This window comes from Argentina silus (assembly GCF_951799395.1).
Source record: "Argentina silus genome assembly, chromosome: 10".
NCBI classification, from domain to species: domain Eukaryota; kingdom Metazoa; phylum Chordata; class Actinopteri; order Argentiniformes; family Argentinidae; genus Argentina; species Argentina silus.
This window is the reverse complement of record NC_139664.1, coordinates 12,151,118-12,216,827: the sequence shown is the minus strand read 5'-3', so window position 1 is coordinate 12,216,827 and position 65,710 is coordinate 12,151,118. Positions and strand designations below refer to the sequence as shown.

General features: G+C 43.0%; 3 protein-coding genes across 8 annotated transcripts in view; 2 read left to right on the top strand and 1 right to left on the bottom strand.

The window, feature by feature from the left end:
- The first annotated feature begins 7,709 nt into the window (after positions 1-7,709).
- Positions 7,710-10,280, top strand: ccka (cholecystokinin a). 3 transcript variants are annotated; one of them, XM_083679203.1, is made up of 4 exons: positions 7,710-7,764; positions 8,148-8,240; positions 8,608-8,859; positions 9,953-10,280. In XM_083679203.1, exons 2-4 carry the CDS (start codon positions 8,225-8,227, stop codon positions 10,087-10,089), a joined length of 405 nt encoding a protein of 134 aa, XP_083535329.1. In that variant the 5' UTR covers positions 7,710-7,764; positions 8,148-8,224; the 3' UTR covers positions 10,090-10,280. The 3 variants fall into 3 exon arrangements, with proteins under 3 accessions (XP_083535329.1, XP_083535328.1, XP_083535330.1); XM_083679202.1 differs by having other exon boundaries at positions 9,950-10,280; XM_083679204.1 differs by lacking the exon at positions 8,148-8,240 and having other exon boundaries at positions 7,711-7,764; positions 9,950-10,280.
- Positions 10,281-12,327: 2,047 nt separating this feature from the next.
- On the bottom strand, positions 12,328-37,940 carry trak1a (trafficking protein, kinesin binding 1a). 4 transcript variants are annotated; one of them, XM_083679045.1, is made up of 17 exons: positions 37,870-37,940; positions 35,046-35,240; positions 25,799-25,875; positions 25,066-25,182; positions 24,747-24,847; positions 23,760-23,868; positions 23,211-23,289; positions 22,767-22,897; positions 22,545-22,619; positions 22,058-22,195; positions 21,352-21,428; positions 21,024-21,245; positions 19,977-20,284; positions 17,484-17,927; positions 15,997-16,099; positions 15,602-15,687; positions 14,789-14,900 (listed from the first exon to the last, which is right to left on the bottom strand). In XM_083679045.1, the coding sequence occupies exons 1-16, from the start codon at positions 37,871-37,873 to the stop codon at positions 15,615-15,617; spliced, it is 2,253 nt and encodes a 750-aa protein (XP_083535171.1). In that variant the 5' UTR covers positions 37,874-37,940; the 3' UTR covers positions 14,789-14,900; positions 15,602-15,614. The 4 variants fall into 4 exon arrangements, with proteins under 4 accessions (XP_083535168.1, XP_083535170.1, XP_083535169.1 ...); XM_083679042.1 differs by lacking the exon at positions 15,602-15,687 and having other exon boundaries at positions 12,328-14,900; XM_083679044.1 differs by lacking the exon at positions 15,602-15,687 and having other exon boundaries at positions 12,328-14,900; positions 17,769-17,927.
- A 16,593-nt stretch (positions 37,941-54,533) lies between these two features.
- The window catches only part of ulk4 (unc-51 like kinase 4), a gene marked incomplete at its 5' end in the record, with an annotated part of 65,072 nt that continues 53,895 nt past the window's right edge, over positions 54,534-65,710 (top strand). The window contains 17 exons of the mRNA XM_083678937.1: positions 54,534-54,671; positions 54,794-54,893; positions 55,056-55,195; positions 55,562-55,727; positions 55,815-55,916; positions 56,025-56,108; positions 56,220-56,295; positions 56,387-56,488; positions 57,230-57,396; positions 57,892-57,955; positions 58,071-58,137; positions 58,877-58,981; positions 59,141-59,201; positions 59,440-59,624; positions 60,506-60,552; positions 60,912-60,990; positions 64,826-64,933. Coding sequence (XP_083535063.1) covers positions 54,534-54,671; positions 54,794-54,893; positions 55,056-55,195; positions 55,562-55,727; positions 55,815-55,916; positions 56,025-56,108; positions 56,220-56,295; positions 56,387-56,488; positions 57,230-57,396; positions 57,892-57,955; positions 58,071-58,137; positions 58,877-58,981; positions 59,141-59,201; positions 59,440-59,624; positions 60,506-60,552; positions 60,912-60,990; positions 64,826-64,933 — 1,791 coding nt within the window. The remainder of the gene's footprint in view (positions 54,672-54,793; positions 54,894-55,055; positions 55,196-55,561; positions 55,728-55,814; positions 55,917-56,024; positions 56,109-56,219; positions 56,296-56,386; positions 56,489-57,229; positions 57,397-57,891; positions 57,956-58,070; positions 58,138-58,876; positions 58,982-59,140; positions 59,202-59,439; positions 59,625-60,505; positions 60,553-60,911; positions 60,991-64,825; positions 64,934-65,710) is intronic.

Genomic DNA, 65,710 nt, shown 5'->3' with positions numbered 1-65,710 from the left:
AAAGCAGTCTCCACATATCTTGCTGTTTGATTTTGGTAAAGCCTCTCTCCGTAATTAAAGTCAAACTTGAGGATAACGAAGGACAAGACAAGTGCAGAGCAATAGATGTGACCAATTAAAATGTCCTGCTCTTTCTCAAACCAGCCGGGGGATCTGTTCTCTCTTTGATGCCCTGGATTACAACAGAAAAACCAAAGCATGACTAGAATATGAAAATCTATTCTACACAATCATAATGACTTGGGCAAATGGTCAATTTACAGTCATATGTATATGTGCCTATGCCCATGTCAAACCGTTTTTCGTCATATTGAGATAAAAGCCATGCAGTTTTGTAATATTACTTTGATCATTTGTGTAATCAATATGATAAAACCATGGCCTCAGTGGAAATAAAACTGTGGTAAGTTTTAGAAAGCACTAATGAAACTGTACGTTCAATAGAATAGTTATATGTGATGTAGCAATTTCCACAGGGTTCACCCACTGTAATCCAGCTGCCCTGTCTTATTTTACAAACATTACAGTATTTGTTTTGTGATTCACAGATGTTTGGCCTCATTACGATGATTGACGACTAAATCAAAGCAAACAGGACCTATTGTTTGTCATGTGGAAATTGCCTTAATGGCTGTTCAGGGACATTGATGGCACTAATAATGGTATCCATCACCCCAAAGTCTCCTCTGTCAGCATCGACTATACAGGGACTGAAATGGATATGACATAAACCTTAACTAACAGATATAATTCATCAATAAAATCAATTTGGTCAACCTGGCTGTCATCTTAGTCAGTCTCTCAAGACTCCAGAAATGCAGAATGATCAATTCACTTCAGGGAATCTATAAAGGTTCTAAAGGGGATAAGTAGTAAATAAGCTATTTCTAATTTGAAGGAAATGCAATAACTTGTAACCTATATTTTCATTTTATATTTTTAATAAGAGGCTCATTATAAGGCATCTGACAAGAACAGAGGACTCTGACTACCTCAAACTTTATAGTCCTCCTTTAACTGTAGTTCTCCTGGTACTGAATCAGAATCAGAATCAGAATCAGAATTATTTTATTTGGCCAAGTATATTTGCACATACAGGATATTGACTTGGTGAGGTTGGTGCATAGGACATAAAACAACAATATATAAACAAAATAGCAAAAAAATGTTTACAAAATAGAACAATAAATTATGTAGGCTGTGCGAGGCTAAGAGGCAATGAAGCTAGAGGCTGTGAAATGGGTATGGGACATGTACACTATAAATTAGAATAAATGTAAATAAATTAAAAAAATGTGTGCAGTGTGTGTGTGTGTGTGTGTGTGTGTGTGTGTGTGTGTGTGTGTGTGTGTGTGTGTGTGTGTGACAGGGTGGGGTGGGGGGGGTGGGGGGTGGGGAGCGGAAGTCAGCTTGTTTGTGAGCCCCACTGCCATGGGGAAGAAACTGTTCAGGTGGCATGAGGCTTTGGTCTTAGACCAAACCTTCTGCCGGATGGAAGTCTTTGGAAGAGGTGGTGACCAGGATGGGAAGGATCAGCGATGATCTCTCCTGCTCTCTTACTGGTCCTGGAGTCGAACAGGTCCAGGAGAGACGGCAGGTTGCAGCCGATGACCTTCTCGGCTGACCGAATGGTCCGCTGCAGTCTGCAGTCTGCACTCTCTCTCTCTCTCTCTCTCTCTCTCTCTCTCTCTCTCTCTCTCTCTCTCTCTCTCTCTCTCTCTCTCTCCCCACATTTCCCTTTCAATAGAGCTCTACACCGTCCACACCAGGGGAGGCTGGTGGAGGTAGAAATGGGAGGACGGGCTCACTGTAACGCATGGAATGGAATGAGGAATGGTATGTTTGATACCATCCCTCATTCCATTTCATGCATAACAATGAGCCCGTCCTCCCATTTTCCCCTCCATCAGCCTCCCTCCAACATGCTTTCAATAAACGTCTACTCTGTCCACACCAAGCCTATCAGACACAGAATATTACATACTGTGAAGGGGCAATAGCTACAATATATTGCTATAATCCCTGAGGCGGTGCTGCCTTGTCTCCCTGGTGTCAGACCCATCCAGAAACACCTCTTGTTGCATGTACACCTGTGATTGACTTTTCCTCCTCACTCTTTATTGGTGTCATGCTGCCGGGAGTGGTTCTAGAGGATGAGTGATAGGTCAGCTGTGAGGGCTAGATCAGCTCTTACTGCTCTCTGATTACAACATCTGTGATGGATCACTCGCTACTGCTCATCTCTACAATACTGCAGCAATGAGAAATGTCTGGGTTGTCTCAACTCATTCTGTTACTAGGGCCGGGGCTTTCTTATAAGACAGACTAATAGCTCAGGATCATAATGAGGTGACATGGAACGTTATAACACAGTCCTACATGCTTATAACAAACTGTATGACACATTATGAACACATTATAAGTGAATACTCTAAAGTGTTAAGTGTTAGTCTAAAATATATATCAAAAACATGATGTATTAGGGTGCTTGATATAAAAAACTTTTTCTACATTGTGGTTTGTTATTATTTGATTGGTTAGACCGGCCTTTGTATAACATTCAGCATTGTACAGTTCCTCGAACCTCTCTCAATAGGTATGATTCATGAGCATGAATCACAATCATTCAACAGGTGCTAATTAGCAGCTCCAAGCTGATGACATAATTGTTTAAACAATGCAATACATTTGGCCTCACCATTGAAAGCTGTATTGTAGTTGGGCGGGATGCACAATACTTTATGAATACAGGTTTTTTTGTTGTGGCTCCAACGATGAAGGGCAATCATGTACAGCACTACTGTTCCCTCATTGGTCCTCTGCCCAGTTGCAACCTCAAGGTTGCATGGTCAGACTGTTAGAGACAGTCAATCATAGAACACCAATCACTAGCCCAAGTCAGCAAGGTGGATGATTTCTCTGATCAATCTCCACAAGTGTGAGACACATCCTGGAGCAGAACTGGCGGGGATAAGACACAATCACACAGATGTACAGAGACAAGAGAACGAAAACAGACAATGAAGAGAGGACACTAGGGAATAGTTTCTATAAAGGAAGATGGATCACTAGGAATACATGTATTTAAAAGTATTGAATATGCTTTGTAGATGTAAGAGCCTGCTGTGTGCATGCTTTGTATATTCATGCTCATCATGCAGAATTAATCTTGGTGGTTAAATAGGCATGTACTCCACTCAAGCAGCAAGCCTTCCCTTCCTGTTAAAGAAAGTGACAAAAAGCCTTTTGGCAAGTAATATATGTGTCACTTGTGGCCCTAGGATGATGGTATTGTCTTATTGCTTTCTACAAGCTGTGCTTGGCTACCATTAGAAAATAGATTGTTGTGAATTTGAGCCCAGCATTCTGCCAAACCACAGGGTTTCTCACAGATGAACTGATGTGATTATTTGATAGATTAAGTTTTAGGTTTTGTATGTTTTGTATGTTTACTTTCAAATGGAAATATCATCTTACGTTAAATTACATTGATTTGTTGTCTCACAGTGCCATATCGCTAGCCTTGTACAGTATCACTTTGAACTAAGCCTTCAAGCTGTTGAATAGAACATTCAATGAAATAGGGCTTACTGAACAAAGACCCTCAAATCTCTAAATCGCTCAGAATCACTTTAAAATGTCACATCTACATTGAGACAGGTCTTGCTATGTCCCTCATGAAAAGGGAGCAGCCTATCCTATTTATATAATTTCAGGCGATATTATGATTTGGCTTCAAATAGCTCATGGTCCTATTAAAAAGGCTCATCTTCCTCCATCTTTCTTTTGTGAAGCTTTGTCTTCCCTTTTCTTTGAAGAACAAAAATACAGAGGTGATTTAAAAGTTTCTCTTCTGAGTTAGAGGGATTATGGAAATAAGTGGTACATGAGAAAGTTCCTACACGGGGAGGAGCTTGATCATCCTGAAGAAAGTCTTGGCGTTACTGTGAATTTTAATAAGTGAAACTGAGAATAGCTCAGGGGTCGTTTATGAGGATAATGTGGAGTGTGGTGCCATGACTGACGACTGATGGCAATATTCTCACCAAGAGGGAAATCATCCCGAGTAATTATTTCAATACAGACACCCAGTTAGATTGTTTGTCTTCATCATAATGTACAAGATGCCCTCGAATTTCTTCTCTAAAATTCCACCAATGGAAAACTTTTGTCAAATAGAATGACAACATTTCAGGCAAATTTCTGTCAACATTTCTAGCATGCAGCAGCATTCAGTTCCTCACATGTCCTCTCTGTCCAGACCTTTCTTAGGTCCCCTCAAGATATGGCACACACTTACCACACATAGCCTTACTCACATAGCCTACCTGCTCTGTAAAAAACCTATGCCCCCTAAGAAACAAGTGTCCCGAGAAGTTGTCTTTTCATTTTCATTCAGACCGTAAACGAGATAATCTAACTCCATCAAAGCAGCCTGCAGCGAGGTGAAGTATAAACACACTCTGTGAAAATCAAAAGAGAAAATATCACAGACAAGGTGAAATCTATCTTCAAGAAAATGGTGTTTGATGTAGCTAACATTCCCTTCAACCCCATATCATTGATTCAATACACCCCACATGTTTGGCCTGTACTTTGGCAAACCTTAGTGCAGTGTGACGAAGAAGACACTGTCGTTTTCCTTGCTTTACCAGGCCACACCAGATAATTGGCTGATGTTATTAGAGTTAATATTTCCTCGCTTTGAAATGCATTACAAGAGTCAATATGGATAATGTAATCCATTCACAATCTTGCATCAAGCTTCATGTAGGTTCAAGTGAATTAACATCCCAAGGGAATTTGGCTTTGGAATGTGTGTTAATGGTGGACAAGTGAGGATCACTGCTGAAGCTCATTGCTGAAGCTTTAAAGCATTTCTGGGAAGTACTGTAGTTCAAAATTAATTTTAATTCAAAGTCAATTCGAGAATAGACAGAAGATTGTCAGTGTTGGTGAGTATGGTGAGTGTGGTCAGTGGTGAGAGGGCTAGGGAAATCACCCTACTTCTGCCAGACACTCTGCTGACTGCCATTTTGCTTAACTCTGCACTGTCATTCTCCTCCACGTCCTATCCTCCAGTTCCTCTTCTCTTCCATCTCCACCTCTCCTCCTTTTCCGATTACTCTTTTCTGCTTTCTCTCTCTTGAGAATCTTCGAGTCTGATTGCTCTTCCTTTTCCCTGCCAAACAAATTACTGTTGTACTTCTCAAATCTGTAAAAAATCCTAAATGAATCTGTGATGTCAGCCAAATAAGTCCATTATTCAACTGAGTCAGACACTTGAGGTAATTGCAACATTCCTGTTCCAGCGGTTTGAACCTACTTGAAAAGATGTGCCCCAGCATTGGCGTGTTAATGAATCAGGGTAGAGTCTTCTTGATGGAGACCATTGGGGTGTATTTTAAGGACTTGTCGCTACACAGTGTTATTGTTGTTTCACTGAGAGGGGTTGCTGGCCTGTTGTGTCATATACTGTGCTATGGAGCTTTGTTGAACAGTAGTGTGGGGGCGGTTCAATTGTTGTTAGAATGAGAGCTGCTGCCATCTCTTGACATTTGAGTTTTGAAAGAATAGAAAAAAAAAAACACTGATTATTTCAATTAGACTAATCTGTTAAATTCATAGTGACCAACCAATTGAGCATTGTTAGCATTTACTGTAGTCTTTGTCATGTTCACTTTCATTTTTTGTTTTATAAACATTTTTATAAGCATTTGCCAGGGTTGCCCCTCTTTCATTATCATCCTTTTCAACTGTGTGATAGAGAGCAGCTCCACTGACAGATTGAACATCAATGTATCATGTGGTCTATAAGAGTCCCATGCACCAATGCAAGTACCAATGAAAATGCTCAAATATGGACTGGCACTGTAGGAGAAAGTGCAGCTGACATAGCAAGGATGATAGTCAGAGTCAGTCACCCTCTCCAGTCAGTGACGCAACTCAGTGATCAGCCCAACACACCCGTCTCTGACAAACTGTTGTGGCTCCACATGGGTGAAGAAAATGTTGATGTGAACCATGAGATCAATTGTTCACAAATAAAGACAAAGGGAAAAGTTAGCATATGGGTGATTATGAAGGGAATATGATGTTAGCAGAGGGTATAAAAGTAAAGACAATCAGCTTGAGGTTTCCATTTTTTCCATCACTGTGGAAGAAGGTGATTCAGATTCATCCCATCCTTACCCATCCAGGTGTGTGTGTGTGTGTGTGTGTGGATAGATTGGAGCCACGGATAAAGATGGACCTCTTTATCTTAGTATGTTGGTGCAGAGATAATGCAATATGCTCAGGAGAAGAACCAAAATAAAAGCTACTTGGAGAGGGAATCTTATCATCTTTGCCCTCATTTTCTCCTTATTTTCTCCCACTCTGCCGCTCTGTAACCCTGAGCTGTCGATTCAGACTTCCTGCTGGCCAATATGACTGTAGACAATGGTTGGTCTGTTCTTCATGGTCCTCTGTGGCTCAGTTGGTAGAGCATGGTGCTAACAACGCTTAGGTTGTGGGTTTGATTCCTGCTGGGACCATATATACTGAAAAATGTATGCACTCATAAAAGCGTCAGCTAAATGGCATATATTATTATTATATTATCTTTATAACTGGCCCTCCTGTCTAGAAAACCTTCTGTCTAGATCCACCTACTGTAAGATAGTCAATCAATACTCACTGGTGGTGACTCCGTAATGTTGTTGTTACTATAACAACAAGTCTGCTAACCTGAGTGGCAGCTGTTCCAGTTTGACAAGAATATCACTCCAAAGGACAACCACCTGCCGATGACATTCTGTGTTAGCTCATTTACATGAAGACCCATGCTAAAAATACACCTTGGAGAACTACACCATGGTTCCCCTGTGCATTTTACCTCTTCCAGAATTGACAGCTAATTGGTGTATAGGGTATTCTAATTCAGCCAGCTGTGAAAGTCAACTGTCTAATCAATTGGCTTCTGTTCATTGAACAGTTTGTCATACTAATTGGTCAAGAACAATTCACTATGCAATGGCATAACAACAGGTATTAAAGGGGCAATCTGGGATTGCTACATAAATTTTTTGACTTTTTTAGGGTTAATTGTAAAAACCGGACTTGGTTGAACAGAGACCAAATACCAAATCAATCTGCTCTATATATATCGTATACTACAATCAACTAATGACAACATTTCAGCCATTTGAGGTGCAGCCAGGTGCTAAGTAAGGTAAACCAAAAGTAAAACTCAAACCATACAGTGTCTGAATGTAATCAAGATAATTTATCGAAAAAGCATGTCCTTCAGTAAGACAGCTTTGAAGACCTTTATAAATAGTGCGTGGTATTTCATTCACAGGCACATCGCCAGGCATGCATTCTCATATTAAGCAGGACCCAGTCTCTCTTATGAAGGAGGGGGATTAACGTCTCAATGGCCACTGATGTGATGTTTCTAGGGGTTGAGGATGGGGGCTTATGTGTGTTTTAGAGGGGTCACTATGACCTTTGCCCCCGTTCCCCTCCTGTTCCCTGGTGTGACAACAGCTCTGAAGAGTGCGTGGTTCTGGGTGGTGCCCCTCTGAGGCAGTGCGTCTATCCCTGTACTGCGTCAGCGATGCGCAAACAGACGGCAGGATGCGCAAGCTCTGCTCCGGGGACCGAGGGCCAGCCCTCCCACTCTGGGTATATAAGGGCCACTCCTGCACTTTCAGCATGCACAACCACTAGACTAAACTCCTCCTCTCCTCTCTGATTGCTGAGCAAAACTGTGGACAGAAGGTAAGGTGTCTGGCTTTTATTTTCTTTATTTGTCTGTTAAGTTGGTGTGGTTATCAAGAAATAGATTTCAATGAACATTTATAGCACAGAAGTATATTTCAGATTGAAAAATAATTAATTGACTGAGGAAGGAATGAGTAGTTTGGTTCAAGTGAAATATGTGAGAAAATATGTTAGCAAGAGTTTTTCACGTGAAATCTGTGCTTGTTCTTTCCAAAGTGACCTGGTTTTCATTCACTTTAGAGTAGCAACAGCATGAGAATTCATGGTGAATCTTGTGCATTATGAGACTTATTTCATTCATGTCTTTCTACAGTATATGTGTGTTGATTTCATAAATAACCCAGTTATTGTTTGTTGAATCTATATTCATTATTCACTAGTTATTTAGCGGCACGGTGGTGTAAAAAACAAAGACGTCTCCTTCTCCCTGGAGAGTACTTCCACCTGTGTTTAAAGAATGGCTATTCAACTGAGTTGAGTGTTTTTTTTTTACCCTGACGCTTCCGATAAAGGTTTAAAAGTGAGGGTCCCCTGACTGGAAGTTGGAGAAACCAATAATATGGATCTTTGCTTAATTACATGACCATTTCCTCTGGGATTGTATTATGACAGACAGGACGTATTCATCAGTGCCTTAAAATTGAGATGGTTGGCCAATTTCAATTTAAAATGCTCTTTCTTCCCCAGGTTAATTAATGTAAAAATACTAATTTGTTGTTTAATGAAAATTGCTTGAGATCTATGAAGCAATAGCATCAGGATGTCCATCTCTCTGTGGTGAATTGTGTTGATGATGAAGCTAATGATATCTGATGTTCTGCCCATCTCTGTCTCCCTCAGCAATGAACGCGGGCATCTGTGTGTGTGTACTGCTTGCTGCGCTCTCTAGCAGCTGTTTGGGGCGCCCCTCTTACTCGCAGGGCAAAGACAAGCCGGAGCCCCCCCAGCTGGACAGCGTTATGTCCCGACAGACACGCCACACCCGCTCAGTACCCCACAGTGGTCAGCTCAGCCCATACTCTAAACCAGAGGAGGAGGTGGACCCCCGAACCAGTCTGAGCGACCTGCTGGCCAGATTGATATCCAGAAAAGGTGAGCAACCAAACCACTCAAGTACTGTTTACTTTCTTTTTACCACCCCAGTACTGTATCTCCAAATCATTTCCTATGTACTCTAATCAGGTATTGAGTTATCTGCGTATCTGATAAATTAATATGTACATGGTGACTGGGCTTTTCCCCTGGTATCTCATCTCTGTTGTTGAAAGCTGCTGCTCTTCTGAGAGTGAAGAGAAGTATGTGACAGGGAGGAGATTGTTGATGGAGGAAATTATTCAGACTGAAAAGAGCCTTGCCCTCCAGTGGTTTCATCACATAACAGGGAGATAAAGAGGCTTGACATCTTAGAGAAAGCCTTCCCCCCATCCTTCCCTTCTCTCGCTGGGCTTCCTTCACTGTCATTATTCATCTCTCTGTATCTCTTCCTGATCTGGTGGCGGCTCTGCAACTGTATTTTGGTGAGCAGACAAGTTCATGACAGATAAAAGATCCTTACCTAACATTAGAATTGCATTCTCATACATCCAATGAATCCCTACATTATCCTACCATTAAACTTTCACCTTCAAACACATTCTCTCATGGAATGATTATGGATATGGGGAACTAGTAAAAAATGGCCTTCTTTGCAGATTGTTGGTGTAGATAGAACATACTTAACACATGGTTGCGTTAATGCAGCAAAAGAGAGTGGGTCATGTTATGCAGTGTATTGTAGATAATGCATTATTCTAACCCAGCCTGTCTGAGTGCAGCACCATTTAGACACAGAGCGAGTTCTTGGACCATGCAAATGCCAAAAGCTTGAGCAGCATCCCTCCCTTGTGTGTTGATAATGATTCTACACAGTGCTGTTGTGGCCAATTAGAAGAGAACAGAGAGGAGTGCATGAATGAAGTACAAAGAATACCTACATGTATTGAACACATTAATCTCTAGCTTCACTTCCTAATTAAAGAAGAATTATTTCAAAGGTTCCATGATTTCGTAAGTGTGTTTTTTTACAGATATAAGGAAAGAGATACAACAGGCTATTTCATGGATATACTGTACCTACCATGGATGCCTGATTTTGTGGAGCGTTAAGGGTTAACTTGTGGCGGATCTTCTCCCTGTGTTCCAGCAGTTGCGATCCAGAGGACCTCTTCCCTGAGCAGCAGAGCCAGTGGGCCCAGCCCCAGACACAGCATAAAGGACAGAGACTACCTGGGCTGGATGGACTTCGGCCGCCGCAGTGCCGAGGAGTATGAGTACTCCTCATAAAATACAGCCGCCACCACGCACACTGTCCATACGTAGAAACTCATTTTATTATTGTCATGGAAACAAAAATCATTGTCCCAAAAGCTATATTTCTTATGTATTTGATGTAAATTTGTTTGTAAAACTGATATGAAGCAATATATATGTACGTATACAGATTTTTGAAGAAAAAAGAAAGAAAAGGGTTGTTTTCTTTCCGTTTCCTTTTCTTACATGTACACACGGTGAAATCTTGTCCTCTAAACACAGAGATGTCAGGTATTTTAGAATAAATCGAGCCTGCATACACACAGCCTTCTCCATACTGTTTCCAAACACTTAGCCTTTGAATTCAGTCCTAAGTGCCATGTGGTCTAGTAGTGCATTTAGAAGGCTCATTGCTGGCTTAAATGATATGGTTACATAAAATCTCATGTGAGTCATATTTGTTCTCTTAATATGGTGGACCACAATTGCCACACACTATGTGCAGCACTAGTCATCACAGTGCCACAGAGATTGTACCTTGCACCGCAAGGTCCTCCTAATGCTAAAAGTACAGGGGAATTAGCAGAGAGAGAAGAGGGAGAGGAAGATAGATAGATAGAGAGGGGGGGTGAGAGAGAGACAGTGACAGTGTGTGTCTACTGTACTGTATATTAGCACTTCATGAATTTCAGGCTGAAGGTTATCCCTGAGCACATTCTCATTATTGACCCATTGCTGCCCATCACTCAAACTGATGGCATTAAGAAGCAAGAGAGTAACAAGCTTCTTCAAAATCTAATTTTTCAGACATGGCCTTGGGGAGTGATTGTAGCGCTGAGGCAATATCATCTCTCAGTCACTAAACAGACGACAAGGGCACAGAGGAAGAGAATGGAGCTGGGTTTTTACATTAAACCACACAGCTTAACAAATATTGGATGGAGTGCACTTGGGCGTATGAGAGGACAATGGCATGGCTTGAATTGTACAGTGGGGAGTATAAAGCAGGCTAGCGCTGGGCTAATGCTAACACAGGTGTTCCTCAATGAGCTGATTTAATGCTGTGTGACAGGTGTTTGTTGTGGAGGGTGAGGGTTGGATGGGAGAGCATTTGAGGGCTCTGTTGCACAATAAAGCATGCCAATAAAATACAGAAAAACATGAAACGTCTGCTGCTGGGGCCTGGGGCAATTACATGTATTGTGCCAATTTAGAACCGTTGCTAAGTCCACACTTACATCAATGCTGAAAGGTAAGGTGAGTGTAGCACCATCGAGAGCCATTTTACAGACCATAAGAGAGATGGCAAGAGTCATTTAGCAGCAGCTTTCCAAAAGCGGAAATAGGATTGTGGTGGGAATAGGATTATGTTTAGCGTGATCAAAGTGGACAATAAAATAGACTTTATTATCATTATCAAATTGTTTGCAAAAAACAGTTACTGTATTATAGAACTGCAAAATATAGCTTTTCCATAGAATATTAGTATAAGCATCAATACCCACCCACAAGTTATTGTAATATGAAAGTCTACATTAATGTCATCATCAGTTAATTCATAACTCATAGACAAAAATATAAGTGTAAAATGGTAGAAATCAGAAAAAACTAGAGATACACCTAATAAAGCAAAAAGTAAATTTACATAAATAACATCACAAGATACTATACTCTCTGTTTCTGCATATCAAGTGGGTTGTTTTCCCCATGTGGTCTGTTGCCATAAGTGCCCACTTACTCTGCACAAAACAGAAGACTTCCTTGAATGTACTGAAGAGGACAATGAAAAGAGCACACTGCAAGCTGAATGAATGGGTTTATTTCTGCTCATCTGTCGTGATAGGCCCTCAACACTATGCAATTTGTTCGAACAATGCCAAAACAGGAACCTAATTGGATGACATTGAGGGCAGGGTCTTTCACATGTGAACATGTGCTGACGGTTCACATCAGTATAAGTGTGGGCATCACTGTGGTGTAACAACAGTAATCTATATGAATAGATATATCACTTCAGAGTAATATGACATTTGTTAATCAATGTGCCACACAAAGCTTAGCTTAGGCTCTTGAGCGAGAGAGCCTGTACAGGCCCTGCAAATTAATTGCAAAGATACTATATTCGGTGATGAGGTGGCCCCCTTATGAGGGCCAATCAATCAATCAGCCAATCAAACTGTTAAGAGATATCAAAATGATGTTCTGGAGAACTTATACTTAAAACAACAACAACAAATACAGTACATGGGAAATAAGACTCAAGAAAACAAGTCATACCAATAGTTTTATTGATAGCCTTTTCTGCAAAGAGGAGCTCTTGAAATTCAACAAAACATATTTTTTCCCAGTGTTCTGACAACTTAATTGCCTGAACATTGTTGCCCTTTTTCTAGTTTATTAAAAAAAAGTTAACATGACTAAACTGATTGCATACTTACCATTTACAATGTACAAGTAGCATAATTCCCTTTGTGGTGAAATGTGGTAAAACCCATAATTTAAATCAATATACACATACAGTATGGACATATATCTGCTGTTAATCAATACATTCAGAGGAGTTTCAAGTTACACACAATAAGTGCACACACAATATCAGCGGACGAATCTCTACTTTTGTCAGAACTAAAAGTAAAGGATAAATAGGCTTGTCTTCATTCAAACACATACTATTACTCATTTTATGTGCTTCTCTCAAAATAGAAATCCAAGATCTGATATAGCATAATCTCTGCATTTTGAACAACGAGTTAAAAACCCTATGAGGATATCCTCAAAACACTTTTGTTAAACTGCTGAGACCAGGGTCAATTGTCTTTGAGGAAGGCAGACCACAAGGACATACAGTATAAGTCAGTCAAACAACGATGAATCAAAGGAAATTATCAGGCACTATGACATCCCTTTGCCATTTTATGACTTAATTTACAGTACAGTGGCTTTAAAGCTAACAGTTCAGTCACCAAAGCTTTCAAATTTCCCACAAAATGAAAGTGAGAAACAAAATTCATACTTGTATTATGTTAGTATACGTCTATTACCTCCCAGGGAACTCTTATACACAGAATTTGTATGGGAAACACAGCAGTTAATTAGCTCTGAAACTTCCTATCTATCTTTGATTATCAACTTAACCAATGATTCAAGTCTTTGTTGTACTATCCATATGAAATTCTTAATGCTTTCAACAACTTTATACACAAATTCACATACTCGCACTGCACACAAAGGTATATAAACTATATTGGTCTGTTATAATAAAATGATATCCTTCTGTTTCCAAGTTCAAACCATATTTGTTCACTGCAAACATCCATGCATCCCTCCTAGCTCAAGTGTGGCTCCTCCCACTCTTTATTTGGATTCGACTTTGGGTTGAGTAACATGTTGCAGAGAAGAGGTTGTGTACTGTGCATACTTCCAATGTTTGTTTATTACCCCTCATTAAGGACTTATGTGCATATTGGCACGGATGCCACTCCAAACCCTTACTACTAATAAATACCACTTAAGGTGCGTTCATGTTCACTGCATGTCACTCGATGGCGGTGGGGAAGAGAGCACAGTGTTGTGGGCCAGTCTAGAAGGAAGAGGAGGGCTGAGGAGCTACATGATCACTAGGTCATAGACAGTGTTCATCTCCACATAGTTTCAACCTGGGAATAAAAGTGCTTTTAATAGGCATTTAGTGTACATGGGCGTTGGAACCTCACTGTTTACCTCTACAGATATGTGCTACGTGTTCTTCAGCCTACCAAATGTTGCAGGGCAACGGAAAAAAAAAAAAGAAAAAAAAAAAGAAACAAGGACTAATACATCATGGTACTATTTACTGCAAGTTGTAGGAAAGAGACATATAGAGAGAGCGAGAGAGAGAGAGAGGAGTGGTAGAGAGAATAAGAGAGAGATCAAAGAATAAGCACTGATACAAAAAAACACTGTACAAAGGGGGCATCTCTTCCAGGCACAGAGTTGATTTGTCACTGGGATATGAACAGCTATATATTACAACTACCGGGTGGTGACAGAGAAAGGCAACATTCATTCACTCATCATTGAGACTAGTCTGTCTGGGGAGTTTGGAGGCCGAGGCCAGGAGCATGTCTGGGCTCTGGGGCCCCGGACCCTTCATGGCCATGCTGGCCCCTACCATGGCCGGGTAGCTGCGGTTCCGGCGCATGCCAGCATTCAGAGAGGGCATGCCTCCGATGGGACTGGTCACCACAGAGGGTCCGAAGGGCGGCCCATGCCGGTGGAGCCCTCCGAGAGGCCCCAGCATCGGCCCTGTGGCCCCAGGGGACACCGTTCGAAAGCGCTTGAGCTTGTCCACCAGTTTGAGGTTGTGGACGCTGACGTCAGTCTGGCACTCGCTGTCTGCACTGCTCCTGGCCTCCGCCCTCACTTCCTTCAGGATGGAGCTGGCAGGCTTGGAGGCCAGGAAGTTGTCATACTGGGGGCCGGTGGGGCTGAAGTCGAAGGGGGTGACGGGTTTGATGCGTTTGGAGCGGGGCTGGCGGGTGGGGGAGTTGGGCGGTGTGGAGGGTAGGATGTCAGGGGGACGGGGTGGTGGTGGAGGGGGCGACGGTGCCCCTGCGTTGGGGGTGGAAGCGCTACTTTCGGCACGGTCCCAGCTCTGAGGGTCGTAGACGGCTGCAGAGATGCCGTGCTCCTGTAGGAGGCGCACTAGCCCCAGGGAGGTGCTCATGGTCTTGGTGGAGTCCCGCAGGTTGGTGGAGGACTCAGCCAGGCTGAGGCGGCGTGGGGTGCAAGGTGTGGAGACTGGAGTGGACTTGAGACTGCTGGTCACGACACAGGAGGCAGTAGGGCCTGACATAAGGCTGCAGCTGGGAGGAGACAGGCAGGCAGGTTAATGTAGGGGTCAAGCTTGTAGGGGCATCACACTGACATACAATTATGTTAACCATAAGTGTTGGTCAGGTTTCAATAGTTTGCAGGAGTTAAGATTAAGCCAATTCATTTTTGATCTGTCGTTGATCTCAAAATGTTCTCTTTTTTTAGTACACATGCAGACTAATAGTTCTACAACACTGCATACCTCGGTGCAACACTGTTCATATCGATTAATATACACCCTATTAAAGTACTTAAATGTACTCAACGAATATCAAATATTAGGTAGAAACAAGGTCACTCATTCAAATTCCCCCCCAAGGAGTACAATTAAAGAGAATGAACCCATCAATTAGTATCATAGGCTCTCGTAATAGTAGTTATGTAAAATCAAATGTATGTAAAAGAATATAGACATGCTTAGCTTCAATCAAATCACAATCACGTATTGTACTGTACGTAATGCCAGGAAGCCACCACTGTTTTTGATTTGATCATCATCGAAGAGTTAGTTTCTCCATCAACGGGATGGGTCTGCTCTGAAGATATATTTGATTGACGGCGGTTAGAGGGCAATAGGTTGAAGAAGCACACAGTTAGACGAGGCAGGCTGTTATTCCCCTCAACACTCACACTGTGACTAAGGACCCTCCTAACAAGGAGGCCACACTACAGCCATCTGACATGCTCTCACCCCCGGGCGTGGCTCAATGGGTCTGCTCTAAGTCAGCCCTCAGAACAACATGATACAGCGCTGCCTCCTCTTCCTCATCACATGACCTGGGGAGGGGGGCAGTCAGACAGACAGTGGGTATGTGGTGGTTTGGCTGGTCATTCACCCAGGGCTCAAAGGTGAACTCAAGCTTCAAGAAACAGGTTGTAAAAAAATAACTTTTATTTTGTGTTTGGAGTATTTACATAAATATTCCACCTTTTACATATTGACTTCACTTTTCTGGAGAAGACATAAATCCCCCAAGGATAATTCTTAGTCAAATGGTGAAAGGCAGCAATGAAATGGAACAGTGGCCCTATGCTGCCTTCTAATGGACAAAGAGGAGCATTACAATTTGAGCATAACGGTCTCACCTGGGAGTGACTCTGGTCAGTTCGTCTGAGGGGTGCATAATCCGGCAGGTGGTAAAGGTGTAGGTAGAGCTGGTGTGGGACATACATTTACCAGGGAAATGCACTGCAGACGGGGAAGGAAGGAGAGGGAGAAAATGGAGGGGTAGAGAGGGTTAGCACTGAGCACAGAGGTCCCCAAACACAACCCAACACCCAGGCACACCAAGTGGGTGGTTTAAAGCTGCATCCATCTCACTTCCAACTAACAGAAGAAGCCTGTTGATATATGTGGCACATACATTTAGTCATGTGACTAAATATTTATATATTTTCAAAATATACAATAAGGCCAAATGAATCAAAACTATTAACTGTATTTGTGCCTCAAGATGCAGTTTTAAACTGAGGAAACAGATAGGCAGATAAGAGGAGTGAGAGATTAGTTTATGGACAATGATTGTACAAGATTCTTAAAATCGCAGACATGAACTCATCTTGAAATACTGGAGTGTTCCACTGCATAGAAGGAGAGGGAATACAATACACGGTATTCTACTACAGCAGATAAAGAGGTGAGTGTTTGTAGCTGTAACAAAGTGTGCATGACTCTTTTCCTGGGAACCATTATGGCGGTGAAGTGGTGTGAATGTCACCTTCTGCCTTTGACATTGAGCTTCACTATACCTATCTTAGATGGAGGTGTCATGTGAGTTGAGCAGCTGTGTGAGACCATGCTGTTTTTAATAGAACACTGTCATTTGATACGGTGACACCAAAACCTCAGTGACCTGTACACTGGACACTGGCCATCGATTGCGCAGACTCATTTTGTCTTAAGTGCGCATGTTTGTAAGTATGAGAGGTGATATCTAAAAACAATGGCAGTCTAGGCTTAAAACTGCCATAGAACATAGTGAAAAAGACTACAATGTTTTGTTATTAGCCTGAGGTTCAGTTCTGTTCTGTTCAGTTCATGCCTTTAAGATTAAGAATATTGTCATGACTTTCCCAGGATGCAAGAGTTAGGATATGATTTTACACCATGCTAGGTGATCGACACTGGAATGGATGGTAAAAAAGGATTTTGATTGATTTAAATGAATCTGAGATTGTAAGGAAGGATATGACGTTTACATATACTGTATGTGCTGGAAATGCTGAAAGACTCCCTGAGAGAGACTGAGAGAGATAGAGATAACATGTGTCTCATGTGAAGAAACAGCCATGAATCATAATTTCTCAGACTTTTCTATTTTCTCAGCACATAGGAGGTATCGAAAGTATGAATCAGTGACAGAGAGATGGATTGGAGATGATACTAAAATAAATAAAAGTAAATATACTCATAACGGGCATGGCAGCACACGTCTGGATGAAGTGGGTGTGCGGGTGTGTGAGCGTGAGCGTGGAGGGAGGGCTGGTGGGGGTGGGATGGCCAATGAATGCCCCAGCATCCTGAGGGTAGGGATGTCCCGCGCCTGTGTGACACGATTACGAGGCTCCCTCACCAGACACCCCGTCAGCTGTGGCCTGCTCCGGGACCGGGGGCTCCTGGGTGCTGCATGGAGGCTGTAGGGCTGAGGGCGAGGGCAAGGGTGGGGGTGTGCTGTCTGGGCCTGCTCTGTCTCCCTCAGCCCCTGGCCCGGCCTCGGCCCCTGCCACTGCCTCAGGGGGGTAGTTGTTGTTGCTGATGGGGCCGTTGCAGGAGGAGGAGGAGGAGGAGGAGGAGCGTCTGCAGTGGCCCTGCCGGCTAACATTGCCTGAGGTAGGTAGGCTCTGGAGGGAAAGGTCACCTGACTCCTCATCCTCCTCAAAGTCTGTGAACTGGTAGACCTGCTCCAGGTCCAGCTCCAGGGTGCGGAAGCCCTTAGTCACCACGCCTGGCCGTGCGTCCAGGATGCCCCCCAGGTTGGGCTGGGCCAGCTGCTGCCACTGGTGCAGGGTGGCCGAGCCTGAATAGAAGCCACGCGGAGAGAGAGAGAGAGAGAGAGAGAGAGAGAGAGAGAGAGAGAGAGAGACAGAGAGAGAGGAAAGACCAACCGTTAGATAACTCTCTGCATCACTTCAACACACACTTTAAGAATACTAGAGTATGTAGTTGTAGGTAGATAGAGGAACCTATGGTAATGTGGCATTAGATAACTACAGAAACTTAAATGACTATCTATGTTGCCTCCTGACCATCTGAATACACCAAACAGACATAATGTGAACAGTAGATAATAGCATCTAAATATATCTGCTGTTTACATGGCTCTGTACTGTACTTACACATGTCCATATTCTCTAAAGGTCAGGGATATCCGTGCCCAACAACATTGTTCAACACGGGTGTGTCCTACTTTTGATTAGACAGAGGTGTCTTTGTATAGCACTGGACACTGGATGTTGGAAAAATTGTACCATGTGATATGACATCACCATTCAGCCATTCCACATGAGGCTGAGTGAGGGAAATGTTTGAGTAGGGCTTCTCAGACTGTCTAAAATGAAGAGTAGCAAGGAATTTCACTATAAACACTCACTGTCTATCTAGGGACAATTCAGAAATGTAAATGTATTCTTAGTTGAGTGGCTGCTTTGTTACCCATAGCTATATTTTCTCACTTATTTTCTCAGTTATTGTACATTTCCACTTAACACACTGTTTTTGTAACCCCTGAAATGCTTATTTCAAGTCAAACGTATTGTATTGTATGGTTAATCCTCATCATCACCATTTAAACAGATATTGAGGAAAGATGCCAGGCGTTTAGGGAAGGTCTTACGCTAGGTTAGGTACAGGCAAACAAGAAAATAAAGAGAGAAGAGGAAGGTAAGAAAATTAGTAGACTTTATTGAAGAGCTATAAAACAGAAAGAGAAGGTAAATGGAAAAAGAAAAGAAAAGAAAAGAAACACGACACCAACTTAAGAGACATGGAAACGAAGAAGAAGGGTTGAAATAAGACGCACTGTACCTAACAGCTGAACTACAGAAAGACAGACAATGTCATGCAAATTATTCTTTCGTCTTGATTAGCCTAAAATGCCACATAAAACAGGGAGGAGAAGAGGAAAAGGCCCCACACAAACCATTAGACTTGAAATAAACCTAATTGTGGAAAAAACGTTTCTCTTTCTGTCATTCTCAAGTAGTACTATATTGTTATAACATCTTGAGAAATTCATTTTTATTATTTTTTCAAATTCATACATTTTTGGTATGAATCTGCAGCTAATATCTGCAGCTAATAGAGCAGCCACCAGGTGGCATTACAGAGCAAGAGAAGATGCTCTCCTAGACCTAAAAAGGTTTCCTAAGACCATGAATCAACAAAATAGCTTTGGAGTGATTACAGTTTCTATGGTAATATAGAAATCACAATATTCTAATAACAAGATATGAAAATACATATTTTAGCATATGAAAATAAATATTATATGTTAGAAAAATGATTGTCTTTTATTTTGTTACATGTGTGCTTCATACTGTACTCATTTAAACTGACACAGGATACATAAGTTGTACTTCTAACATTTTTATTTTTTTTATTTTTTAACAGGTTTTATTTTCAGAATGTATAAATGTGGTGACTCTTTTCTAAATTATTTTGAGATGCCTATTATGTTTTGACATGGGCACTCGAGTAGCAGCCTGCATAGCTGTGTAATGTAATCACTCCTTGATAGAATGGGATGAGTAGCACAGGACCTCACTATCTTAAATGGTACCATGCGCTTCTCCTCTCCCCTAGTCAAATAGGAGCAGTAGTCAATGACACCAAACTACATCAGCTCACGAGAGGGACATGTGAAGAGGACCAGTTAACTGTGTTAACCTGTGTGTTAGGCATGCTACTCTAGTGGGCTGTAGCTCAATCTCGAACCAGCAGCGGGGCTGTGCGTTACGGAAGTAGAAGGAGTACTGTGTGGAGAGGTTGCCCTCGTCATGGTGCATGAGGTCCCACAGAGTGTCAAAGACCAGAAGGGCGAGAGGCCGCGGGGGCCTGGGGCGGTCACCTTCCAGCGGCTTGACGATCTGCAGCTTCTCTGGCAGGTAGGAGCGGGAGCTGAAGGAGTATCCCGACCAGATGCTAGAGGTGTGTGTGCCACCCAGGGACATGATGCTCTCCGTGGGGGTCATGCTGCCGCTGTACGACTCGCCCTTCCCTGCCAGCTCCTGCAGCTTCCTCTCTCGCTCCTCTTCGAAGAAGCGCCGCTCGCTCATGTAGTTGTCCCTGCGCAGGGACAGACGCCGCAGGGCTGCCTCCAGGTCCTGAGAGCCTGGGGTGCCAGGGGTTCCCGGCTTCTTATTGGAGTCCTCAGCGCTGGAATCAAAGAGAGGGAGAGGGAGAGGGAGAGGGAGAAAGACAAAGACAAAGAGAAAGAGAAAGAGAAAGAGAGAGAGAGAGAGAGAGAGAGAGAGAGACAGGAGGAGAAGACAACATGAGTGACAGGAGTAACAGTAGGACCGGATCAGACCTGTTCTAGGTTATGAAAGGGAATGGTCATTCACATAACAACAGACAGTACATAGTAACAAGACAACAACAGGTGTTGTCAACACATGACGTATTCACTTTCATAGTATATTGTACTGACAGTAGACAATATAATCAGTTCAACTGTCAAGTTTTTTTGGGCTTTCAGTGTGCTATGGTTGCTATTGGGAACTACAGTAGTAAACACAAACTTCCTCCTCTCCCACGTGTTGGGTTACCTAGTAAAGCTACGGCCATTGATAGGACTTTCATTGCATAGTCTGCACAGTTCTTACTACTTAGTAACCCTAACCCTATTCAAATAACACAAAGAGAACCATGGGAAACGTTGTTTTACTGGATTTGTTTTCGGACTAATAGCCTTTACTGGATAAGTGAAAGAGATGACCTTACAGGAACATGCCAAGGAAGGAGAGGTGGAAGTGAAGGTTGAGCTAGTGTTGTTGCAGGTGGAGATTCACTGAAGAGAGTCAGAAAGAGATCACAAGGAAAAAGGGAGAGTGAGAGAGAGAGAGAGAGAGAGAGAAAGAGAAAGAGACTGACACAGTAGAACTGAAGGTCTCACCCATTATCGGGGGACTCCAGTATGATGCTGTTGGTGCGGTTGTCTATGAGGATGTGTGAGTCTCCTCCGTACAGGCTGGAGCGTGGCGTGCCCACGCTGCTGGAGCGACCGGAGTTCAGGGACGACGTCTGGTTGGAGCCAGGGATGTTCATAGAGGGAGAGCGCCTTGTTGTCATCTGGTTGATGTTTTTCACCGTCTCAAACACACGCTTGGGGTGCAACCTAAACACAAACAAACACACGCACGCACAATTAATACAACCTTAAAAAATGACTCTTAATTAAAAGACTGAAATCCAGGAGGATATGTTTATACAGTAGGTCATACTTCTGCTCTTCTACTTCTGGGTCGTCCATCTGCAGCTCCTTCCTCATCGTGCCCTCAATCTCAGCAGCTAAAGAGTCCTGGGGGAGCAGAGAGACAGATATTCTAAAATCTCTCATTATCATAATAACTCATTTCACACAGGAGCAATTTTGTCCAGGTACAACTGAACTGGATACAGAGTTGGTTAGCGTAACAGTATCTCTATGCCTGCTATGAGGACAAATTGAATCAATTAAAAACACACTTCAGGCTCATTTGTTACACAAGCTTCAGGGCATCTTAACAGCACATCGATTCCTGACAAACACCACACAAATCATTACACATGGAGAACGGGTTACCATGGGAGCCACGCTTGTGCTTTATATCACAGGGTCAATACGAGCAATCTCCCCATCCTCCCTCACCCCATCGCTACTGGAAACAGCTGGAGGCTAACACAGATACCGTGTCACCTTCTGTGTCACTGTGTTCATGTTACAGGTATGTCAGAGGGCTGTGACGGAGCTGCATGGGGCCAAGGGATTTGAGTTACCTCTGCTCTCTCACTGTTGCTGGTCATACACTTTCAAGAGTACAATGGACCTACGTTCGCCAGCATAAACACCAATGTTAAATCACAGACACCTGAAACAGGCCCTTTGACCAAAACAGCAGCGCGCTCTCTCTCTCTCTGTCTGTCTGTCTGTCTGTCTGTCTGTCTTACCAAAGGGAACAGGCCCAGGGGGTGGAAGCGTCGGGGCGTGCTGAGTGGTAGTCCTTTATTGCGGAGGTTCTTTAGCTCCTCCTGAGCCTCGTGGAGCATCTCCATACACTCAGCATACTTATCTTCCAGCTCCCGCAGCTAGAGAGAGAGAGAGAGGGAGGGAGGGAGGGGGGGTTGAGGGAGATACAGGGAGAGATCCTATTTATAACATCAAACACGGTCATTGGAGACTGAGGGTGATTGTTGTGAATAGAGGAGGTCATAGGTTATGTTGGCGTGAATAGGTAGGTACAGTAAGGCAGAAGGTTACATATCAGGTTGTATTGTAGTGAAATGGTGTTAGCATTTGCATAGAATTGAATTATATAGCCAACCACCCACAGCTGTAATGGTGGTAATAGAAAACTCCCTACTTGTATAAATTGTTTATGGGTTTCATTAAGCAGTGAACCTTGTCCTTTTAGGTAATTCATGGAACAGTCCTTACCTCAGCAGTCAGCTGGCGCTGGGCATCTTTGGCAGCCCCTAGATGCTGGGTGAGCTCCTCATTTTCCACTGCATACTGCAAAAAAATGACAGGAAAAAATGAATAGGAATTTACACAGTACACACATGATAATAGAGAAGCTAAGAGCAGTTCAGCTACTGTCTGCTTATGAGACTGGTATGGGGCCTGTCGGCTGCAGAGTAGATAGTACTAGACACTCACAGATTTGGACTTCTTCTGCAGGTCCACGATCTGGGACAGGAGGTGTGTGATCTCCTCCTGCTGGCGAGACGCGTCCTCCGTCTTTTTCCCCAGCTCCTCAGCAATTGAGGAGATCTGGAAGTTGGCATCTCCTGGGCACGCGAGACGGAGAAGAGGAGAAATGACCAACGCTAGCATGCTCGGTATGGGAACAAATGCACTCTGCAATCCAATCTAATTCCACTGTTAGAAGATGAACAAGCTCAACAGGTAACAAAACGGAATCCATTTTCAAATCCAGTGCAAATAACAGAGGCATCCTGCATGTATATTTACCATGATACAAGTATCTTTTCTACTATAGTGTACAAAAGGTAATGAGCCTCCCTGACAGGCCTGGTGGCCAGGCCCTACTCAGGGAGCCAGGAGCCAGGGGATTAGAGATGGTGTTAACTGTGTACTCACTCAGCTCTTTGACAACATCATTCACCAGCTGCTGCTCCTTCTCCTCGTACGAGATGGTCTCTGTCTCCAGGTGACTGGCCTATGGGGGGCACACAGGACGCAGCCAGAGGCATTAACAACATCATTAACATGGCATAGCGGGACGGCAACATCCAACCACTTCCATCCCTCACTCTGTCTCTTACGTAGACTGGTTCAATCAACACTGTAAATGGGGAAACAGCAACTTATCACCCTGACTCCCTGTGATCTAAGCATGGAATTACACTCCAGGAGTCCAAAGCAACCAAAGATCCCCAAAGGAGCAGCATTAATATGCAATGAGACTTCCTTTACAGTAGACTAGTGACTGTACTGGAATAACCCAGTCCTGATCCATATCATATAGCACCTTGAATACATTTTTAATGCACAGTATAATTCCTGAAAGAAAAAATACCCTTCAGGTCTTCAGGCTTTATCCCACACACTGTACTGTACATTTGAAGTCAAACACTCTGTCCTTTTCCTCATAAACTATTAGCTGAGTGGGTAGCTAAGTGAGTTTACCTCTGATCGAAGCGAAATGTTCTCCTCCTCAAGGTCTTTGAGTTTCTTCTGCAGCGAGTCCAGGGGAAAATAACTTGGCACCGACAGTGTAGAGTCATTGTGGCGGATTCTGTCAACAAGACAAGGCCGTCGGTGACAACCGGAATACATTTGTAAGGACGCAACATTCACAAAGAGGAATATCTTACAGTCAGAACAGACAGAGGTTTGAACACAATACGCAGGTTAGACTGAGAACCATATGCATTATTTATGCAACAAGGATGGATGTCAAAGTCAATCAATGTTTTACCACCCCTATAATAGGACCCCCAAGTCTTTCATTATGGCCCTAGTTGAAATAAGACTCACTGCCTGACTGCTCTGAGCTGTATTAAAAGAGCAGGTACAGTTCAGTACAGCAGGTCTCTTTACAGACCTTTACAACTGCACTTCACCCATGAGCAAGCAAAAACAGTCACTCAGGGTTAGAATACCTCTACCTGATAAAACAGGGGATTTACAGGACTGAACACAAGACCTCAATTCATCTGGAAGAAAAGAGCCTCCTTATGCAGGACATATCAAGTACACAGTACTTGGGTGGACTGGTGGGAATAGTGACAGTGAAAGTAAGAAAAAGCTTCAGTTGAAATGTTATACAGTATCATTTGAATAGGAGGGAGAACAATTGGGGGGGGGAGGGAGGGGGTGGGAGGAGAGAGGTTTACAGTACCGACTGATCTCACTTCTACAGTAGCTAAAGCTAACCTCATCCCACCCATTGTGTCTGCTGTTTGAGCCTAAGGCACATTGACAGCCAATAAGGGAATACAAAAAATGGGGCATTGGGCCTAAAGAGAGAATGTTGGCAGACTGAGATAATGAATTGGGAGGAGGGGAACAGGACCTGTTCATATTATCAGAGCAGATGAGGGAGAGGTGGAGGGAGGGAGAGGTGGAGGGTACGGTACTGTAGACCAGGATATGAAACAGTAGTGGACTCACGGGGTAGAGGTGGCTGAATCTCCTTCACTCTCCTCTGCTGCGCTGGTGTAGAACTGGAGCAGCTCATCTTTCATAGACAGATCATGGCGCAGCTGGGAGACCTGCAGAGAGGGGGAGGCAGAGAGAAATGGAGGGGGACGACGACGACGACGACGACCATAATGTCATTCCAAAAGAAAGACTTCTAAAAACCTCTCTTTACACAATAGCTTTTCCTGGAGGTAACAACATTACACCTCCTGTCTTCATTGTGACTGCTACACACACACACACACACACACACACACACACACACACACACACACACACACACACACACCTCCTCACGAATGTGCTCCACTTGCTCCTCCAGGAATTCATTTCGCTCACTGAGGGTTTTGTTTTTCTTCAGCAGTGACTGGCCGATGCGGGCGGCTAGCTCCAAATCGCGTTCTTTCTGCAGGAGAGTCAGACAGGCAGGCAAGGAGTTAAAGACCTGCTAGAGATCTGGTAGGAGCTAGCAGTGAAGGTCATCTAGAGGTGGGCCTTAGGTTCAATGGCCTGTTTACTTCAGTGAAACGTTAGTGTGGAATAGTATTACTGTTTGTTTAATCATCTCCATCAGCTGAATGCATGTATAATGTATGTCTTTGTCAAATATCTGAACATTAATTCAGACAAACAGCAGTGCACTCACATCAAAAGTGTTAGCTAGCTTCACCAGTCTGGGTACAATCAATGCAAATTCATAATCTAGGAATCAGGTAGGGGAAAGGATATACAAACTGTTGACAATTTGTGCCTTGTCCTTTTCAATGGAGTCCTTAACTTTGCATGTCACAGAGATACAGTACGTTCTGAGTCAATGTTATCAGACAATTGTGGAAGAGGTTTGAATATCTCCACCAAAACAGAGAGGGAGCTTTGTAAATGACGGCACTCAAAATGATGAACCTTGTTTCAGTGAAGCCAAACATACAACAAGACAGACATCAGGAACCTTATCAGGAACTCCACCACATCTCCCTTTCAGCCCTTATGCATTTGATGATGGGGAGGAACCTCTTACGTACCTCTTCAAGCAGACGTGTCACGGCATCTATGTCATTGTACGTCTTAGTCATCTGGCCCACTCTTTCAGCACATAGAACTGCAGAGGAACAGAACACAGAGGAACACATTAACAACAGCACTGCTTTACTTCACTCAATTTATCTTAACAGAGTCAGTGCTCATTGATCAATACTTTGGTAATTGCGCCAGATTTAACTAGAAGGCTAATTTTTTATCTGTTTAAATTTGAGTCAGCCATGTTGACTGGATCTCTGGAATAGCAGTGTTATCAGAGGGCCACCTACAGTACACACCGCAGGCCCTAGTGACATTATCAGACAGACTGCTGGGTCCTGCTCCCTGAGCAACACAGACAGGCCACACCCCTGATAACGGTGGAATGCTAGACTGCAATTTCATTCTCTGACACCAACACCCAATCATAGCCAATTGTAGTGTCTTGTTGTATTTGTAGAAACGTACCTATCTATTAGGGCTGTCAATGGATTAAAAAATGAGTTGATAAATTGAATGTAGAAATATATTTTTTTTCGCCTAACATTCCTAGACAAGAAACCCAAAGCAGTGCTTAAATAATGAGTGGGGGAGTAATAGACTACTACAAATTAACAATGCAATGATGGCCTCCAATAAGGTGCAAATTGCAAATCCCAATCCCATCGTTAAAGACAAAAGCTGAACCGAGCTTCTCTGTAGCTTTATTTTTTATTTAAATCTGATGCATTTTTCCCAAAACATATCGCATTCTATCCTTTCTAACCACTATGCTTATCTCAGCAACTGATGATCAATAAATGGTAAAAAGACAATGACTGGTTCAGCACCAGCTGAGGTTTGCTTTATAATTTCAACAACAGTTGGAGTGGATAGCCGGAGAGTCAGACTCATCCTCTTCCTTTGAAAAAAAAAAAAGTCTGACAGTGCACTGCAGAGGACAGGTCCTCCGAGAGATATCATTTCTGATTCTGAGAACCATAATACCTTATCATGTACACTTTGCTCAAGGATCACACCCTCCCATTTATGATATTTCAGCATATTCCATGCCATAAATAAAGAGGATGAATTGTAGCAGCCTTGTCAAATCCCTTCAAGTAATATCCATCCTGAATTTGCCATCCTTTCGATAAACAGCTGGAAAGGAATGGGACTTTGTAAAATGATTCTGAGAGATTGTACAATGTCTTTGAGACACAGTTGTGCATGTCTTCACTTTTAACACCACCACTACTAACTACCACAGTGAGTGAACAATGGGTTGGGTGGACTTGGAGAACTTGCTTTACTGTTGCACTGCAGGTGTCATTGTCCTACACCCTATAAAAAACAGTGAGCTCACTCTCTCCAGCCCTTTATCTCAATCTTTCTCCATTCAGTGTTTCTTATCTACTATTGACTGAGTCATATCAGGTTCCCTAGAAGTCCACATACACAAATGATTCCAACAGGAAAAACACTAAGCAACCAGAGTCCACCCCAACACTGAGTCCACCCCAACACTGAGTCCACCCCAACACTGAGTCCACCCCAACACTGAGTCCACCCCAACTTCGATCTGTAGAAAGGGTCAGTCCTAACCATGCCAATGTTGACCAAGGGGTCGATAATTTCTGCTGACAACACCTGTGTGTTGAGAGTTCTTTACATCTCAGACAGAGCTGCTCCTGCAACACCCATGATGGAAACAATGTAAATGAGGTTTTAGGATGCAAAGTACATATTTACATGTGCATCATACTGGACATGCGTGAAAGTGCATGGTGACCCAAGACGAGAGATTCCAATTGGCTGTTACATGCCATACCCAGTTCTGACTTTACAGGTCCATTGAAAGGCAAACACAGAGACAGTTACACCAGATTAGGATTGCAAAGGACAGAAATGTTCCTGGTCAATTTAAAAACTTTCCTGGAAACAGTCAGGTAATTTACTGGAATTATCATCAACGCATTGTCTGACAAATCAGGATTTTTCTCCAATGATCTACACAGCCTAATAAATACACATACTCCATAAAAACCTTCTCAATCTTTTCACTTGAATGTGCACATATCATTTTATATTTGAACATCTCTATTTAAACATAAGGAAGCTATGTAACCTCTGACCTAATTGAGTATGCTTCTTCCATAAAACATTGATATACAGCAATTGGATATGGAAGTAAAGAAATTCCACATTGTCCATTACAAAAGGCAATTGTATCCAAATGACCAAAACAAAACAGTTGAGAACTGTTTTGGTCATTTGGATACAATAGCCTTTTCTAATGTCTAATCTCTAGGGTGTGGTATCAATACCAAATACCAAGAGGTGGACTTGCATCTGCAACCAAGGAAACCAACTGGGGCCTGAACAACACACACACACACACACGCAGACACACACACACGCAGACACACACACGCAGACACACACACGCAGACACACACACGCAGACACACACACGCAGACACACACACACACACACACACACACACACACACACACACACACACACACACACACACACACACACACACACACACACACACACACACACACACACACACGGTACAGTACAACCCAGAGTCACTACCGGGTAGACAGCTGCTCTCTGCTCAGAAGGTGATGCCTACAGTACTGCTCATGTCAAGACAAATAGCAGTAATTGATGGGAGACTAGAGAGTGTCTAGAGAACACACACTCATTTGTTTTAATCAAACTCAATAGGATGACATTTAAAACCAGCTTGTCTAGCAATGGGGCATTAGTCTTGACATTCACTAGGGATAATCCATATCAAAATACAGATTGGGCTGTAAACAACACTAGTTCCCATCATTCTTTCTGGAATACCAGGACATCTGACACTGAATAAGGGGCCAATTAATAGCCTTGTTGTTCCACATGAAGTACACATTCTTCTTTCATTCCGTACATCGAATACTATGTTTTAAGTTACACAGGAACAAAGAGGCACTAAACTACACTGTAAGTCTACCTACAAATAACTCAAGAGAGTTCGAATACACACAATAACACACTGATCTACATGCTTTAGAGTTCAGATTGCTTTGTTACAAGATAAAGATATTAAAATATTATTTGCTATGATTTGGGGGAATTATCATCCATTGTCTGACAAATCCGGTTTTTCTCCTGTGATCTGCACAGCCAAATAAATACACATGGCATAAACATGACAGGATTAATAGTCATATTAATACTCCATAAAAAGGTAAAATATGGTATTTGTCAAGGTGCAATGTCAACTTTGAATGTTTAAGAACTATCAGGTGAACTAAATGTCTTCAGTGCAGTCCAAACAGCAGAAGCCTGATCTGACCTGCCTGCCTCTGTTGATGGTATCACATGTGAGTTCTGCCTCCTTGCATTCCATGTTTACTCTGAATACAAACACTCTAAGCCCTTACCAAGTAGACAGGGATATACTGAGCCTCTTACTACAGCAAACAAGACAGAAAACACCCATCACACTGGTTAAAGTAGTGATTGCTAAAGAAGCTATGGATATTGTGACATTTTCAAACGTTATTTCAAAAACACAGCATTAAGATTACTAAGTCCATTAACAGGCCAAAGCCTTCATAAAATGTGATGTTACACCAGTCCAATGTATGAAGTGTACTGTACTGTAAGAACCAGGCAAGACAGAGGCTGTGGTCAGAAAATGTGGTTAAAACCACAACGTTAATTAAGAGACCAGCAAAGCTCCCATGAACAGAGCATACCTTCTCGCAGCACAACCTGTTCTTCGTCCTCCTCCTCCTCCTCTTCCTCACCGTGGCAGTTCTCTGGTGAACTGACATACTCCAAGCTCTCCTCTGAGGTGGTGCAAGAGGGCAGTGCCATGCTAGCGCTGGGCTAGTGAAGCCCAACTGAGCCCAGCTCTCTTAAGTCCAAAGCCATGTCAGACTGTGTGTGTGGAGTGTGTGTGTGTGAGTGTGTTAGTGTGCGAGACATGTCTGTCTTCTCCTGTCACACAGTCACACACAGCAGCTCACCCAGACACTCCCTTCTCCTGATCCCTACGGTCCACCGTTAGAGCACAACCTACTCTATCACAGGAGCAGGGGAGTGTCTCTCAGCTCGAGAGCAGGCTCCAATGTCTGAGGGCAGGTAGACAAATTAAAATGATAGATATGTGAACACTCATTGAATCACAAAATATAATGAGGTTTCATCATCTTAATATAGAAATTTGCATCAAAATGTGTCCATTTGCTTTCCCCCTCATTTGAGATCAAAATGGTTTCTTCCACCAGAGACTCCATGGAAACCTTGTAAGGCGGAGCACACCACAATACACATACACCTGTTTTAAGGGTGGAGCCTCACCACAGTGAAGTACAGGTGACTCAATTTGCACATGCACTCTTATACAAAGCTATAGACAGAGCGAAACAACAGCAAGTCAAACAGGAAATACAGAGCATGTCCCACTTGCAAGGGGAACATTAAAGTAAGCACAGAAGCTACAGAGGAACTCTAAAAATAGAATAGCAATCTAGTTTATGAACCGACATAGATTATTCCTGCATAGATTTTTTCATAATTTATAAATTGTGATAAATTAACACTACATTATACACTATATACGGTGAAATATGAATAACCATAATGTGATCAATTCAGAGCGTGTCAAAACTGCTTTTTAGAAAATGAGACTTTGCAATAAACAACTCATGATTCTAGTCAACTGCCATATGTTAGCTTTGTCACACTCTTTACGGTCAGAGCAATATCACAGTTATACAATTATTATTATTATCATCATGCCTGTATGCACCAAACAAATTCCAGAAATGAAGAGCAATGCAAATGTAAACGGGTACACAAACTATCGAACAAACACGGTTAGCTCCTCTGTTAAACATGTTCCATCTAATTATCCCATGTTCAATCACTTAAATTGTTCTAATTGCACTAATTGTGATACTGTGATGATCCCAGGCAATACTGTATGCTTGTATGGGCATGCTGAATGAATCCACATTCCTAACGGAAACAATACAGCAACCAAAACTCAGCACAATAGCTTCAAATTTCAAAAACAACCCCCACATCTCACACCCTCTCCTCCTCAGAGGCCTTTTGTGTGGACTTGTAAAGTTCCCAGCATGGGAAGGCTGGAGGAGCTCTCCATCATCCCCCTCCACTTCCTCCCTGGCCAATAGAACTGGGAGCCCCAGGCTTTGTGTGAGGGGTGGAGAGGTGGAGGGAGAGAGGAGGGAGAAGAGGAGGAGAAAGGGAGAGGAGGATATTCTAGGAAAAGAGGGAAAGCTGCCAACAACCAAGCTCTGCTGTGGAGATGAATGCTCTGCTCACTGCCGAGGGGATCAATATTCAGAGCATCATCCAGTTCTGTGGAGGAGTGTGTCCCAGCCAGACATGTGACTGGGGAGGGTGGACCCAGGAGGGATGCTCCGAGGCTGGGCTGTCTCTCTCTGCTCTGGGTGAAGGGGCGGCAGGTAGCCTAGAGGTAAGAGAGGCCGGCCAGCAATTGGTAGGTCACTGGTTTGATCCCCACCCGAGGAGGGAGCCGGATTTGAGCTGGTGACTGGAGTGTTGCTGGCATCATATCTAAGGTGCCTACCACTCCACTGACATTGTGCTTTTGACCAAGGCACTTAACCCCTAACTGAGCTCTGATCTCCCTGGGGGTGTGCATGTGTGTGGTCTCGGGGGCTGGGCAGTCCCCTGAGCCCTCAGCCTCCTCCACACCCTCCCCTACTAGGCTACTTCCACGGCCTGTATCCCCATGTGTCTCCATCATTGGCTGCCTTTCCAACCATGAGAAGTTTGGCTATGCTTGAATAGTTGGAAGACAAATACTGTATCGACCGAACTCCACTGCAGCATGTAAATCAATTTTCTAAATGTAGGTCTGACTTGACTCTTGTTCTATGAAGAGAGAAATTAAGTCAGTGAAAACCATCCACAACATTTACATAATGGCAACGCCAGCATTACCAAATACAGTAGATCACTTCCTAGAGACCAGGCCTCGTTTCATAGACACCAGTCTAAATATATCATATGATCTTCAGCCAGGCGTACAGCCACTGATAGTCTTTAACTGCTCTATAGAATCGACAGGGGATATACTGTGCTGTATATAGGTTGATCGATGGAGCTTTGACCCATTACATTAAACTGCCTGTGATATAACCTGCTATGCAAAAAAGATCACATGACAGATCACATGTTCATCAAGTTCCCGTGTGTCGCTGTCTGACATCACCTGAACCGTGTTGGGATCAGTGGAACCATAACACAGCATCCACAGCATTTAGCCTCTCGTACAATGACATGTCTATTGAAGCTTCAGACGTAGTCACTCTTTTAAAAAAAGAAAAAAAAAATCACCCCGTCATTCCCTGTGTCGGCTACATTTGCATGGTAATTCAGTGCCGTTGTTGCCTCTGTTGTTCCAAATTCACCCTGGTTACAATCAACACTACAGGAGCAGATAGATACAGGCATAGATACAGTAACAACAAGCATAATTAACCATGTCTGATGTCTTGTTAAACATCATGATGCGCTTACATGACATCATAGACTACCTGTCTACAGTCAGGGCCTCTTTGGTGACATGGTAACACATGTTATGACAGCAAGACAGCCGTCCCTAGCTCCACAATCATGTGACTGGCGCAATACAAACTGTAGCTAGGAGGCAAATCTATAGTCATTCCCACATAATGAAAAAAGCAGCACCTCTAGCCCCCCTCTCTAGCCCCCCTCTCTGTCTCTTGCTCACACATAGCCAAACAAAACAAATGGCAAACAAAAAGCCCAAAACTGTACCACCAACTGCCCAGAACCCTCTATCCAGTCTTACCATCTGTGCATTCCTCATAATACCAGTCAAGCTCATAGTAATCCGCCTCCACAAATTTCTGCATACTCAGTCTCCTTCAGCAGAGAGGTGCTTCTCCCGTCCTGCCGAGGTCATGGGAACGGCTGGCCATCTTTTCACAACACACTCAGAGTTGGCGAGGAGTCGACCAGGAGCCGACATGTAACTGCTCATCTTATCTCTGGTACCCCGAGCGGAAGGATGGGAGGGAGAAAGGAGAGGAGGGGAGGAGAGACCCAAATAAAACGCAGCCTGATACACAGTTATGCAGTAGGGGATGTGCTGGTGGTGAGTCAAGGTTGTATCACAGAGGAGGAGGGGACCGAGGACACACAGCCAATGAGGAGAGGCTTTGTCAGAGGCGTGCTCCACCACGGGAGCTTTTGTCAGTGCGTCCCGCCCACCTCTCTCTCTCTCCCCCCCCCCCCACCCCCACCCCTTTCCCTCCACAATACGTCCTTCTGCGCCGTTGCCATGGAGACTGGCTCCGACTCCAGCGCTGAGTAGCATCTGAAAGCAGGCTACCGCTGGTACTGCTGCTGGTGTGTTTAAGTTGAGCTCAGTGGGTTACTCTGTGGCTATAGGGCAGGGAGTTCACCTTGATGAATGAAAATATAGAAAATACACTACACAGTCCATAGGGGGAGATCTCCCAGCTCTGATTTACTACCAGATAATAACTGAGATGCTTCTTAAGGCTACCAATAAAAATCAGCCAAAGAGCATTATTCCAGCCATAATAAAATAGTAACCCCCCATAATAGTAACCCCCCAATGCTGAAACAATACTACACAATACCATAAGTATTGCATCATATAAACTCTTCTGTATAGAGTTGCATCAGAGAGGGAGTGGCACAGCAGATGACACAGACCAGCTGACTAGACAGGTGACCACTGTCTGTTCTGATGACATCACATCCACAGATGCAATCCTTCGGAAAGTGAGAAGACCCTCAGGTCCCGTAAGGACAAATCAAGCACAGTGCGGCTATCAGAATGACCAAAAAGAATACAATAACTCCAGTATAAAACCTTTCAATTGAATTAAATGTACCGTCCACATTAGGTACATGGTTGTGTGTGGTGTGCTGTACAGACGTCGGAACAACATCATATCGAACTTTATTTGTAAAGCACATTTCATTTGCACAGATGCAATAAAATGTGCTTTACAGGAAGAATAAATACAAACAGAGGGAGAATATCTCTGGCTGAGTCGTGAGTGGAGACAGATCATCACTTCCCCTTTTGAGTCAGTACCACTATCTATTTATAACCAAACAGGCAGCAAGGTGTCATTGTCGTCCACATCTGAGAAAGCATTACTAGATCATCAAAACACCACTGTATCTGTTGTTATTACAGCATCCCAAAGTACTGTCACACAGACACTACACTATAATATTATACCAGCATTCATTCAAACATGATATATTTTACCTACACAAGACATGGGGGCTGTCCGTAGAACAGGCCTGTAGTGTGCAACTCAGTGTTGACATGAAGGTCAACCGAAAGGACAGCTTAGTGTGTCATTAGACAAGGCTGTACGGTGATCCCTGGCTCAACACGGCAGGACCCACTCAGCCTCGCGTCCAGTCTGACCTCCGCTGTGTTAGACAGACGTCAAGAAGACAGCCGTCTCCACCAGCAACCAACCAACCAGCAGACTGGCACAGGACAGAGTCTGTCGCCTGGCACTGGAGCTCAATGGATGTGTTTGCTGTGGCAACGGAACCCAGCTGTCTCAGGCCCCATACGGGCACAGGGCCATCTTAAAAAGAGGCCTGTCTCTATATCTCACTGTCTTGTGTGTCTCTCTCTATCTGTGTCTCTTTCTTTCTTTCTTTCTTTCTTTCTCTCTCTGTGTGTCTCTCTCTATCTGTGTCTCTGTCTCTCTCCTATTAGAGAGGTCAATTTGTAAAGGTCTTTGTGGCTTTCTGGAAGACATCTCTACTGTATTAAGGTACTATGGCAGGGTCACAGACATATTCATTCAAAGCCTTGACATAACAATGAGGAGGCAGATGTGGTCATAATACCCTTTACAGTGAACTGCTCTACCTTCTTTCTCCCTCACACAAGGGACTCAAGAGCAGCTTTGATATTCAAAAACACTGCCCAGAACCTCACTGCACCAAATCTCGGCTGTCACCGTCATTTCTACAGCATCCGCCCCAGCTGTGGTCGGCTTTGGGAATGCCTCAGTTTCCAAAATATACAGTAAGCGCAATACAAACATCCTTCATTTAGGGTCGAGTGGGTGAACTGTCACTGTAAATTATTGTAGACCAAAAAGGAAGCAGGGCAATCAATACAACAGATCCATCATCCCTGCATTCTTGTAGGAGGCGAGATAAAGAGCTACACTTACGGAAATACTTCAGAGTCTCCTCGATCTGCTCGACAGTGAGGTCGACGTTGGCATCCGGGGAGAGGAGAGGGGTGTGGAGCCAGTCGTCGTGTTCATAGCCGAAGATGGTGTCTGCTCTCAGCTTGTAGTGGGGCAGCTGCTCTTCCAGGAGACTGATGATTTCGACCTCTGGAAGATCAGTACTGTTACACACATCTGGAAGCAAGAGGAAGAGTGGAGGAGAGGGATGGAAGAGAGGTTAGTGTCCACACCATAAAGGACCAGAGGGTTTTGGAACAGGTGCTTGAATGAAACAAAACAGAAACTCTAGCAACTGATGTTTAACCGTCATCATCAGTGACACATCAGTGACACATCAGTCTTATTCACCCAGGAAGATCACACACACACGCCTCTCGGAGCAGCTTTCAAGCAATCCTAAAATAACAACTTTACTTCAATGTCCTTAGCTCCAGCTGAAAAAGACGTCCTCATCTCTAAATCCATAATCAAATAGAACCTCTCTCTGATGTTTGGTCATAAGTGAGTCATGTGTTCTACATGTCAGGATCTCAAAGGCAGCTAATTCTGTTTACATATGGGTGATGTGGGGGAAGCAGCAAGAGGGTACAGAAAGAAGGGTAGGAGGACCTCTTGTGGCACACAACGGAACTGCAGTTCTGCTGGTATTTTATTGTCACCTTCAGTAAACTACCGAACTACAAATTTCTGTTTTAACATTTTCTGAGGTCCTGAGGTTAAAGAAATTGATATTTAAAAAATAGCAGGATATGTTGTGGGGAGAAGATATAAATGATATGTTATAATTCACAAGTTGAGAAATACACTGGTCTACAACATTTATATTGTGATTCACTACCACTGATTCATGCTAAAGTTATTCTCGTATGTAATCTATGTTATCTATGTAAACTATGCTACATTAATATATACAGCAGGGCAAGTATCTTACCAATGCTTTCTGCCATGGAATACACTCATTCTTTGAATATATCATCCAGAATGTAATGGCAAATATATCCCCAAGCGTCTGTGTGTTGTATTCCCATCAGGGGTCTGGTAGCTGTAAAACTCATGAATCCCCAACAGTCACAATAATGTTCCCCTAGAGACCGTAAATGGAGAGCTGCAAAAAATGGAATGGAAAATCTCAACTGATGTGAGTGAGTGTTGTTTCCCGTTGTTTAACAGTGGGGCTTTAACCTCTTAAATAAAAAGACCAATGACAACGTTGCATGCTGCCTGCATATCTGAGGGGGCAGTGACGCTTGCACAAACAATGCTGTCCCAGATAGGCTTTAATCCAGACAGAATGGGCTGCTGCTGAGACAGGGGAAACCGACACAGCCTGCAAACTGTCAGCAAACACTACGAGCATGGGTCCAACACAGCAACCAAACACCACAGCAAAGCACGTGTTGAGAAAGGAGTGGCTGTATGTTAGTTAAATTGCTATCAAATACAGCTTACATTGCCATAAAATCACCTTCTTTACCATATTCAATAGAATAGACACAGAACAATATCACAGAAAACAAAAATAGCAACAATGTGAAAACTAACTGTGAAAGAGGTGTGATAGAAATATTATTGATAGAAATGTTTTAGACAGAATACTGCTGTTTTGAGGCCTTGCCCTTATGGTAAGGCAGGTTGTGGAAAATTACTGAGTAATGTTGCTGGGCAAAACAGGGTTTGAAGGTTGTAAGTAGACTGTGGAAAACAGTACTTGTGTCACTTGTTATTGACACGATGTGTTCTAACCCTCAACATCCCTGTGCTCCAACCCTCGCTATAAGGAGGGAAAGTTGCTGTGCTGCTTCAGAGATTTCACTGAACTTCTACTTGGAGTGTCTCTCCGCTTGCAAGTGTAATAAACTGATAATTGTGGCTTTAACAAGACCCTTGACTTAAATCTCACCTTTGCTGAAATAAAATACAGTGGAGAATTTTAGAAGAAAGAGGACTGTAGATAAAGGCAGACATACAGCAACAGTGTCACTGTCATTAAATATTCCAGGGTATCAATCACAACAACATGTCAATTGTATCCCAAGTTAGCATCTACAGTATGTCATATCATCTTTGTCCCCAAGCGACGTCTGTCAGTAAATAAAGGTTGAGTGTTGATTGCTGCAGCCGGTTGATTATTCCTGGAGTGTATTTATAGGTGGATCTGTAAGAGCTGCCACTTGCTGTGGCCCACTGTCCTTGCTTTCCCCTCTACCTCTCTAGCATTCACATTTCATAATATCCCCCCTACTGTATCTCTGACCAATACAGGCTCAACCTATTGGAGCTCAGGGCCAAACTACAGAGCTCAACCTACACCCCATAGTGACAAGCCTACTGTACAGTACAGAGAGACCCGGCTAGAGTTTAGACACAAAGTTAGTTTTGCTTCCCTCTCTGGTCTTCATATCCAACTCAGACATGCATGTTAGGCTAAACTAACAGATGAGTTGTAAATGAATAAGCAATACAAGCTATTTGCATAATACATACTCAGCACATGTAAATCCGTTGGTGACCTACAACCTTCTGTTGTTTTTGTTTTCGTCATTACACACCAGGCTACACCAACATCCTCTTTGTAACACCAAGGTTAACCACCTTCAATCATTCACATACGTGACATTCATTTTGGGTCTACATTTCATGAACTTTAAGTCAGAAATTAAATCATAAAAAACGACTTTTCTGCCCAAAACAGCATGTTGAACAAATGACTCCACCGAAGTAAAGAAATACAGCACGGTTAACGTCAAACAAAAAGGCCAAACGACCCAATGTCCAGCACAAAGTCACGGTCTCCAGTACTTACTCATGGTGCCTCCGCCCCTCGCTCTGTCTCCACTCACCCCGAGTTACATTTTCCGTTGCTTCAGGAAAGGGCAGGGCGAAGAGGAGTGAGTGGGAGAGAGTGGAGGGAGGAGGGAGGAGGGAGGGAGGGGAGAAAGAGAGAGGCACTCGTACGAAAGCTACCCTGGCCACACTGCACAGCCATGCCTGGCATGCCAGTGACGGTGGTCACATGGGGTCCAGAGCCCCCACAATCCCCACACCCTCCCAGCCCCCACACCCTCCCAGCCCCCACACCCTACCAGCCCCCATACTGTAGTCAGTAGCGCAGCCACAGGCCCCATACTGTCTAAACATAGACTGGATTACTGCTGGCCCACTGAGCCCAGTGGACGGGCCCACTCATTGTCCTGCAAACAGCACTGAGACAGGAAGTACTGCAGCTGCAACACAGAGAATAGTGTCTCTGGGGAATGATACTCAGCACAAATCCGTGGAGAGATGTCATCATTTTCTCAACCATGGATTCCTAGCCAAACTTTTTGAAGAAAAAGTGCACCTAAACGTGGTCAAATCACTGGTGAAGTTTGTGTCGCAGCCCTCACGTGCATGTGGTTAAACAAATACCCTCCAAAACCTCAACCAAAGCCATTAGTTGGGCAAGTTTATTCCTGTTCAACTTGGGAAAGCTGGGGTTTGAAGCAGCCGATGGACTGATAATGTCAAGGTGGGTAAATGTCACATTCAGCAGCTTCACTTGAAATAAGAGTTCAGAGGAATGAAACTGTCTGGCTCCACTGCAGCAGTGACAACAGCTGAGGTAGCCTCACACTTTCTCCATGGCCATTAAAGGGGAAGGCTACTGTACTGAGTGTGCACTGCCTTGACAAACAGGTCCTACTATCAAAACACAGAGGGACAACCTTTAAGACCTTTAACACTAGAGACCTGAGAGAAACCTAAATAAATTCAAATATAAAGTGCCTAAAACGGTATGTCGGACACGGGCCATCTCAGACATAAACATGGTGTTCCACACGAGTCAACAGGCAGAGGCAGGCTGTAATCTGATTCACTGTGCATTTCAGGTCGGCAGAGAATCAGATGACTGGAGATAAAGACAGCTGTTGAAATGAAATGTGATGCTGTCTGATTGTCTCCCCTCTTGCATCAGCAGGACAACCAGGCCTCTTTCGCCACCCATGTGGAAGAGTTATGGCATAGAGTATCTGTACAGTATATAACATAAACAGTACAACAGTGGGAGGCTTGAAATCAGTTTTCAAAGGTCCTTCAGATATGGTCTGCCCACTGGACTGCCTGTTTTATAACCCCCCTCTACATTACCCTAGTTGTAATTCATATGCTCTTGCCAAGAGGCTGGATCTGGCAGCGATCCAGCAGAGATGTCAGCTGGCAGACTGCTCAACAGCCCCAACACCATGGCAACGGGGGCCAAAGACACTGCTCTGTCTTAGTCTGGCCCAGGACACGCAGAACCTTGTGAATAGTGAAGGCTATGAGTCAGTGTTTTCAGGCACGCTCATTGGATTAATGCAAGACCAGCTCTGGCTGATTCAAACTGTGTTTTGCACAGACAAACCCGTTCCCATGGAAACCTCCAGCTGTGTGCGTCTCTGTGGTGTGAGTCTTGAACTGCATCCCAGAGAGGGGGTGAAGGCTGTCATGAGAAAACTTTCTGACAGAAAACTGCCTCACAGATAAACTCTTTAGAAGGAAAAGAATGTCCAATCAATGTTGGCCGAAAAAAAACACTGATCGACAATAGCTTTGAGGTATGTGTGCTAAATGTTGCCACTAGGAAGACAGAAAACAGACTTGTGGTTAAGTTGATAAACTGTCTCTCATACAAACACAAATCTAAATCTCTGCATCCTACTTATTCGTGTTGTGGGCTTGTTCTAAGGAACCAGATTTGACAGATAACTTAGCAGGCTGGCTCAAGCTACAAGGGTAGCCTGCATCTGTCCCTCTGTTAAAAACTATATTGACATTTCACTACAGCAAAGCCTGGACTCCACAGTAAATGTGGAAATAATAGGATATACATAGACAATTGCTCTCTTAAATAACTATGGTAAGGGTTCAGGTTAGTACTGTATAAAGACTATTTAGTACAGGAGGAGTAAAATAGGCTTGGCGGTCTAGTAGGATCATGTACATTTAGAATAAGAACAATTCCTAGCCAGATTTGAAAATGCTGAGAGATGTTTACAATATCCCATCAAATGTAACACGAGGTAAACCAACACACATTCAACAGAGATGTGTATTACTAAGTCAGGTAAAATCTAACCAGAGAGTTGCAGAGAGACAGAGGGAGCACAAACAGTACATCTACCAGAGCCACTGAAAGCTCGACCACACGTTACAACAAACAAACAAAGTCCACTGTCTGAGTGATCAACACAACCCCTCGCATGAACTTTGGATTCATCTCACACACAGAAGGTTAATATTTAAAATCCATAACTGAACACGCCAAGTTACCCCACAGTAATACAAGTATATGTGTTAATGACTTAATGACTACTATCTACAGAACATCTTGTGAGCAGTAATACTGTATGTGATATCTACTATACCTCAGTGTGTAATTTCATTATGTGAATGAAACATATCCCAATACTACTACTAGAAAGAATCAAATTACAAAGAAATAATAGATTAGATCTATATTCACCCATATTTTCTCAGTGAAACCAGGGAATCTAGTTCGAGAGCTGCTATCTCTTTCTTGTTATATTATAACATTTGTATGCTATTCTTCATGTCCTCTCAGACCGCTTGATTAGATACCATAGGTGATAATACTGTTATATCTTTCTTTAGGATGCACCCATTGTGAGTCAATAGCTGTGTATCATGTGATGTACCCTTTAATCATCTTCTTTTTCAAACCTTTTGACTGAATAGTGCATCATTGGATAAATGTCAAGACTAAGTAAATAATAATATATATAATAAAATATATATACACTCAAAGAAAGTATTCACCTAACCTATTTCATCTTTAATTTGTTTGATTACCCTTGATGCACACTTCAGCAACTTCTTTCAGAAAGATTTTCATTTTCACATAAAATCCACCAGATGGAGTTCTATCTCAACATTCATTAAACCTACTCAGCCAGGGTACCTACAGCCTCAAAGTAGGGCTATATCACACACAACCTTTCAAATGTAAATTAATCCCATCGGCGTGGTTACAAAACTCTGTCAATGTTACTTAATACTTTACATCACCACTGAAAACCATGGCAGATCAACGTTTCTCATGGCAACCGTTTCACATGGGGAGTGCACAGCCCCATTGAGGTCTTTGTGTTCATTCTTTCATTGAGTGCAGCCAATCACCAAGACCGGCAACGGCACAGACCAAGGGCACACCCTACAGAATGACACCATCCACGAGTCACACAATAGGGAAGAGGAAGCAGGCTTAAAAATCAACTGAGAGAGGTGGGAATGTACAAAGAAGGCTATGGCTATTGTGGCCCTTCAACCTGTGATTTGAAGGCAGGGCAGCTCAGCTCTGTATCAAGAACATAAAATCTGAGGGACGTGGGTCTGATTTTAATCAGATTAGCATAGGCTGCAATGGCTAAAATGAAACAAATATGGCAGCTTCCCCAACAATGGAATAGAGAGCATAGGCCTATTATAAAACTCAGAAAAGCAAACAAACATGAAAAAAGTGTTTAATCTCCTCCAGAGAGGGACAATCATCTGGTCATGACTCTCTGATGGGTTAGTGCCTGGGCTCTCATCCAGCAGGGGGCAGCACTGACCCACAACAGCTCTGCTCAGTCTTTTAATGCCCTTGAGCTGCTTCCTGTACTATTATCAAGGGTAAAGAAATATAATAAGAAATTAAAAATGAATAATAAACCAGCATAGTGTAATAGGACAACAATCATTTCAGTTAAAAACATCAGCAGAAATGCTCGAGCTGCTCCCAAGATCATTAGTTTGGCTGTTTGAGTTTGAGTTGTAGATGAGAAAAGCACTCCCGCTGCCCCCTGGGGGTTGAATGTGTGCATATTTGGCCACCAGCACGGTCCCCTAACAGGCCTCATGACAGGATGTGACAGCGTCAGGTCACCAAGAGTACAGTTTCTCACTCCGTCTCCCCTGCAGCCAGCTGAGCCCCCCAGCACACTGTTCCTGGATGGCTATTTACACTCCGACTCCCTCCCAAGATGTGTACCCTACTGCCAGTGTGAGTGCCAATCAATAAACATGTAATTTGAAGGTGCTTAGCAGCCCCAATGCAGCCTTTACATGAAATGTAATCACAATTCATCACAGTGAATGGCAGTATTCATTTACAATAACAAACACAAGCTATTACTGCACGTTTGCACTGGTTGCCAATATGCTCCACTTTTCGAACGGACCAGAAAATGAAACGCTGATGAAATTCCCAGACTCATTTACACTTTTCCCCAGTAAGACGGGTACAGGCAAATACGGTGCAGTAGTAGTGTTGCCCAGGCAGGCAAGCCCTAAATAGACTCAGACAGATGTGTAGACCTGTCCTTGTTCCCCTGATACCTAAACAAAGGGACTGCTGGATTGCAGTGCCCAGTGAAGCGCTCTGCAGGGCTGTGCTGTGCACTTTCCCTGCCAGGCCACGGGGGCTGAAACAACACTGACATACAACTTAATTCTTACAGCTTTAGAGGCTGCTGCTTTTACATTTAATAACTAGCCTCTGTTTCTAGCTTCTGCTTCTAGCTTCAGCCAAAGAACTCCATCAAGACAGCCATTTCCAAGCCAGGATACAGCATGGGAACATAGTAATATTTACTCAAAACGTTCTGGTACTGTAAAAACCTCCATTCAATAACTGCAGAAATATCTTTTAACAATAACAGTAACTCCATCACAGTCAAGACAGTGACAGCGGACATTTTATTTGCTCTGCAGCTGCATTAACTACCTATATCACACATCAGTAAAAGGATGCTGATGCTCTCCCCTGTCGCCTTCCCCGTCCAGACAGCCCCATCCTAGGTGTTTCACTAATGATTTGATTGATGCACTGCAGAGCAGAGTAGAGCAGCACTACGGATTGAAGTGACCTAGTTCTACTGCGCTGTACCTGAGTACTGAACACTGTCTATCAGCCTGCACTCAGGAGAGAAGTGGAGAGAGAGAGAGAGAGAGAGAGAGAGAGAGAGAGAGAGAGAGAGAGAGAGAGAGAGAGAGAGAGAGAGAGAGAGAGAGAGAGAGAGAGAGAGAGATGGCCACAGAGAATCAGAGAAGGAGATCGCTGAGTCAATATTTACCCCCACTCTGTGGATCACAATACTCATGATGAATATGAATGAGAACATTTGGCAGGTGCTCCTCTACATACTACATGCCATAATGCGCCCACACAAATTAACAAACTACTGTTGTTGTTCAATCAAACTTTCAAGTACTGAACCAGCAAAACCCCGAGGGCAAAAAAATATGTTTTGGAATGACACTTCACTACAGCGTTATGTTACATTCCAGATGGAGTCACAGAGAAGGTATTTAGTTTTCGTGTGTAGGAGGAGCACGGATCTGTAAACCAACAGAAGTGTGGGTGCAGCAGCTGACATGGAGGAGGTTGAATGAAAGAACTGTATCTCCTGTTCCACTCTGCTGTCAGTGCTGTCTGCATTGTCACGTACCAGTGATGGTCCCGGCATCTCTGTAGACGCTGATGTCCGGGGGCGCGGCCTCACTCACATACTGCTCCTCGTGGGGGCCGGGGGTACTGGGGGACTCTGGCGGTGGACTGGAGGGTTCCCTGGCAGGTGGGGTGGAAGTAAAAGTGGCAGCCGAGGTGCTGTGGTGCGAAGCTGCGGTGTCCAGCTTGGCTAATTTTCACAGGAGAGCACCACGTGCCATGGGGCAGGGCCTGCGTGGGCCGAGGGGGCAACAGGCTCAGGAAGGGAGAGAGGTAGCCCGCAGACCCTAGACCAACCACACACCACAGCACGTCCTGAGGAGGCTACCTGGGAGAGGAGAGAGGGGAGACATTCATGAGGTTACCAGGCCGTGTCCTTTCCAGCTGGGGTACTTGAGAAGGATGATAATAACACATTGCTTTTCTATAGCTATGAGGTTCTCACATTACTGAAAGAAGTAGGTGCAGCACTCAGCTTGTTGACAGTGGACCTACTGATTTGCTTTGATTGAACAAACGCAGTCAGTTTTATGACAGAATTGACAAGAACGATAAGAAATTGGCTTTATGTCTAAAGTGTTTGAAACACAGCGCTCATTAATAGTCCTCTTAGATATGAATTCAGGGCATCAGATTGCTGGCACAGCAGTGATGGGAAGGATTTTATGAGTACAGTATGTGCAGATTAAACCTATTCAAAACAGCATATTTCCCTACCAAGTATTGTTGCCCAACCGTTGAGCACCAAGGGAGAGACAGAGAACCCCTCTGAATTCAATGCCTATCTGGTAACCAGTTCTTCTTATCAATTCTTTTTCAGGTTTCTCTTCTTTTTATTTATGATTGCTGTGGGGGGCAATGTATTCTAACCCTCACCCTCAGCTCTGCCACACGAGGAATATAAGCCTGCCAGATCCAAACCCAGGACAGACGGTGAGATGATCAATATGACAGCAGGTCACACCAGACCACTGCATCTCCAGACTGGTGTCAGACTGTGTTGTTGCTGTAGGAGGGATGGCAGCAGCAGGATGTTATACAGTACGGAAAGGGTGGAGGAGCATTAAAAACAAACTGACACTCAGAACAATGTTGGGTAGGCCTCAACTTTTCCTCTCATTGGCAAAGATCTGTTAAAGTATTTATAGCCTCATCAGGCCAGCAGAAGCACTAGCAGACCAGCGAGACACGGCAACAACAGAGAAAGTGTTGATGTCCTTTTCATAGAGCGTACAAGTGCAGTTACAAAGACTCTGACAGTTGTGAAAATGATAAGATGAACCGTGACACTTAAATATAGCATCTCATCACAGAATGCAACGATGCAGAGAAGAATTTGAGATGTTACTTTGTCGTCCCAGTTTCCCTAGTACAGAGGAAGTGGAATGACAATAAAAAAAGAAAAAAGAAAACAATGAATAACATGCTTCTCAGTAAAATAATGCATCACCTGAACAGTAGCATTAAATTCTTTGAAATCGTCCCAAAGCAGCCCAACACCAGTTCAGTGAACTCTTAGGGCATTGCGCCAAGCCGTCTTAAATGAGCCTGTGATTTACGATAGGCCCCTGTCCCTGTGTTTCTTTAAATCAGTAGTCTCAAGTATCAAAGGTGCGCATGCACCAATGACAGGGGGCTGCATAAGAAGCTACTGGCACATTACAGTACACTCTTACTGAACTGAAAAGAAAGGACATGGAAAGGATGCTATAAATAGTAAAGCACTTTGCATTAATATACAGCTAGATCCACTGCTTTTAAGTCCCACTTTTTCCTTCCTCCATTCCCCAACTGGGGAAGAGTTGAGAGGTCCCTAACCTTCTTGGTAAGACAAAGTTTCCATTCACTTGCACTGTTATGAAGATTCTACTAAGTGCATTGCTTGTTTTTTGGATAGGTTGAGTCAAACCTCAACCAATAAAAACAGTAGGCTTTTACTTAATAGGCTCTTACTCCTGCCCAATCAAACTACACTCAAATTTCCATTCAATTTGCCATGCTGTTCATTGCCTAGTCTCGCATAGCCAGAACTCCAACTCGTGTTGTTCTCAGGCGTCTTTTGTAGGTCTGGAGAATTTTAGTTCAGCCAATCTGGCTTGGATTGAACTGGACGGAGCGATGGGAGAATGTGCTCACAATTTCATTGAATGTTACATTCCCAGAACCCTCCCCTCACATTGGTTAGGGTTAGAAGGGTTGTTTGAGTCAGAGCTTTGGAAATGCACAGCAGAATCAAAAAACCTTACATAACATATCATATGCTCAGGAACATGACAGTTGGAGGGGTGATTAGTGCCCAATGCACTTTATAATGCTACTGTGTGTTTATTATCTGTATATGACTGATTGAACTACACAGAATGATTCCTCTGTCAGGTTGAGAGAACAAAAACAGCATCATTTATGGAAAAAAGAAAATGTACATGGACAACATTCTTTTTCACATCCACTTTTATACAGTTTCTGTTTTAAAAAAAACGTTGTTCCATCTTGTTCCTGTTTAAGTCTTGTTCCTTCTTCATAATACTGTAGCTTCCAAGGCATTAGTGATTGTACAGCCAACCTATGCCTTTCCTGCCTGTTCTTATACGATGTGGCCAGCCCCCTGCCCCCTCCTTGGGGTGGACCCTCGTCATCAGCCACACGGTACGAAGAGAGCTTCCACGTGGGGGAAGCCAAGCGCACACTTATCACATCATGATTGCATCATCAGCCTGCAGGCTCAGAGTGCCGGTGCTGTGCCATGAATGCATGCATTGCTGCTACAGTACACACACAGACACACAGAGACACACACAGAGACACACGCACGCACGCATGCGCCTTTCGACATGGTCACTGCCAGTTGCAATGCACAGCAAAACAGCCTTGCTGCTCTTTAGCTGAGGCGTCAACAAAACACGCACACTGGCACTCAGGAGAAAAGATCAGCTTGTATAGGGTTAGGCAATATACAATGCCCCCTACCCAGTCCTCCCCTAACCACATTGTCACACTGTCATGGCTGATTAGCTTTTAGGACAGTGGTCCATTAGGCTGTGTTTGTTGTATCAAAGCAGGGAGGAGGGGTTCATAGACTCAAATATAAGTCAAGGGAAAAGTCATGGATGGCCAAGCCAGGTACCACTGTGAGGGTTGTTAATTACTCACTAACTGAGACTGAGAGCAGTGACTCACCTGTACAGTATGCTACCAAGGACGGTCTTGTGTTATCATCAGTGTGTGCAGTGTGAGATCAGTGGGGGTTTTTCAGGATTGTTCTTTAGAGTGGGAGGATGTCAGGTGAGTGGATTTTTCCAGTCTGATGATCCTGGCCCATCAGCACACACCCAATAACTCACCAACAGAACTCACAGATCACAACGGGCCATGAATTGCACAGACTTTGGTTTGGAAACAAAGTGCTCTACATTACCAGCTTTAAAAGTTCCATTGGCCAGCTCAACACCACTTAGCCATAAAAGCCCAATGGAGTTGCGAGGCTGTACTTTATTGACCATAACCTCAGGTCATATGCATTAAGAGCACTGTACAGTGTAACCCCTTCTGATAATCGTGACGACTTACTCTTGACTAAACTGTGTCAGTAACCTGTGCTAACCATCGTTGAACTGGTGATGTGAGGCATTTGACAGAGCAGGACTGAAACCCTAGAGGAGACCGGTCCTTTAGTCAGGAGCCCAGCTATGAGACTCATGATCTAATCCAGGACAGCATCACTGGCTAGGCTATACGTGCTGCCAGGAATATTATTTCCCAAGACACCTAGCCAAGTGGAGGCAGAGTGGCACAGAATAGCACGTATATGGAGGCAGAATTTACTTTTAGATTTGTTTTTCTGACAAAGCACTGGCATACCATCTGCGTTGTTTGGGGAACAAGAGACGGTAAAACTAGTTTGAAGAAGTGATTTTCATCTCATACTCCACAATGTTGACTCTGATCTACTGTATGAAAACAACCCTGACTGGAAAGTGACTCATGTCAGATTCTTTATACAGTAAATGGGCCAATAAAAATAGAAAGGACTAAATGTCATCTACAGGTAATTGTTATTCTGCATAGGCATTTAGTTATACACGTTGCAGGGGCATTAGCACCATAATGGACCTTTTTCCTCTCTGCTACTAACTACCAGTTCCTTCACAAAGGACACATACTGGCACTTTTTATATGGATGAATAAAGTCCATTGACAGGATGACAAGTTACCTGAGGTAAACACTCAGGGTCCAGTGTGTATAACACTGAAAACTAAAAGGTCTCATACCTTTTATTACAGAGAAAACCATGTAGAATTATCCCTCCTGGTCCATTGTAATCCCCATTAGCCTTGTTCTTAGGCGAGTGACCTTTAGACACCATCACACGTTCAATGTCAGGGTGAAACTCAATGGTCAAAATGAAAGTGATTCAACTAGAGCAGTGCAATGTAAGGCTTAGATATACCTACTGATAAGGTTCTTCAGGCCATGACAGAATCCTTACTATGACATAGTAAAACATGTTCATGTATTGCGACCATACAGCCCAAACAATGAGGTTGATCAAATCCTTTACAGCTGGGCAATGCACTCAATGAATATCACTGAGATCATTCTAAAGTAGCAATGAAAGACTCAACGGCTTTAATTCCATTGGGTGTGTGTGTGTGTTGTGACCTCAGGGGGTCATATGATAACCAGCCACCACCACCTCCCATCTGGTGCTGAGAAAGAGACTGTGGTTACACCAACTCATCCATATAAGGGCATAGACACTCCTCTCCTCAGGACACGTGTAATGAGATCACAAGTCAAACAGTGAATAAAGTCACTGCTGGTCTGAACCATTCTGGAAATCTTCCTAGTGATTGAAATTCTGATTGTATCAATTGATAGCTTCGGGATAGAGCCTTTAGCATAGGAAACTGAATTTGGGCTTTGCACTTAACAGCCCACACAGCACAGAGGTCACTGTGCCCCTTGTTTTGGGAAGCCTTCCCAGACATCAAAATGGCATTGTGTTTTTATCTAAACAAGGGTCAGGTTTAGAGAATACACATTGTGGCAGCTTTACCAGCCTCTGTGGATATCTGGTATTACATCCAGTCCCCAACAGAATAACATGTGCTTATTTCAATGAGGCAGACACCAACAAGGAGGATAAAAAACTATTTGTTTGTAAAATGATGTACTGCCTTAATGTCGATAGACTGAAATAATTTGACTTAAAATCACCAGTACATTACCTCTGTTGTATTGCATCAGAGGCTTCTGAATCTAAACACAACTAAGGTACAGTAAACTAACCCCAAAACCTTCTAAATTACCCAAGCTAAATGAACTTCCTATTGATTCACTGCCAGGTCAGCAGAATCCATTCACTTGTTCTTTAAACAAGTCCACTAACCTGTCTCACTGAACCTCATAGGAAAACACACATCTGCCCATCCTAACAAAGACACTCAAATGATCAATAACCTGTTTGACTAGCACAAAAAGAGATCAATGGGAAGAATTGCCTGACCAAATGGCCTCTTCTTTTTATTAGAAGACAAACGATGCACTCAGATACACCATTAGCCCAACTATTAATAATAACTGAATTCCACATGGCCACATGTAGTTGGCAACATTTTTCACAGGTCTTTTTAAGGGTTCCTCACTTCCCACAGGAACTCTGTCTGAACTCCCATTATCTTTCAGGGCACGTTTCCAAATCCAGCTCTTCAACTCCCCCTAAACTAACGAAAGAAAGTAAGCTGCTGGAGCCCTTCTGGGATCAACTCAGAACCCTGCCTACCCCCGAACCTGCCTTGCTCTGTTCCTTACGATACAGTCATGCACAAAGAAACACTTTCTGAAGAATGCTGTTGGGATGGGGTGCATCTTTATCTGCAGCTCTGGAGTCTCACAGTAAACGGCATACCGCATGTTCAATAATCGCTTTGTGTCCCTTATTTGTCCCTCCTACCTTGCCTGGCAGGGAATGAATGTTGCATTTAGTCTGTCCTCTCCAAGTGGGGGAGATGTCAACCAGCAATTACTTCAGCTAATTCTAATTGGACTGGCTTACACTGCCAACATCTGACTGTGACACTAGCCCTATATTTCCCAACTGCTAGGGGAAACGGGAGCTTCAGGTTTGTCCTACACAACTAGTCAGTCTGTAATGGTTGTTGGGTAATATTGGAGCCCGGGGTCTGTCGTGGCGATTGGGTAGAAAGGCGGAAAGTGGGATGTCCGACAAACAAAAGCTTCCTTTACAAAGGAAAGGCCAAAGAATGGCGCTCAGAGCCCCTCACCCGCTCAGAGCCCCTCACCCCCCCAGAGACTCACACCATTGTAAGTCGGCAGTTAATCTGGAGCTGCTGAAAGGAGGAGTCCTCACGTCTGTCTGACAGTCCAGCCACACAGAAGATCTCACGATAACTGTGCTCCTCAATGAGAATTTCATCACCAGAAAAGCATGCATATTTTTCACACATGAGGGCTTATCAGTTTGGGCCTATGGTTTAACCTCATTCAATTCAAAACACCACAGCCTTAGCCATTATGATCTACAATTCCTCTCTTCTGCCTTCTCATATAACATTTGCACTAACAACGAGTGACATATTACACAAATGTTTTAATCTTGACAAATGCTTCGCATCACTTTTGTTAAATGATGAAACTGTTTCTTTCTGCAGGTTGCACAACAAAGCTTAAAATAATGTGCAAAAAGAGGAACAGCATATTGATGTTTACTTGACCAGGGCCTGCATTTACTATTTAGCCTAGGCAAGGTTTACCTCATCAGAAATGCTACAAAATATTCCTGCATGGCCTAACGAAGTCTATCACAAAGTCTTACAACTCACATCAGTCCATTAATCATGTCTGAGCCTCCGGTTAGAACAGGACAAACCAAACCAATGTACCACATTTGCATTAGCAGAATTGGGAATGCACATGTAGAAACCATCATAAACCACCTAATTATAATGACTGATACTGACTGACATGAATAAAAGCAGATGGAGGGATGAGAGGGATGAGAGGGGGGAATAAGAAACGGTGACAGCACAGGTTTCAGAGGGAGTGAGAGAGATAAGCTGAGCTCTGGAGGTGGTCAGAGAGGACTGGCAACGGCACCCGTGCAGAGCAGAGGGAATCACACACACATAAGGAGGATGAGGGAATGAAAGAGAGAGACAGAGGAATGAGGACTGTCACTTTTCCAGAGGATGTAGTACAGAATACAGAAGCTGCAAGCATGCGTCTCTGGAAAGGCTTACCAGTGGATTTATTCAAATCAAACACTAATTCACAGTGGAATGACGAAGATGTCTTAAGGACAACAGGTCACCCTCCAGCCTAATGCCCAACTTAATGATGACATTACACCAACCATAACCATATATCTCCATTGGGATGGTAAAATTAGCGAGGTCGGATGCAATCTGTGAAAACACATGGATTATACATCACACATGAATGCATGGCCCCGGCTCATCCTGCTCACTGTTACAGCTGCTTTCATTTTCACACACGAGGCTTTATTAAGGGCACCTACCATATCACACGTGATTCACATGGACAAGCTATTACTCAACACAAAGGGCATCATCAGATGATTAACCTTTGTCTGAACTACATTTAGTGTGGTCCTAAAGGTTCAGATAAAAGTACCTCCACAGACTCAAGCTTTCCTGTCATGTCTCTTATATATATAGTATATATATATATAATTCCATGTAATCACCATGGTGCCCAAACCAAACCTGGCAAAAACAACATTCTATGGTATTTATAAAATCAGCGATAAAAGTTGCAGACCTTTTACTGTGCTTTATCATTAAGAATGATTTATAGGAATATATTCTTCATGCTTTGAACACTGACCATGTTTGTTTGAGGGCAGCCAAGGGCAAGATTAATATCACTGCTATGAAATTCTGGGAGGGCATGCTTCTTGCCAAACACAGAAATGTGGTTTGCTTGCCAGCCCTAAGACATGGAAAGAAAAAGTGTAAGTTGTCTTACACTAAAGTGCTGCAAGTTAAGCGCCGTTGCCTAATTGTCCATACTCCTATGGGAATATAATGGGATTGTGCCATCATGATAGGCCTAAATCATTTTGCAGATCAGTTTACATTGCATTGGCTAATAGGGAATGTGTGATATTTTTACAGGCTGTGATCATGTGCCTTCTCAATTACCTAACTTAGTCCATGACTTGTCATGACCCACAAGAGGACGCTTTCCTCAGTGTCGCCTGCCACCATGCTACTGCCAACCTATTAGCAACCGAAATTCATCTCTATACAGCAGGCTGTTACTAATAAGAGTTTGGCTCAGCAAAACGTTAATAATGGGAGGAAGCTTGAGTATAATCGGATCTCATTAATCTGCTTGGTAAAATAGCTTATTAAACACTGCCACTAGATCCAGGGAATTGCCTCAGCATTTGGATTACATACGTTTAAATTTGACTCATATGACATAAATATAATACAGGCCTATATGGATACAGAATGTAACATGATCATATTGCACTTATTAAGAAGATATGGTGTCATTCCATTCTAGCAACCTGTCAAAGGCGTGAGGGGCGCACAGTGCAACAGAATAACATCTCATACATGAATACAACGTTTCCACTTGTTCAATTGTAAATAGTCAGAGAGTGGAAGGTGCGTTATACTTACCATGCGTGTGTGAACGGCAAAAGGTATCCTGGCCCTAATTCATTCGAGAAGGTGTCAATTTGGCAGAGAAATTAAGGTCAATTCAACAGTTATTTGCTTTTCGTCGTACCCTATTCAGTCTCTATCGTGGAGCCAAATCGCTTTTCAGGCAGGTTGGCATGCATGGAACACAGTCTCTCTTTTGTGGAAAAATACCAAATAGCAAAACAATAAATACACAACCAAACAAACATACAGCTGTGGCTCTCGGGACCTCGCTTACATCACATTTGGTGGAGAAAAAAAACTTCAGAAGCACAAGCAAATGCATGAGATGATTTGGGGGGAAACTACCGCACTCAGAAGCTTTCGCTAATGTTTCCTCTCTTCTTGTTCAGCATCCGCGTACAGTTGGTCAGTCTTTCTCCGAGCGGTTTTATATTGCTCAAACATGTGAAACCAGTGAAAGCATTCGAATTCTCTTCAGAGTAAATGTTGTCTTGGTGAGTGAGTGTAGACCTACTGAAAAAGCCGGGTGTGTATCCGAATCCACGCTTCTTCAGTGTCACCACACACTCACTGACTGCAACCACCATGACATCACTCCACAGCTGGAGGGTGCTATAAGTGAAGTTAGGCAGACAGAATCCGTCTGTCAATTTCAGTCCACTTTTCATTAAAGCTACTGTGTGTTCAGTAACCTATGCAATATTGCCCATCGCCAATAACATGATTTTATAGTTTTTTGTGTTTGCATGTAGTCAGAGCCAGTCAAACAAACCTGCCGAGACTGCCTTTGTTTGCATTGATGATACCCCATAAGCAACTTCTTTTTATTTCATTCGATTGCATTGCCAACATATCATCTTCATAATCAGGCAACCCTGTGTGTGCGTGTGTGTGTGTGTGTGTGTGTGTGTGTGTGTGTGTGTGTGTGTGTGTGTGTATGTGTGTATTGTCAATGAAAACCGAGAAGAAAAGACCATTTGACCACTCAAAAGAACATCTGCCCTCTATCTGCCTGCAGCAAACATTTCCTTATCTTCCCAGTTTGAGAGAGAGAGAGAGAGAGAGAGAGAGACACACACACACACACACACACACACACACACACACACACACACACACACACACACACACACACACAAAGTAATTTGGTACTGTAATAACTGAACCCCAGGTCATTTATAAAGCAATTACTGGCACACTGAATATACTGTGTCACTGCATAGAATGCAATGTTGACTCTTAATGTAAATCCAAAGTTACTACACAGATATAAGGGCAGTTTTTTGTTTGTTTTTAAATAGGCCGCCTACTCACCAATTATATCTCTCCCATAATGAATCTATCCCATATTCAGTCATTTGAAATGATCAACTGATTGTAATCATTTATTTAATTTCGTTTTAATTGTTTAAACAATGTGACTTTATGGATTGAACATTAGGCTACTGTACAGAGCTGCCACTTCAGGGAGCATTCTGGTGCTCGTCTTTGTTTGCTCTCTGCCGCGTCCTCCGTTGTATCCTAGTAACCAAGGAATAACCCAATCTGAGGTGTTGAGGCAAAATCATCAAAAACGACACTATATGTTCACATGATTTATATAGGTACCTAAAGCCCGAAAACAATAGATTAAGTTACTATATTCATCCATCAAACTTAATATTAGAATTCAAAGACGATTAGCTTCATGATCTAAAAACCCTTATAATTTTCCCCCCTACAGTAGGATGAAATAATCCAAAGTAACTTCCGGTAACAGACTGCGCGCATTGCTGAAAAGTTCGAGAGGAATTTGAAGGTAACAGTTGCTGTAACTAACAATACTTTGCTTATTCCAAGACTTACTATAATACGTTGATAGTTTGTTAAGTCATATGATATGATTAATACATGCACTCTTGCATATTTGCTGTCAGCTGTTTTGAATGGACTTTCATTCATTCTGTTGCTTGCTTGTTTTCATGGATTTACTAACCTTGTTGTATGAAACATATTCGATAATGCCAATATTACTGGCATTCAGTATACAACAATCATTTTATATCTCAGGTTTCATGTTTCATTGACCATAAACTAGCTATCTTAAGTTAATTAGAATGATTCATTGTGATAGAATTATGCAAAAAGTAATATTCATCACAATTCACAACCCTCCAAACATGTTTTGAAAGTAATGCTGCTCTAATGCCTACATGGAATGTCAGCCCTTGAGCACTACAAATATGGCAGAAATCAAGTGTTTTTTCATGTGAGAATGACTTGTGAATCCATGAGATTGTTTGAACTCGTGAATGACCAACAAATGATACGCCCTGTGTACGTACCCCCACTCGCAGATGGAGAATTTCATTTTGTATGAAGAGATTGGAACAGGAAGCAAGTCTGTGGTTTACAAGGGTCGGAGGAAAGGAACCATCAACTTTGTTGCCATTATCTGCAGTGACAAGTCAAAAAGGGCCGAAATTACAAATCACGTGAGTGATGTTGCCCTAACACATATTAACCCGAACACATATTATTTCTAATTATTCAGACTGTTTACATTCCATAGCCACTCTATTTCACCAACACACTGAACTGAATGGTTTATTGATAGGTACGGCTAACCCATGACATTAAACACGATAACGTGGTCACCTTCCATGAGTGGTATGAAACCAGCAACCATCTTTGGCTGGTGGTGGAGCTGTGCACAGGTGAGATCAGAAGAGTGATCGTTCTTGGTACTGTGCACAATACTGTAAATGCCACTTTTTCTTGTTTCAGGAAGCCTTATACCAAACACTGTTTTCTCTAAGAAAACTGTGAATATGATAATAATTATAATGGTTTGTGTTGGTAATTTCTCCCTGTTTTAGGGGGTTCACTGGAGACAGTCATCACCCAGGATGAGTGTTTGTCAGAAGATGTTGTGAGAGCCTTTGCAATTGATTTGGTCAAAGGCCTGAGATACATCCATGATTCTGGCATTGTGTTTTCAGACCTCACACCATCCAAGGTGCAGTATAGATGATCTGACGTCAGGTCAAACTCGACTGAACTAGCATCAATTATCTATCGGTCAAACAATAAAAACTGTAATCACATACAGTAATAAGCTCATGTGTCAATGGAGGAATTCTGATGACTTGTGGTCTACATTCATTCAGTGTCACAGTTGAGTGTTATGAGTTCACACTCGTGTTGTTGAATTAGTTGTCTGTGTTCATATTTCAATTCAGACCTCCTAATGACTCCTTTAAGAGAAACAAAATGTGTATTTTCACATTTGTATTTTTGCCTAAAATGGTTATATTGAATGTGTCATAAGTATCTTAATATACAATCAATGCATTTGGTCTTTGACTTTGTGTTTTCCCCAAAGATCTTGTTGGATGGCCCTGGCATCTTGAAGTATTCTAGTTTCTGCCTCTCTAAAGCTGAAGGGGAGAATCTGGCAGAGTTCTTTGCTTTAGTCACTTCAGAGGAGGCAGGCGGAGGGGATGGCAAAGAAAACACATATAGGAGAAATATAAAGAACAGAATTCAAGGTGACTCTAACTGTACATCCTTTTATGAGGTGTTTACAGGAATGTTATCCAAGCACTATATTGGCAAATGTGTGTGGTTTTTCTCAGGGTCTCCAATATACTGTGCACCAGAGGTGGTGAAGGGAGGAGACTCAAGTGCCAGCAGTGACCTCTGGGCGTTGGGCTGTATATTCTATGAGATGTTTTCAGGTACTGTATGAATGAATCAAATCTCTTGATTAATTCACATTTAATGACAACTTCAGTATCTAATGACATATCTAATATGTTTTATGTATTTTTGTGTTCATTTCTCAGGAAAGCCACCATTTTTTTCAGAGACCTTCTCAGAGTTGATAGAGCTGATTTTACATGAGGATCCTCCATCTCCAAGGCATAGGGGTAGGACAATAATTCCTGTTACCTTAACTGAATTATCATTGAATGGAGACTATTTGTGTTAATTATATTATGTTATAAATCTTAATGTTATAAATGCTCTTTGTTTTACAGGGGCTTCCTTGTGCAAGCCCACTCAAGAGTTTCAAAGTCTGCTTAAGGGTCTGCTTCAGAAAGATCCTGAGAAGAGGTAAGCCCTCCCCACCAAAAACAGCTTAGCCAATAATATGTTTTGTCAGATCGGTGTGTATGGTTCTTGATTTGTTTTCTGTGTTACATAGGATAAATTGGACCCAGTTACTGGCACATCCGTTCTGGGAAGGAGCTTTCTGTGTGGAACACAACAGCGAGGAGGAGGAAGAGGAGGTTTCATCCAGTTCTAGGTGATGTTTGTGTTTTAGATAGCCATCAGGTCTCAGTATGGCTTCCTTGCTTGGTTTAACTCCCTACAGGGTTGTGCACCATTTCCAGCTATTGTGAACGCAAAGCATGCTGTTGGGGTCTTTAATATCTGTATATGGGTGAGCTGGAACAGATACTATTTCAGTATGGCATGTTAATACAGCAGGACAGAATTCAAGCATTTTTAAGTGTCATGTATCTGCCTTGCAAACTCCTCTCTAGACACTCTACCTTTATTCAGTCATTGTTGGCAGTGGACAAAAGTACTTTCCTTGGTACAGTATGCTTGCGCGGCTTGTTTTACAACAGTTCTTTGTCTGTCCATGTTAGCTTAGGAACTGTTTGAGAAGACCTAGCCCACCTCTTTGACAGCCAAACATTGTGGAATTGCATCCGTTCTTCCACCTGCCTCATCTTGACATAAGTGCTGAAGAAGGCACACTGCTTTGATGTTTAATAAATCACAGTGGTGTGTGAACAGAATGGAGCCTGGGCCCTGCCCTGCGTAGCACAATCAGATCAGTGTTCTTGTGTGAGCTTTAAGCAGGAGGAGGCAAAGGCTTTCACCAATTGAAATATCAGCAAAATATGATTATGATTATGCATTTGAAGCATAAGTGTTTGCTTCAAATGTATAATCGTATATTTGAGATGAATTAGGTCAATATTTTTTTTTCTGTAATTGATAGTGTTGTAACTGATATGTGACTGTCTTTTGGCAGCGTGGAGAAGTTTGGCGTCTGCTCCGCCAGCCAGTCAACAGCAGTAAGACCCGTCTCAGTGACCTCAGAGGGATCAGCTGGGGCATATAGAGGGGCACAGGGAGGGGCAGGGGCAGCTGGGGTCGGGGAGCCTGTCTGCATGCACCCCAACAAGTCATTCAGATTAGGTAATGCTATCTAGGAGCACAGAAGCAGACATGTGTTCTGGCACGTAATGTGGTACCTCCGTGCTGTGTGTGTGTGTGTGTGTCTGTGTGTGTCTGTGTGTCTGTGCACTGTTCATGTGGGGTACTGTGAAAGGTTCTTGAAATGTACAGTTGCATTATATTACTCTGCAGTATGGTTTTTTTCCAGTAATAACATACATATTACTTTATATTTTGTATCATAACAAGTTAGCTACAGTATGCTATAATGCTAAATGTTTGTGCAGAACAATTTGATCATTTAATGCCAGGTTGCTGAATTTGAACTTTAATTGAATTGAATAACATTGACACAGTTTTCTTTTATATACTATGGACCATATTCAAATATAACATACAATTGTTTTATGACAAAAATGTGTGATACAGTATGAATGCATGTCAAGTCCCAGTGAGTGATGGTGTGCACCAGCGTAGTTCCTGAGTGGTAACGTAGTTTTGTCTTACTTCTCCCAGACACGGAGCTCAGACCAAAGAATGTGCTGGACAAAGATGCAAGGGAATCGATTTTTCTTTTGAGGTAGGTTCTCTGTTCAGTTACTGAGAAAGAGAGAGAGAGAGATTTCAAAAAATGTTTTCTGGAATGGCAAATTCGAAGTTCAAGCATATTTTTTATTATCTTTTTGATCAATCAGTTCTTGTCCAACTCCAAGAATGAGTTGCACTGCAAGAGATACTCCTAGCAAGACACCATTACCTCAAGTGAGTGGCCAAAGCATCAAAGTTGAGGACTCCCTTATCACTGTGACTCCCTTTCAAATGTTCACTTACTATGTAATCTCGGAACCCAGAATCTCATCTCTCAAAGGAGTCTGACATAGTGAGACTACTGACTGTGAATTCATCAAACATACAGTACCAGTCAAAAGTTTGGACACTCCTTCTCATTCAATGGTTTTTCTTTATTTTTTATTATTTTCTGCATTGTAGATTAATATTGAAGACATCAAAACTATGAAGGAACACATTCATAGGAATTATGTAGTAAACAAAAAAGTGTTAAACAAACCAGAATATGTTTTATATTTTAGATTCTTCAAAGTAGCCACCTTTTGCTTTGATGACAGCTTTGCACACTCTTGGCAAGGTGTGTCCAAACTTTTGACTGGTACTGTATATACTAAGTCAATAAGGGGAGGGCCCAGAACAGTGTATTTCATTTCTTCCAAAAGGTTATCCCCAGTCACTGTTGTCTTGTTGGTTGTTGGCCCCCTCTACAGGTTTGATTATGAATTGCCACGTTTTAATTGCTATTGAACTTTATGGTACTTTTTGTTTTACTTTTTGCTTAAGGTCATTGAACATTCTAATGGATGATACAAGATTTTGATTTAGCTAGTATAAGATGTTTGCAAATCCTGTGTGTGAATAATGTCAATGTTAATATTGCACTAGATTTAATCTTGACCTCTTGACCTGTTGTCTTATCCATACCTACCAGAAGAGTCTGGTTGTCAATGTGATGAATGATATCAGTTGTTGTATAAAGGACCTGGTATACACTGAATCTGATCTGGCAGTGACTTCCATTATGGACAACCCAAAGGTAAGATTTTTACATGTTTTTACCATTACTACAACTCAGAAATGTATTATTATTTTATTATTGTGACTTTCATCACATTTATAAAGCTTAGTAAAAGAAATGAAAGGCGTCTTAGCCTTGCAATACCATACTTTGAAGCCCAAAGTACCTCACTTTCAGATTCTGAAGAGTGCTCCAGTACGATGTGACTCAAAGACTCTGTGTGTCCCAGCATACTCAGGTAATTAAGCAGACCCAAATAATATAAAAAGCTTCTGACTGAAAAAACTTAATGAAATACTGCCTTTCCTCATGTGCTCTTTCATTTGTACCAGTTTTAAAGGGACAGGTGTGTAAGCAGGTGTTAAAACCACACACACACACACACACACACACACACACACACACACACACACACACACAGACAGACAGCTAGCTGAGAGTGTGTGTCTGTTGAGCTCTTCTGATCCCCACTATAGTGGAGAAGCTGGCCTCTCTGAACACTGAGGACTGGAGGGGCTTTCTGCAGCAGCTGTGCTCCTCTCTGGAGGCCCAGGCTGATAAGCCCACGGCAGCGCCTCGCTCCAAACTCAACCTCCTGTGCTATCTGTGTACCATTGCTGCCCACAAGGACACTGCCAACAGGTTCATCAACTCCCAGCTGGTAAGAGTCAGTGTCTGACCACATGCCCGGCATGCCTGCCATTCCCTAGGGTTGCTGGTGGCCTGTGTTTTACCCCAGTTGGGGCCTCCCGGCTAATTTGAGTGTCCAGCACTTCTGCTCTCAGAGGAAAATTGTTAGAGTCAGTAACAAACTCTCAATCTTGCTGAGGAAAATGTTCTCACTTGTTGGTAATGCACTACGGACCTTCAAAGGGTTACTATATTTGTCACGTGGGCCAAGCTCAGCTTACTTCGTGACAAGGGATTGTTGATCTGTGGGCAGCTGAATAGTAGTCAGCTAGGTGGGTTCAGGAAGTTGCAGCCATATTTCCATAATTTTAAAAAGGAACTTCCTTTTTCCTGCATTTTATCAGGAACTACTCCCAGAGGTCCGCTGTAACACTATGCAATGACCCTAGTTATGTGAACACAAAGTCCATATCATACAGCACAATCAATTCCTCCTCATAATGATGAGGTATATTTTGGAACATGTGGGATATCCATCTGATCAAATTTAACCAACCAATGATAAAAATCAGTCTGGCAGAGAATTTGTGTATTCAACCACTAGATGGCATTCCAGCTGCATCACGTTACAGATTATTAAACCGACAATTACATCACCATAATCATTACACCCTATGGCCTCTTGAGTACTTTTTTTTTTTTTTTAGATCAATGTATCATTTAAAAAAAAAAAAAAAACTGGGACATTGGCTAGCTCATCACAATAATGTTTTGCCATGACTAATGTGGGCCGATATTGATGAACTACTGAAGGACAACTGGACTGGCATACCTTTGCTACTACGTACAGTATACAGTACTTTGGTAGCTAAGTGTTTACCAATGACCTTATGTTCTCTCCCTTTGTGACAGTTCCCAGTGTTGACCCAGCAGCTGCGCCTGGCACCTAATTGGGATGTGTGAGTTCCAGCAGGTTCCATTTGTCCAACCCCATCCTCTCAGCATTCTGCCAATGCATGGATGGAATGTTTAGCATGTAACTGTACAGCACTAGCCTCTACAGTGATTTGGTGTCTGCCTTTGCCTGATCTCAATTGTGATGACTGTCCATGAGGAAATGCTTTCAATCTGGCAGCCATTATGATACAGTGTTTATGATTGAAAAAGATTTAAGGTTCGATTGTTTAACTACATGTTTTGATGTAAGGCATTGAAATTCCCCTGCATGCTTTATACTTGCCCCAAATATCTGAAACATCAGTATTGCATCTGTGGATGTGCATGTATTGGAGAACTCTGTCCTGTGTGTCTATTTTAGGAAGGCTAAGGTGATGAGGGTGCTGGGGCTCCTAGCTACCCACTGCACTGAGCTTACAGACGAGACCCCTATTACTGAGGTTAGTGGAACTGGGACAGACAGAATCCTGCAGCGTTCTGCCTCACACTCCTGCCGAAGCTCCTGTCGAAGCTCGTCAGTTGTGGAGCAAACATCTGTAATATGATTGTGTTTCTGCGAGAAGCATCAGTTTAGGTAGATCATAAGATACAAGGTTATTACAAACCTTCATGTGAGAAAACACAACAGTTAGATAACAGACTGCTACTGGCTGTAAAACATGGTTATTAGTTTCTTTATTCTTAACACAGACCCCCCCCCCTCCCCCACAACAGCAGTAAACAAAATCTCCAAAATGTAAATCGCCTAAATCTCTTACCAATTGCAGCAGAGGCGTATACGTCTGTAGGAAATGCGCCATTATTACCAGCAAATGAGAGAAAAACAGTGTAATGAAGTACCACCAGATGCCAGTGTAACCCAGCAGTAGTGTTCTCATCAGTTACACCAACCTGCCCCAACATGCTTATGGAGGTGATAACAAACCATCAAAGAGACGCACAAAGGCATTGCGGTTAATCATTTCAAAAACAGGATTCTATTTGATGTGAAATCTGGCGCCCCCCACCCTTGATCCATGGCATACATGGGCTTGTTGTGATTTCCTGTGCGGTTTTCTTTCTGCAAAAAACCCCCTAAAAACCTCGCAGAGGGGAGAGAGCCATGAACGATACAAAATGGCCGACGATGGCATACCAGAGAGTGTGTATGGCGCAGCGGCTTTTTTCACGGTCTTCTTTTAGACAAATGGCGGAGGATTTTTCACCCTGCCCCCCCCCCCCGTCCCTTTGGACACAGCTAGCTCATATTCATAGTGTGACAGATCCCAGAGACTTTTTTTGTGCTCTCCACAGGGGTTCTATGTTTGACGGTCAGCCGCAGTCATGGCGATTTCTGTGTCAGGGTTGGGCTTTGTTCACACAGTGAGAAGTGCGCCACCTCCATCTGCCTGCCACACTGGATCTCAGTGGTCGGCCATGCCAGAGTTGAAGTTCCACTGTGAGAGGGTCTCTCTCTCTCTTGGTCCGGGCTTTTGTTGTTTGTCGCTTGAGTGGCGTTCTCACAGTGATAAGTTATAATGATACAACGTTTGTTGTCAGCGTCGAATCGGATCCTTCTGCGAGCTATACTTGATATTGATATACGGTTCTGCGAACCGTATATCAATTTCCCCCTGACAATATCATCATTATAACCTCACATTTCTGACAGCCCATAACACACAAAGCTGATTATGAATACAGGTGCTATTTTCCACATAAAGGCTTAAGGCAGGAAGAGTGGAATCTGTGTTTTCCTGTCTATGCTCTCTACGACATCTTTCTAATTAAGTTCCATCTTTCCTGGCAAAGGCAGTACTTCCCTATGCCTCCAACCCAAATCCAGACATTTTGTCTCATGGCAGCATGTCAATACTGCATACTGGCTCTGCTATTTTCACCCAGTGTCCCCCAGAAACTGGCCTACAGTACTGTGCTGGGTCCGCAGACTGCTTTCTCTTATTGTGTTTAATCATAGCAGTGGAATTAGCTGTTCCACTTCCGAAGGAGCTTGGAGGCTAGTCTTCGGCGCTGGAAAGGGAACAGGGAGTGCTGTGTCCTTTGAGCACTGCTGTTGATTCTATTCAATTTCCGTTGTTTTTCCCTCTTTAGGCATACAGTAATTGTGTTTTTTAGGTTTTTAGGTTCCATGGTTCTTAAATGTAGCTTGTCGATCCTTAATGTATCTCCAAAATATTTCCAATATAGTTTTGCTCGAAATATATAGTCTATATATCTGATTCACTAACAACACCGTTATAATGAGAGTTTATGTCTTATCATTTCTTACCAAAGCAATCAGTCACAATCATGTCCCTGTGATAACCATAGATAATCTATGGGACTGAGCATAGGCTGATAAGTCATGAAGGGCTGGGGTCAGGTGTGTCATAGCCCTCCTCAGCCCTACATCAGACGCTTGTCCTCTTCTGGACAGCAGCAAGGTATTGATCCACCACACTTCAGCATACCAGGTCACCTCCTGTCAATGTCTGTTTGTAGCTCCCTCCATCAATAAGACATCTGCTCGCCCTGGATGGACCATCACACTGAAATCACTACATATCACATATCATCCATGAGTTCACTGGCCAGTTGTCCATAAATGGAATTCAAACAGGCTTGATTGTATGTACTATACTAATAAAGCAGTAGCCTTGTGGTTTGTCAATTCAATTCAATTCAATTCAATTCAATTTCATTCCAAATACTTTATTTATTCCACAAGGGGCAATTATGTAGGTAGGAGTGCAGGCACGCAGAAACAACACACACACGACAAAGTTTACACAGGACAGAACACAACAACAACACACCTATATTATCAGACATTAAAAATATGATGTGCATGATAGTCAAATGTAAGAAAAAGAAAAAAAAAAAGGTTATGAAATAAATATAATGTCACTGTGATCTTTCTATGCAGTGTCGAGCGGTTGTCATTGACCAGTTACGCATAGGCCTATATTTTAAGACAACATGGATTCCTCAGATATGAGGCTCAAGACCTTAACATTGTGTGAAATCATTTTGACAGTAATATTGCAGCAGTCTTTCTCCCACAGTCTTTGGTTGATTGTTGGTGTGTTTGACTGCTGAGCAGGCCTTGTATCTCACTGTCTGGCGCCACCAGTATGAGTTCATCCTCAGCTGAGGTGAGATGGGTAACAAACCCTGGGTGTGTACTAAAGTGACTTCATGCTGCCTTGAACAACTGGTCTTGCTCACTCTCCAAGCCTTGTGCGGCTGCTTAATTTTGCGTGGCCTTCAACAGCCCCTCAGCCTCTGTACTTTAAAGCTCTGCCTTTTGGGGGGGTTGGAAGGGGGGTGGCATTGGGGATGGTGCAGGAATACGATAATGATGTTTTTTTTTGGGGGGGGGGAAATAGCCGTGTGGTGAGGCTCCAACTTAGCGTGTTTGTTTTCTTGAACAGCGAATCGTCACTCAGTGCAGAATGTCTCCTGCCAAAGCACGTCTTGCATCAAACGCAGCCGCAAACATCTGTTCCCTGCAAAGTCATCATTTATGTTATTTACCGGGCAAAGCCAGCCTCGCAGTGAGCACTGCCTATTTGCATAGCACCCTGCTGGGAGAGCTGCCGCAGTAAGGCCGTCACATCCTCCCGACATCTGAGGAGGAGGAGACAAGGAAAATGCTAATTCCAGGAATGAGGCAGTTAGGGTGTGCTTGTATTCATATAAGTAAATGTGTGTGTATGTATGTGTGTGTTTCAGGGAGGAGGTTATTATGTGAACCCTTCAAGAGCCATAATGACAAGTTGTGTATGGAGTCTTGTGAGCCCTCCCCTCCCCTCCCCTCCCCTCCCCTCCCCTCCCACCCCAGTCCCCAATGGAATCCATGCTAGCTCCACACCCCTCATATTGCTTGTTGGCTGCATGGGGTGCAGTGATGATGAATGTCAGTCAGTCAGGTCTACAAGCCTGTCTTCATTATCACCCACTGATGGTAACCCCTCATTCCTACAGGAGAGCCCAAGCATATGCGTGTCCCTCAGCATGGGTGATGACATTCCACTTGCACACTAGAGCGAGATGTCTTTGCCACTGAGAAGGTGTGACAGCTCCAGTATCATCTATGCTTCTATTTGATACAGCTGCTATGCCTCAGCTAACACAACATAGTGTTTACAGTAATAATTTCCGATGAATAGTCAGAAATAAACCTTTTCCCATCGGACCATTATTTATAGTACACTTTAGCTTTATCAACATAAAGCTTCATGATGGGGTACTGGCTGTTTCAACTGAGAGTTTGATTATTTGGCTTTTCTTCAGGCGGTTGCCATGTTCACAGAGCTCATAAGGGATAACTTCAGGAACAGCAAACTGAAACAATGCCTGCTGCCACCACTGGGGGAGCTGCTTTACCTTATCTCCAGTCAGGTGAGAAACATGGTTGTTGACATGCTCAAAAACAGTACCTTTTCAACTGTAAACTACTGTTAATGAAATAATTATAGTTGCTATTAATTGTTCTATGAATTGGACTACTCACTTGTGTGTTGAAATGCAAGCAGTTGATATTCAGGTGATAATATTTTAGGATTTGTCTTTGTTTTTCATACACATTACATTTTTGAACACTCTTTACAGCATGTGCCAGTGTTTATTTCATGTAAAATACCCAATCTTGAATATTGAAGGACATACAGGTTTAAACAGTACAGGTTGAGTGTTTTCATAGCTCTTCAATGTAATGAGTAATTTCCTGAAGAAAAGAAAGGCCTTACCTTTCTGTTTTGATAGAAATATGTTCTATGACTCCTTCCTTGAAAGTGCTCTCTGTGAGGTCTGTGATAGGATCTTTTGTGTCAGGACAATTTTCATCCCTCTCAGCTCCTCAGTTTGTCAGGGTCATCCAGTGTGCCACACACACAGTGTGCCTTGGCTTTGTTGGCTCAATAGCCAAGAGGGAGGGGATAACAAAGTGCCCTTTATTCATCATTGTTTTATTTTTTTCACTAATGCATTTGACTGTTTTAGATTAATTTTAACTCGCTCCCTCGCTGAATTGACTGTTACACTCACAATTTGTTGTGATGTAGTTGGCATTAGAAGCCTACTCTCAATGGCCAGTGATTATTGATAGTGCAGTCTAAATTCAAGTAGTTCCAGAATATTTAGTGAGGGAAGAGTTTATACTTTATGGTTGGCCTTGTT

Bases quoted from the DNA above. Each gene is read 5' to 3' on its own strand.
- ccka (XM_083679202.1), top strand. The intron at 8,860-9,949 runs GTGAGCAACCAA...CCTGTGTTCCAG, and splicing joins CAGATTGATATCCAGAAAAG to CAGTTGCGATCCAGAGGACC.
- trak1a (XM_083679042.1), bottom strand. The intron at 21,246-21,351 runs GTATGACCTACT...GTTTGTGTTTAG, and splicing joins CCAGAAGTAGAAGAGCAGAA to GTTGCACCCCAAGCGTGTGT. The intron at 17,928-19,976 runs GTGACCGCCCCA...GCTTCTATTCAG, and splicing joins GATCGTCAAGCCGCTGGAAG to GCTCGGCCACCCTGCACCAG.